At 56.2% G+C, this 69,371-nt stretch overlaps 4 protein-coding genes and 1 long non-coding RNA gene across 6 annotated transcripts; 1 reads left to right on the top strand and 4 right to left on the bottom strand.

The window, feature by feature from the left end:
- Positions 1–11,244: 11,244 nt before the first annotated feature.
- AP-1-2beta (adaptor protein complex 1/2, beta subunit) lies at positions 11,245–33,601 on the bottom strand. Of its 2 annotated transcripts, none has more exons than XM_037212124.1 (18): positions 33,522–33,601; positions 24,731–24,853; positions 24,195–24,365; positions 23,535–23,780; positions 22,805–22,998; positions 22,087–22,261; positions 21,513–21,700; positions 21,151–21,277; positions 20,113–20,240; positions 19,514–19,694; positions 18,639–18,873; positions 17,945–18,174; positions 16,715–16,905; positions 15,915–16,032; positions 15,150–15,248; positions 13,613–13,784; positions 12,972–13,126; positions 11,245–12,021 (listed from the first exon to the last, which is right to left on the bottom strand). In XM_037212124.1, the coding sequence occupies exons 2-18, from the start codon at positions 24,836–24,838 to the stop codon at positions 11,947–11,949; spliced, it is 2,793 nt and encodes a 930-aa protein (XP_037068019.1). In that variant the 5' UTR covers positions 24,839–24,853; positions 33,522–33,601; the 3' UTR covers positions 11,245–11,946. The 2 variants fall into 2 exon arrangements, with proteins under 2 accessions (XP_037068019.1, XP_037068020.1); XM_037212125.1 differs by having other exon boundaries at positions 33,492–33,581.
- A 1,006-nt stretch (positions 33,602–34,607) lies between these two features.
- LOC119090192 (uncharacterized) lies at positions 34,608–38,963 on the bottom strand. Its single transcript, XM_037212981.1, has 7 exons — positions 38,894–38,963; positions 38,388–38,590; positions 37,833–38,019; positions 37,190–37,381; positions 36,625–36,848; positions 35,781–36,152; positions 34,608–34,631 (listed from the first exon to the last, which is right to left on the bottom strand). The coding sequence occupies exons 2-7, from the start codon at positions 38,409–38,411 to the stop codon at positions 34,608–34,610; spliced, it is 1,023 nt and encodes a 340-aa protein (XP_037068876.1). The 5' UTR covers positions 38,412–38,590; positions 38,894–38,963.
- Positions 38,964–42,973: 4,010 nt separating this feature from the next.
- On the bottom strand, positions 42,974–44,944 carry LOC119090721 (uncharacterized). The gene is made up of 3 exons (XR_005093295.1): positions 44,853–44,944; positions 43,485–43,646; positions 42,974–43,016 (listed from the first exon to the last, which is right to left on the bottom strand). It is a non-coding gene; the product is annotated as an uncharacterized LOC119090721 (long non-coding RNA).
- A 2,173-nt stretch (positions 44,945–47,117) lies between these two features.
- On the bottom strand, positions 47,118–55,805 carry LOC119090191 (SH2B adapter protein 1). Its single transcript, XM_037212980.1, has 8 exons — positions 55,729–55,805; positions 51,276–51,987; positions 50,415–50,516; positions 49,795–49,919; positions 49,076–49,272; positions 48,397–48,581; positions 47,821–47,973; positions 47,118–47,168 (listed from the first exon to the last, which is right to left on the bottom strand). Exons 2-8 carry the CDS (start codon positions 51,888–51,890, stop codon positions 47,118–47,120), a joined length of 1,428 nt encoding a protein of 475 aa, XP_037068875.1. The 5' UTR covers positions 51,891–51,987; positions 55,729–55,805.
- Positions 55,806–55,990: 185 nt separating this feature from the next.
- Positions 55,991–59,200, top strand: Pfdn6 (prefoldin 6). The gene is made up of 4 exons (XM_037213275.1): positions 55,991–56,354; positions 57,103–57,173; positions 57,764–57,888; positions 58,761–59,200. The coding sequence occupies exons 1-4, from the start codon at positions 56,291–56,293 to the stop codon at positions 58,867–58,869; spliced, it is 369 nt and encodes a 122-aa protein (XP_037069170.1). The 5' UTR covers positions 55,991–56,290; the 3' UTR covers positions 58,870–59,200.
- The last annotated feature ends 10,171 nt before the right edge of the window (positions 59,201–69,371 follow it).

Genomic DNA, 69,371 nt, shown 5'->3' with positions numbered 1-69,371 from the left:
AGAAATGCCTGCTGCGGAGAGAGGCGCCACCACGCAGCTGCTTGCGCGGCAGCCATCGCTGTGAGATAGCCAGCTTTTTGCCGCCCATGAGACGTTTTCTCAACCTCATGGGTATGGCTGTCATAGTGGTGTGCTAGCCATTCCAGCATTTCTAAGCAATTTATTAAGATGTATCTTAATCGTTTCGTTCGGTTGACCGCGGTAGACTCGGTGCAACATCATTCTGGAAGTGGATGGCATGAGCCCCTTGCGATATCCCGTACCCTTTCCAACATCTACAACAGCATATGTTTGGGAGAGAGTCGTCCACAACCACATCACACATTTTAAATTTTTTCAACAGTTGCTTCCCTTGAGTACGCACTGGTTACGCTGGGCGAAATCCCTTCTCTGAATATAATCGATCTGTTTATTTTTTAGGTTCGATTTGATTTTTCACCACACACAAATCGAGCCTGCATGTTTTATACCTTCCACAGGTGTCATTCAGTATAGTCTGACAACAGATGTTACACGATGCTGGTCCATGTGCTACAGACCTAGCTGTTCGTACCACATAGCTGCATACCAGTCTTCGAGGTATGTGGCTCAAAATGCTGGCCGCGTGATGAAAGTAAAACTCAACTTCAACCTGTACTAGACACACGATAAAGGTAAATGCCTATAAAGTAAATAAGAGAGTCTGTGCATTGTTTATGCATCGTTTAACACATACAGAAGTGCACCTTATCATCAAGCAAAAACCACCGAAAACTCGGTGTGTGCCTCGTAGGTACCTCGAAGTACTTGGTGTCCCTGAAGATGTTCATCTTCAAGAGAGGATGAGCATATCTCGAGCTATTAATACCGTCATTATAATCGCTATTTATAGTAGCTCCGTTGCAGAAACAGACCCTCTTGGTGAGTATTGAACGGCGGTAACTTAATATAAATATTACCGCTCATAAAGCTGAAGAAGCAGGGACGAAAGTTCAGTCTTAATTTCAGAAACATCGGCGCGTGCAAACAAAAGAACTGTTTTCGCAACTCACAGTATATTGTCCAATGCTGTGATAATTGGCCCTAGTTATTTCATACGATACCACTTACAAGGAATACACATTGTTACATGTAATACATTACAGCACACTGACAACAGCACAACTTTAGTAGCGGATAAGGCAAACAAGACATGGCGCCATCAACCAGCTGTTGCCTCTCGACCAAACGCCAGCAGCCAGCGATAGCTGTCATCATCCAGACCAGGAATTAAAGCCCAGCCGGCACTCTCCAGTTCTTGTCCGTCTGCGTTATCACCAGCCGTCACGGTCTAGGCTCCCGTCCAATCGCCAGCCACGGAATGCTGTCTTGCCAAATATGGTTTAGCTCTTTTTAAATGCTGACCAATCGACGTCGCTCATATCACCAAAGGCGAGGCCGTCAAAGGCTACCGATGGACACGGACGCTACACACAGACACATGGCAACCAGATCTAGCGTGTCGAGTTTTCAAATAACGTACGTGCTACTTGTCTGTGCCGGAACAAGATATCACACACACCAAGAGCCCATGAACCACTTCACGTGCTCTTCATCGCCATGTGCTACGAAAAAATTATGCTTACACAACGCAAATATGAAAAACTAGGCAAGTCAACATTGATAAAAAAATCATCAAGGTCTTTTCAGGAGTTTTGTGCATGAGCACTTCACCGGTGCGTTTTAGCATGTCACTTGAACTTAGAGCGCCCTCTTTTGTCTGGGCTGAAGTTACCGAACCTTATTTACGAAGGTGGGACACGACGGCCACCTGGAAGCTCAACAGGGGCACTGTATGTCCGTCTGAAGTCTTCTGCTGGACCTGGTAAGACACTGGTGAAAGCGATTGAGAACTACCGGTGTTGGATGATAGAGACGGGGCACTGTATCCACCAGAAGACAGTTGGGACGGGGCACTGTATCCACCAGAAGATGACTGGGACGGGGCGCTGTATCCACCAGAAGATCCCGGTGACAATTCCCCGCTCCCGCCAGAGGGCCGAATCCCGTAGCTCCCTCCACCGGATCCACTGCGCCCGCCTCTTCCGCTGCTGGACGGTGCTCCGTATACGCTGGAGCCTCCACCTCCGCCGCTGGACTGAGCTCCATATCCGCTTGAACCTCCAGCCTCGCCACTGGATGGAGGTCCGTATCCACTGGAACTTCCAGCTCCACCACTGGACGGAGCTCCGTATCCGCTCGAACCTCCAGCTCCTCCGCTAGACGAAGTTCCGTATCCACTGGAATCTCCTCCTCCACCGTTAGACGGACCTCCAGTTCCACTGGAAACTGCTCCTCCACCGCTAGACGAAACTCCGTATCCGCTGGAACCTCCAGCTCTTCCGCTAGACGGAGCTCCGTATCCACTGGAACCTCCAGCTCCGCTGCTGGACGGAGCTCCGTATCCGCTGGAACCTCCAGCTCCGCCGCTGGACGGAGCTCCGTAACCGCTAGAACCTCCAGCTCCACCGCTAGATGGAGCTCCGTATCCACTGGAACCTCCAGCTCCGCTGCTGGACGGAGCTCCGTATCCGCTGGAACCTCCAGCTCCGCCGCTGGATGGAGCTCCGTATCCGCTAGAATCTCCGGCTCCACCGCTAGACGAAGCTCGGTATCCGCTGGAGCTTCCAGCTCCGCCGCTGGACGGAGCTCCGTATCCGCTGGAGCCTCCAGCTCCGCCGCTGGACAGAGCTCCGTATCCGTTGGAACCTCCAGCTCCGCCGCTGGACGGAGCTCCGTATCCGCTGGAGCCTCCAGCTCCGCCGCTGGACGGAGCTCCGTATCCGCTGGAACCTCCAGCTCCGCCGCTGGACGGAGCTCCGTATCCGCTGGAACCTCCGCCGCCGCCGCTGGACGGAGCTCCGTACCCGCTGGAACCTCCAGCACCGCCGCTGGACGGAGCTCCGTATCCGCTGGAGCCTCCAGCTCCGCCGCTGGATGGAGCTCCGTATCCACCAGAACCTCCGACTCCGCCGCTGGATGGAGCTCCGTATCCGCTGGAAACCCCAGCTCCACCGCTGGGCGAAGCTCCGTATCCACTAGAACCTCCAACTCCTCTGCTGGACGGAGCTCCGTATCCGCTGGAACCTACAGCTCCGCCGCTGGACGGAGCTCCGTATCCACTGGAACCTTCAGCTCCGCCGCTGGACGGAGCTCCGTATCCGCTGAAGCCTCCAGCTCCGCCGCTGGACGGAGCTCCGTATCCGCTGGAACCTCCAGCTCCCCCGCTGGACGGAGCTCCGTATCCGCTGGAACCTCCAGCTCCACCGCTGGACGGAGCTCCGTATCCTCTGGATCCTCCAGCTCCACCGCTGGCCGGAGCTCCGTATCCGCTGGAACCTCCAGCTCCACCGCTGGACGAAGCTCCGTATCCACTGAAACCTCTTCCCCCACCGCTAGACGGAGCTCCGTATCCACTGGAACCTCCCCTTCCACCGCTGGACGAAGCTCCGTATCCGCCGGAACCACCCCCTCCACCGGTGAACGAAGCTTCGTATCCGCCGGAACCTCCAGCTCCTCCGCTGGACGGAGCTCGGTATGTGGTAGATCCTGTGCTTTCTCTGCTGGGTTGAGCTGAGTATCCGAAGGAGCTGCTTCCTCTACCGCTGGGCAGAGAAGGGTATGATCCGGCGCCGCCTCTGCTGAAGCTGCCACCAGTCAGGCAGGGCGCCGCCACCAGCAGCGCAACATAGACCTGAAATGCGGTTTTGTCAAATGCGAACTGATAACGTTTTCTTAACGCTTTGCAAGTATGATTGGGAAGCTTGATGTGACTTCGTTGAAGGATTGCTGATGACTTATATCAGCCTGATTGATAAAAATACAGTTATATGGGTAGGCAGCTGTGTGTTCCCCAAAAATTGTCATACTGTGAAAGGCGTCATGAAAAAACTGTGAATGCAGCAGTGCATCTATTTATTTTTTTTTTAATCAGGTCCAGATTTATCACATGATGCTGATGATCTACCGCAATGGCATGCTGGAATGTTCTCCTACGGCAAAGTTTGTGAAAGTATACGGTCATCTGTGCTGAATGCATATCCCAATTCTAGCAATCACAGTTGGTGACTTGCTCTGCCGAGGACGCCGAGTGTCTCCACTGGCTAGCCGCCTGCTCACCGTGATCCGCCTCATGTTGCCGGCTGTAGCTCCGGTGCTGTGTGTGCCGTGTGCCGCCGGCCGGCCGGCTATATACCTCCGTCGCAGACCGCATGATAGTGCTGGGTGAGGGGAGGGCGGCGCCCACCTCGGCCCGGTCAGTGTGAAGCCGTTGGTGAGCCATTCGGCAACATTGAGTGGTAATTGCAGAAATACACACTGCGGAGAAAGGCGCCACCACGCGGCCGCTTTTGCGGTAGCCGTAGCGGCTGTGAGATTGACAGTTTTAGGCGCCCGAGAGGCATACCAATGGGTATGGTTGTCTTCTTGGTGGGCGAACTTGCCCCGCAATTAGAGTAGCATCTTGCTGCGTATCTGAATCTTTTCGCTCATTTTCCCTTATTAGACTTCGGGTATCATTTCTGTGAGAGTGGGGTAGCGTGAGTTCCCCTCGTTCTCTTCTTTTTTTCCAGCATCTGCACCTGTGTCGTTTTGGGTCCCTAAATAACGTCACAAACTTTGGACAAGCTTCTAGCCCCCTTTACTGGTTACGCACTGGTTACGCTGGGTGAAACCTCCTTTCCTTAGTTGCGCAGTGTTAAGCGTATCGTCAGTGAATGTCCGTCCGTCCCTAAATATTCCCTAAATGACATTGGTTTTGGCCAGGCATTTAATCTGCACTTAGCCGAATAGCAATTTGTTGAATGCTTTTGACCGAGTGCTATTTGCCGACGTCTCTTTTGCCTCCGTGTCAAAAAGGTAAATTACTAAAAGATTGCAAGCAGCTTTTGGACAAGCCTGTTTGCCCACTTGTCAAACTGACGTATTGCCAGGTGTGAAATTAATAGGTCGAAATTCATTTTTGCTGTATGCTGATTGGCCAAAATGTTCTGTAGTCGAATGGCAATGTACCAAAATACGTTTTAGTTGAATACTGATTAGCTAGCTTTTCTTTACCCGAACGTTTAAGCGTCGAAATACTATCAATGGATTTTAGCCAAAATATCTTTACCCACGCCCACCCGGCGGGGTTGTGTTGACTCACCCTGTTGCGGCTCTTTGAGCATAACTTCAAAACGATCGCTTGCAGCAACACGAAATGGTATGTACCTTTCCAGCTATGAATTGGGCATCCTTTTAGTATCTACCAAGATCGGTTACCTAGGCCATGTCAAAGGGGTCAACCCTTCAAAACTTCGACGACACAGAGCTAATTTGTTGTGGGCTATTGGCTATTGTTCAAACTTGTTATAGTAATAAAACATGATACTATCTTAAGTCTGTATATTTCAGGCATTCCGGAAAGGGCAAGGTCATTAACCGAAAGCCAGGCCAGTTTTTAATATTTTTCGTAAATAACGCAAATTTGTGCATAATTTTGTGTAGTTTTGATGTTTGTAAGTAAAGAAAAGAGTACTAGCTCATATGTGCAATCATCATATGCCCACAGAGGACATAGCCTTGGCCCAGCCCATGGAATGCTGTTATGAATACTTCCGCGAACACATGCTGAGTTAAGCATAGGCAGTTTTGTTCGATAATTTGCAATTAGCATTGCGTTTTGCAAGTGGCATTGGGACTTGCTTGCATTTCAGGAAGATGCACATAGTCAAGAAGACACGATTCAAAATGAGAAAGACATCGGTGTATCATATTCGGTGAAAGAGCATTCTGTTAAATGCTATTCGGCAATTTTGGCCCGGAGCCCATTGGCTCAGAAATGCGAAACAGAGAACAGACGTGTCTCATGTCATGCTTTCTGTCTTTGATATATACATATATATATATATATATATATATATATATATATATGTTGCACATTTTTACTTTCCAATTACCGGGGTAGGTCCGTGGGTAACTCAAGGCCGTGGCGAATAGGTTGAAAGTGGCAACACATCTGAAAGAAGTACCTCTGAGCGCTTTTGGGCAACAAATCGTACATTTGGAGGTATTCCGGGGGTATGCTTCACCTGTGCGGTTTCTACATTGATGACAATTACGTTTCGGTCTTTACAGCACAGCGCGTTAACCAGTACACTATCAGCACCCGACGTGCAGGCTCAATCATTTTAATGGTACTTGTTTGACTTGTCGTTTCTGCAAAATAATGAACACTTTCGCAGAAACATGAGATAGCTTTGTGTGTTTTGCACTCGTTTCGACCCACTCCATTCAACACCAATGAGACCCCTTATTTCTTTCCGCTAAAGGGGCCAAAAAATACTGGGTACGTTAGTGTTCTCGGTCTAGGGCTGAAGGGTCATTCTTCCCAACGCGGTGCGTTTTCCGGCCTTCATTCTGGCGACACGGGGTGGCATCCCCTGGTCGATCCGGAGGCCCTTAATGGGACACATCATATTACATTGGTCCGTTCTCTGATGCGGGAGGCCTTCTGACCCGCGCGGTTGACCCCGGATCGACGCACGACCGGTCATTAAACATCCCTGCTCGCCGTAGGTGGTCAAACACATCGACTCCAGATGGACTTAACGGGCCATGCTGGAGCGTAAAATGACCCTAGAAGTCGACGCGCCCTAAAACCCCAATCATCATCATCAACGGGTCATGCTCGAATAGGGCTGGAGGGCCTACCATTCGGTACTGAGGGCCCTGACTGGCACAGGACCCTTCTATTTCCTCAATGTGACAATCCATCATCAGCTTGTACGTTTCCTGCGATTGCCAGAGGGCCGCGGCCAACGTAAGAGATTCTCTGCCATTCAGGCTCCCGTCCCTGTCCCTGCTGGACAAATCTTCCCTTAACCGATTCGAGGCCCCTTGTTGACGCAGAATGCCCTGTTGAACACTGTGGTCCCTGAAAGATACAGCAGCCCGACCAATGTAAATCGCGGGCCCGGCTTTGACTCTGTTTGGGAAATGGGCCCCAGAGCCCAGACCAACACGAAGCTGACTGTTCGTTGTTCGTGATTTCTGGCCGACATAGACGAACTCTCTGTCTCAGAGGTCTCTATCGGTGCAACAGGTCATCTGATTGACATTTGAGATCATGGCCCCTGTGGTCATAAACCAGCCCTTCGGACCATCCAGCCATCCCATCGGGCCCCTGACCTTTGGTCTCGAGAGACTTTTCGACCCCTCTTCGGGTCCGTCAAGCACCGCTCCAACTCAGGGACACTTGCCGCCACAAAACGCCTGCTCGGCATTGTAGCCCCTATCAGACACAGGAGTCCCTCATTATGTCGGGGACACCGAACGCTGCACATCACGGACCTCGGCCTCGTCTCTGCTTGGGAAATGGGTCTCAATGGTTCAGGCGGACATGGAGCCGACTGTTCGGTGTTCGTGGTCTCTGACCGACTTACACATCCGCATTGTCTCACGGATTCTTCGAGTGGTGCAATGGGACCTCTGACTGATATCTCAGGTCACGACCCTGCGGGCAGCGATTCTTTATGTGACCTGTAGTCAGTCCTTATACCCTCCAGCTGGGCCTTTGATCGTCGGTTCCGGCGGGCCGTCCGGGCCCCGTTTCGGGCCTCATTCAATACTTCCCTTGGTCGGCTTGGGGCCCTTGACGAGCTCAGGGCCCTCTATTAGGCGCTGTGTGGCCCTGACAAATATAAGGCCTCCGACCAGTGTAAATCACTTGTCCCGGCTTTATAGATGATTGAAAAATAAGCCTTCATTCTCATATCCACACGGAGTCGACTGTTTGGTATCGTGGTACCTGACCGACATAAAGGCGCGTACCGACTCAGGGGTTCTCGATCAGCGAAAAGGGCCCCTGACTGACATTGGAGGTTCCGTTTTCGCAAGACGGGACCCTCGAATTGGACTCTAACCAGCCCTTTATGCCCTTAGACCCTCCAATCGGGCCCATGATCGTCGGACACGGTGGGCCCTGGAGGCTCTTCGAGCCTCCTCGAACACCGCCTCTAGCCGACTCGGGGCACCTTGACAACACAGGGTCCCTGTTAAGCGCTGTGGGGCCCCGAGCAATGTAAATCGCTTGATCAGGCCTTGCGAAAACTTGGGAAATGGGCCCTTGACCCATGCCGCCACGAAGCCGACAGTGCGCTACTGGTGGTGTCCAATCGAAGTACAGGCCCTTATTGACTCAGCGAGCCCCTGATCAGCGTGCAGGATCCCCTGGCTGGCACTGGAGTGCCCGGCCCTACGTGCCGGGGCCCCTGGATGAGCCATCCAGCTAGTCTTTCGGGTCCTTCGGGCTTTTAATCGTAGGTTCCGAGCGGCCCGAAGGGGCCTTTTAAAGCCAACAGGGGCACGTGCCCCTCCCGCTGTCTCCCCCCGCTCACGCTAGTGGAGAAAGCCTACAGTGTATCATGGCGTTAAAGTTCTATTTGCTTTTGATTAGTTTTGGCATGAATCACAGACACACTTAGCGTAGCGTTGCGCTGTCCTCTGCCCCTCCTTCCGCTGTGCTTCCGTTACGCTCTATCAAGAGGCTTCTCTCCCTCCATACAGAAGGTAATTTATGGACAAGTTGAGCGGCTGAGGTGTGCGGCAGTTGAGGTATACGGATGGATCCAGCGGACCTATCACTGACACGGGTACCTGAACCTCTGAACCATTGGTAGCACCGCTGTTTTTACTTGATAACGACTTTTCGGTTTGCGGCTTATTGTTTTACGATCAACGGATAAAGAGCACGGCGTGTTATGCCACACGAGAGCTGACACAGCTCACTTATCATGAGTTTAGATTTATTATGCTGAGCTATTGACCTGAAATATATTACAATATACTGGTTAAACAACGTTATAGTGCAAATATTAGTAGTGTATTGAAAGTACTCGAAATTTGAGGATCTGTTCGTGATCACGAGTGAAAAACATCAGGCCAGGTTCCTAAAAAGAAACAATTGGAAAGCAAAGACACGTGAACCATGAAACGCTTACGAGAGGTGGCCATACCATTAAAGAACACGTGGTAATCAACAATCAACAATGGAGCATAGCTCAATAAGTTCCAACTCAGTGATGTAAATTGTGACAACAGCTGAAGACGACGTGGATATTACGCTCTTAGAATCGTTAACCATTTGTAACCTTCGTCAGAGGCTGAGGACACAAACGTCACCATGATATCTGGTTTGCTTAGGCGTGCCATGTTATGCACGTCTTATAGCTTTGCATGCGCTGTGACTTGCAGTCTCTTGTATCCTGACGCTGGGCCCCAGTCCTCGAAACATTTAATTCAGCCGTCAGTGTTTCGGGAAGCCCGTAACAGTGCGTTGGGTGCTGGGACGTGAGAACCCGCATTCCTGGAATGTTCGCGAGGCTCGGAGAATGTTGGTAGTACCTCACGGTCGTCATAGTTTAAATATGATACGCATTCGTGCCTTTTCGTATCAGACGCCAAAATATCGGCGTCGTTCCTCTCATGGTACCGTTTTGACCAGGGCTGACTTCTACGAATGTTTCTAGTTTGTACAGACATAGCCATGCAAAGGCGTGGGTACTTTCGCGGCTTGGGGAGGCTTGAGCCTCGGTAACATTCGGGGAAAAGGGTCTGGCTTACGGTGATACATGGAGAGAAACACCTTTCAGCTCGGCAATCCCGGACAATCTACCGCGCTCTTGCGGTGCAAACACATTTTCGGATGATTTAAGCACGGAATCATGACGCCATGTCGTGATTGCGTGCAGTTTGGAATAGCTGAATATTCACACAGCTGGTTACCTGCTCGCGCTGTGTACCTTAGTGCACGCCTCAGCAAACACCGTTTGCCAAATCCCCACGGAGAGGCCGACAGACCAAAACTGCCTCATGTGCACCGCAACCCCGAGCAAGACAACAAGTTTGAGACAATTCGCTGTCAAACAGGTCACGGGAAACCGTCGCCACCCGCCGGAACCGTCCGTGGACCCAGCGCCATTTCTCCGGGCGCGGGTCCACGGGCGTGGGACTGCAGGCGCCCAGCGCAACATGCAGCTCACGCCCCGGTGAGGTAACGCAGAGCGCATCGCGTGCGGCCGGCCACTCCTGCGGCGGCGGCCGAGAGCGCGCACAACCGCCGCACCGCACGTGGCCGCGCTGCCGGCCGCCGCTCGGTGCCGCTCTGCAAGACGTTACGTCATCTGATGACTCGCGTCGCCCCGGCTCGGACCAGAAGGACGCGGCGGCGGCGATCGCGGGGGAGTTCTCACCGGCGCGCGACACCCCGCTTCGCAGCGGTGTTGGCACACGCCGCGGCGCGCCGCCGCGTGATTCGGTGCGGGCCGAGCGGGAAGCCCTGTCCCGGTCTGCACCGACCCTGACGCAGGTCGGGCACTGCGGCGTGCCCACCGCCGGCGTGGCTCGATGGAAGCTGCCGTGTCGCGTACCGCACGTGCGGGCCGAGCGGGAAGCCCTGCCCCAGTCTGCGCCGACCCTGGCGCAGCTCGGGCACTGCGGCGTGCCCACCGCCGGTGTGGCTCGAAAAAGCCGCCGTGTCGCGCGCCGCACGTGCGGTAAGCGGCGGCAAGGACGTCCCCGCTGAGGTTGTCCGACCGAGCCACACATCATATGCGTTGACCCTGCAATACGCTCGCGCTGCTGCTGTGTCTCTGCCGAGGATCCGGGCATAAGTGCTCGACGGAGAGCCCTGGTGTGGGGGCGTGTCAGACATGCCCGTATGGGGCATGTCGAGAGGCTACGGTTCTGTTGTTCATGTTCATGTTCACGTTCTGTAGCCTCTACTGTCGAGAGGCTACGGAACAGAGGTACGTTCGCCCCATGATCAGTGGGTGTTGCTGTTGGTGTTAGTGGTTGTTGGTTTCGTCCGACACGCTGCCTGATAACAATCGCAACCAATAGGGCAACAAACTATAGCTCGGGCTCGCTAGTTTAGTACATCTGGCCATCAGCAGCACGCTAAAACTAGAACGCATTGTACGGTGATGAAAGTAGAGTATTTTTGGCGTCTGATGTGGATGGCGTAAGCTGTCGCATCGGACAACACCCAGCATGCCAAATCGTACTACGTAAACCGAGCGACACCAGCCGCGGGAAGTCTGCGGCGCGGAGCCGGCCGCCGACACCGCGCCACGCCACCTTCCGGTCCGCGGGCCAGGAGCCACGGCGGTGGTCTGTTCCACGGGCCCACCTTCGGGCTGGGCGGGGTCGACGAGCTCCCACGCCACGTCGCCTCCAGTGTACAGGCTGCTTTATTACGTGTTTTATTACGGGGCGTCGACGGCAGACTATCAAGAACGACATGCACGGAGCAACTGTCGGGCCGCCACGCCGTCGGCGCGTGGCCGGGTTCCACCGAGGGCAGGATAGCTCGGGTACTGGCATTCGCCCCCGCCGCAACACGCCCACCGGATACGCCGGCGACAGCATTGTAAGAAGCGTGACTACCCCACCGCTGCCGTGCGACAAAGCGAATACATCCACTAGAATACACCGGCATCACTTGATAACAAACTTATACACCGAATAACGTTCCACGTAGCTTCAGCCCGTTGCACGCGTGAGACTAAACATTAAGTGATCTTCACAGATGTTTTAATACGAAGCAAAATAAAAACCGCACGTGGACTGACTTCACGGTCAGTCGTCGCAGCAGGAAGTCTTTCACATCAGTCAATTCAACGGGCCAACATTCAGTACGACACGTGGCACACTTGACGAAAGATCCTCCACTTCTAGGGTCATACATTCGCTTGCCTTTCAGAATTGGAGCTCACGGAGGAATGATCGACACGCAGGACTTGAAGCCCACACAGTTCAAGATCTTCGTACCACGGGACCGCGAGCCGCCGTAGCGCGCAACACCGGACGATCCGACGCCGCGCCGGCCGGCGGCAGGACCGGAGGGCCGGCCGTGGCTCCAGCCGGCGGGATCGGGAGACGGAGAGCTGCTCAGGCCCGCAGAATGGCCTCGATGCTGGCGCTGATGTCCGAGACCACCTCCGTGGTGCGGCACTTGATAGCCAGCTGGAGAGACAGCCACACGACCGGGGTCAGCACACCTCGGGAGAGCGGGGGGGGGGGGGGGGGGGGGCAGGAACGTAGTGACGTGGTACCTCAAGCGCAGCCATCATTACAGCACAGCACCTGAGCTGCAGCAGGACACAGCTACACTCGCTCCCATTAACACAAACGGCAGGGAACACCTGCGCACCCATAGGCGTAAATACCGCGGGAGCCGGAGCTGAACCGATGACACGCGGCGGCCACACTCGCGGTTCAATCAGCAGCGGCGTCACCGGCACCGGCCGAGCTCGTCCGGCCACCGGCGGTCAGCACTCACCGTGATGTTGGACGAGCCCGGCGGCCAGCACTCACCGTGATGTTGGACGAGTCCGGCGGCCAGCACTCACCGTGATGTTGGACGAGTCCGGCGGCCAGCACTCACCGTGATGTTGGACGAGCCCGGCGACCAGCACTCACCGTGATGTTGGACGAGCCCGGCGGCCAGCACTCACCGTGATGTTGGACGAGTCCGGCGGTCAGCACTCACCGTGATGTTGGACGAGTCCGGCGACCAGCACTCACCGTGATGTTGGACGAGTCCGGCGGCCAGCACTCACCGTGATGTTGGACGAGTCCGGCGGCCAGCACTCACCGTGATGTTGGACGAGTCCGGCGGCCAGCACTCACCGTGATGTTGGACGAGTCCGGCGACCCCCCAGCACTCACCGTGATGTTGGACGAGTCCGGCGGCCAGCACTCACCGTGATGTTGGACGAGTCCGGCGGCCAGCACTCACCGTGATGTTGGACGAGCCCGGCGACCAGCACTCACCGTGATGTTGGACGAGTCCGGCGACCAGCACTCACCGTGATGTTGGACGAGTCCGGCGACCAGCACTCACCGTGATGTTGGACGAGCCCGGCGGCCAGCACTCACCGTGATGTTGGACGAGTCCGGCGGCCAGCACTCACCGTGATGTTGGACGAGCCCGGCGCCACCTTAATCTCCAGCAGCGCCCACAGCCCGTTGATGAACTTGATGGACAGGTACAGCATGTCCTGACCCTCAACGTTCCGCTTGGCGATGGTAAACACGTTCTCCTTCTGGAGCTTCGCCGAGATGGCGTCTGCCGATCAAAATCATCAGCTGACTGATTGTCGTGATCTACCATTGTTTCACACATTGCCGATAGTAAAGTGCATCCCAGGCGGCCGACTACAGCTTCCTCCACTCGTCCCTCTTCTGGTCCGAGTCGCCGCCGGTCGGGGGTGAGCCATATACATGAGCCATACCGGCATGACACGCTGTCGGTCGGGGGGAGGGGTCGAGGTGAGCGCGCTGTAGGTCGGGGGCGAGCCATCTGCATGAGCCGTGCCCGGCGTGACACGCTGTTAGTTGGGGGAGGGGTCGAGGTGAGCCGCGCGCTGTAGATCGGGGGGCGAGCCATCTGCACGAGCCGTGCCCGGCATGACACGCTGTCAGTCGGGGGGAGGGCTCGAGGTGAGCCGTACGCTGTCGGTCGGGGGCGAGTCATCTGCACGAGCCGTGCCCGGCGTGACACGCTGTCAGTCAGGGAGAGAGGTCGAAGTCAGCGCGGACGGTGGACCCGTACCGGCCGACATCACCAGGTTGGCGATGGTGAACTGCATCTCGTTCTGAGCCGGGATCTCCTTCCAGGTAGCCAGGAAGACACGCTTGTCCATCAGGCCGTCCTCGCCGAAGAAGACGTGCGCTGGCACCAGACAGGCGAAGTACAGCACGTCGATGTTGTTCTTGATGGCCACCTGGCGGCACGGGTCGGCAGCGTGAGCATCCTCGGGCGCGGCGACGGCACCCCTGATGTGCGCACGCGCCCCGGACGTGAACATTTCTGGTGGTCGCGAAGTAGCCGCTCTGAGGAGGCGGCACCCACCGCCCGGCGACGGATCCGTGGCCGCCGAGGGAACGGCGCGCTAGCAACGGCGTGTTAGCCCACGCCTCTGGACGCGCCGCTGGCTTCACGTACAAACTGCCGGCCACGGACGTGAAACTGAACTGCCGTCCACCGATCTTTCACGTCACGGGTCCAGCGGCAGACCGTCCGCGCAAGATGGCTCCTTCGCCTTACAACGCCTGAGGACAAAACTTCCAGGCGGCAGAGGCACTTTCAAGTCGCTTGGGATCATTTTCTGCGAAAGGGTTGCAGGGATGGGGCCCCACTGATTTCGACGCCAATCAAGGCTTGTCTACATCCTAGACTTACGCCAGCGCTATGTAATTCTAACTAGAGGGAAAGTACTTAGGTCTGACCTTTCCAGTCTCTGTATACGGTTGTGATGCCAAGGTATGGTGAGCCGTGATCGGCATAATTCTCGTGTACTCCTCAGCCGCCTGCCACTGAGCCGGCTCCACGTGATGGTGTGCATGGGGGCCCGTTGATTAATCGTGCTGAGGGTGGCTTCTGATAGCGAAGACACTGACGCGTGGGCGCGTCAGTGAGCGTCTTGGTGGAACATCGCGTGGACGTTTAAGTTCTGCAGTGGCAGAGTTTTGTCGGTGTCAGCTTTATCGCGTGGAGTTTGTCGTCATAGAAGTAGTGTCGTGTTAACGTTCCGTCCATAGCAGGTTTGTGGTAAAGTGGTCACGGCGCAAAAGGTTCGTCTACACCTACTTCGCGGGTAGCTGTTTTGTTCGCAGAAAATGGGTCGTATGCCATTTCCAACGATAGAAGTTACTATATAGATATGATGCGCCCCCCATACGATACGACAGAAGTACGATAGAAGATAGTAGCGTAAAAGTTAGTCCGTACAAGTTTGATCGCGCGAGTTTTGCCCGTGGACCCTTGATCGTCGAAACCACGAGTGGAGATCCTGCCGCAGCGATGTTTTGGTCATGTACCAACAATCGCACGTGACGTCCCCCCCCCCCTCCCCCCACACACACAGCGAGAGGTCACCCTGCCCGACACACGGCCCCGGCGGGACACCTCGTCTTACACGGCGATCGCAGCACGCGACAGCCGACACGAAGCCGCGCTGCGGCGTGACCCGCTCTGGCCGAAGCGGCCGGCGGACAGCGCGGTCGGCACGCAGCAGCGCCGCGCGCCCGGTGCTGAGCGAGGGCCCGTGACGGGCCGGCCAGCGGGGTCGCGCCGCCGCGACACCCACCTGCAGGTTGGTGATGGGCTCCATCCGTTGGACGGGTCCGTTGTTGTCCAGCGGCAGCGACACGTCCGTGCTCTGGTTCGGCTGCACCGGCATGGGTACCTGCGGCACCGAGAGCGCTGGCGGTGAGCGTCGGCTTCGACGGCCGTCGGCCGGCACGCCGCGCCCGTCCCCCACTGCCGACCGGACCGGACCGGACCGGACCGGATCGTCACCCTCCCCCCCCCCCCCCTCCCGCCAGCCGGCGAACCGACAGGACGGGCGCAACCGAGCCGCCGTTGGCTTGGGAACGAGGCACCACGCTCCGTGTGGTCAGAACGTGTGCGTTACGTGAGGGAACTCTGCCAACCACAGCAAAGGACTGTGCCTGCCGTGGAGTGCGGACCTCAGGGGATGTCCTACTATAACAAACAGAGATAACAACGGTGCGCATGCCTTTCACCGAGGGGTACTTGCCTGGAACCTGCGGGGTCCCACAATGACGGGACAGGATCTAAAGCCCATCATGTTACCAATAAAACTCCAATTCATGTTCAGTGCCCATGAACTGTGGGTACTGGACTCCCACAGACTCACCAAGTGCAATCTATTTTCCCTGTCGTAAGCCGCGAGTTACGAGGTGCCTCGTAAGCTTGTCATCTGCGAACGCAAGCGCGCTGATACCCGCCTCGTGCCGGCCCGCCGGAGGGGCTGCTCTGCCCACACGTGCCGAGGGTACCGCGCCGGCGTAGGGGCCGGCAGCCGGCTGCCACCGATGAGAGCTCTCACCTGGAGCGCCTGCGCCGGCACCAGACCGAAGCTGTTCTTGTTCATCTGCAGTGCGAACCCGCTCATCGGCTGCATGGCGCGGTTATAGAGCGTCATCTCCATGCTGACGCGGCCGCCCCTGCGGACGGCGGAGCAGGCGGCCGCCGGTCAGCGACGGCGCCAGGGCGCGCCGCCAGAGCGCGCCGCGGATAGCCGCGGATGCTGAGCGTGCGCGATGAGCGCGAGGCTCGGACGCGCTCAGCGGCAGCAACCTATCGCCGTGCCGTGCCGTGCCGTGCCGTGCCGTGCCGTGCCGTGCCGTGCCGCGACGCGGTCCGCCGACGTGTCACGACGACGCGACAGGGATTATGGTTCGGGGGACTTAGCACGAACAGTGTTTCGGCCCTGCACGGATTCGGAAGCCCGCTCCGGTTCCCAGCCGGGCTGCGATCGGTCGCGTCCACGGCACTCCAGCGACACTGACTGTCTCGGGCCCGGATCCTGCGGTAATCCACCTGTCTCGATCGGCGCCGTTGGAACGTGGACACAGGCGCGTAGAGACTGGGCGTGTCAACTGAATCCCACATCGAGTTCCAAATCAGGCTTCGGCCTCACTCATTCCAGAGCAGCGGAGTGAAGCACTTAACCAAACCGGCGCGTTCTACCGGACGAATCTGTTGGCCTGCTGTCGGCCGCCGCGTCCACGACGGGCGTGGGCAGCCACGTCGGCCGAGTTAGTACGCCCCGCCCGCCCCGCCCCGCTCCACGCCGGCCCGCCCCTGCCCCCGCACCAGCGATCGCACGACACCACCGTCACCCACCTGCGGCAGAAGGCGCCGGCCACCTCCAGGCCCTTGCCCTTGGCGGCCGGCAGCCACACCTGCTTGGGCGGCATGTAGTTGGAGGGGGTGGGCGTGATGCCGAAAATGTCGCCGAGCAGACCGCCGGTGGCGGGGGCGGCACCCAGGCCGGGCGCGGGCGCGGCGGCCGGCGGCGCCGGGTCTCCGCCCAGCTGTAACGGACGCCCCCCGCCCGCCGGTCAGCGAACACGCCCACGTCATCGCCGCTGTCGTCCTTGGCCGGCCGCTAGATCGCGACTAGTCATTAGACGGGAACGGTTACAGCGCAAGGCTGATTAAATTCCGAGCCAATTTACTATTTCAAAGATTATTGATACTAATTTGCTTTATCTGCAAAATTTCGGGCGGATCGGAAACGGTTGATACTCGTTTGAAAGCACTTTTCCACGGGATAGCCCTGCTGCAATCAGCTGCTTTCACACAAGCCACGCACCACGCCACACCGACACGGGCCGACAGTGCTCGACATCAGACCACACGAAGGCACGCACACAGCGCCACCGCAGCCGGCGGTGCCGGCGACTCTGACCCAGTCCAGGTCCAGGAACGGGTTGGAGCGGTGCGGCAGGAAGGGGTTGGTGGCGGCGCCGGCGGCGGCCGTCAGCGGGGAGCGGGGTGGCGGCTCGCCGACCGGCGGCGCCACCGGCGCCGGCGCCGCGCACCGGTGCGAGTGAGGGTCGCGCAGGTGGCACAGGCGCCGGCCCTCGAACGGACAGCAGAGGCCGCCGACGCCGGCCTGGACAGCGGGCCGACCGGTCAGACGTCAGCTGGGCTCAGGGCTGCGCCGACGGAGGCGCGCCGCGCGACCACGGCCGCGAGACGCCTTCCGTCGCACGTGGGATGGGGGCAGGACTGCGGCGGGGGCGATCGCTCTGGATTTGTTTCACGTAAACGCCGAACAGGATAGTCAGCGAAGGGAAACATCCACCCCAGGAAGGCATCCGACAAGCCTCACTGTAGTGCACAATGTAAAAGACAAACAGAGGAGAAAAATTCATGAACGTCTACGCACACTACGCACATTTACATCTACGCACATCTACATACGACATTGTGTGCGGACAAGATCCATCAAAAGCACGCACGCAAACGCAACGGCACAGTTTCGCAACGGGGCAAACAAAGCCGACCCGCGACCGGCCGGGTCGGCTGACCGGACCGCCGACGGCGCCCGCCGGCCGGCGCGCTCACCAGGGCGTCGAGGCCGCCGCCGAGCAGGTCGACGTTGGAGGGCACGCTGGCGGCGCCGGGGGCCGGCTGCGCCATCGGCGGGTTCAGGTCCAGGCTGAGCAGGTCGCCGATCAGCGAGTCCTGCGACGGGATGACGGTCGACTGGGGCGGCTGCTCGGCCGCGGCCGCCGCGGCCGCCGTCGCCGAGCCGTCCGGCTTCAGCGGCACGCGACGGAAGCCGGCGCTGCGACCTGGGGACGGCGGCGAGCGTCACGCCGGCCGGCTGGGACGCGGGCCACGCACGCCCGCTGGGCCAGGCGCAGGCTACACACGCGGGCGGCGGGGCTGCTACAGGTTCCATGGCAGGTTCATGGAACGTGCGAGAATGGCGTGCGCTGCCGCAGTATCCGACATTCTGCGGTCTCAGTCGAAAACGCGCCCGCGCAGAATGGTTTGCCAGTTAGCCTCTCTATCCAACGCTCGTTTTCCACTCAAAAAGACAATTTTTTTCGAGTCCAGGCATGAATCCGCTATTTTTTAATCGGAGCCCCTTTTGGCTGCAGGTTTCCTTAATCTGGCTGGCGCAGCTCAGACTGCGCGAAACGGTGGCCCACACGCGACATCAGTCGGCAATCCCACCGACTCCTGCCGCAGCGGCAGAACACACTTCCATGACCGCATCCCCACACCCAGCCGTCGGCACGGCCGAACGCACCCTCGACAAACGCGCTGGGCGGCTTGTGGTAGACGGAGGCGAGGCTGGAGATGTGGCAGACCAGCTCGTCGAGCAGCGTCGGCTCCAGCAGGTCCGTCTCCTCCGAGATGAGCGGCTTCTCAGCCAGCACCACCTCCTTGGCGGCGGCCGGGTCGGTCGAGAGCAGGCGCCAGTAGATGAAGCCGCGGTCGCGCAGGTCCGGGTTGTCCGAGTCCTGGGTGGCCAGACTCAGCACCTGCCGGCCGCCGGACAGCTCAGACGACGGTGCACGGTCGGTGCCACGGCGCCAACACCACTCACACATGGCACATGGCCAGACGTGTCCGATGGTTAGACATACAACATTTCACATGGTCAGACATATCACTATCACATGGTCAGACATGCCGCAAGACCAGCCATGCCACATGTGGAAGGGTTACACAGGGGTGCACCGGATTGACCAAGTAAAACGAAAGATGCGAGGTCGCAAAGAGCTGGGTGGCATATCTGTGAGGGGGGGGGGAGGGGATTCCCACGAGAGCACACCCAATCAGCGAGGACGCGCAACAGGTACGGAGTCGCGATGAACCGGGAGGTAATGGCGCGTGCGGATTCGCAAAGGGCTCACATGGCATGACTCCTAGCTGTTCCGAGTCCTGAATGGCTAGACGAGACTCGGCTGAGGCTATTTCCTACGTAGTTGACGACGCGCCTTGATCCTTACGACACCTCATTCGCAAGTTAACTCGTGACCCCTCATTTGCAAGCTAACAAGCCATCAAGCAGTCCCCCAATTGTCGAAGAATGTGCCACTTCTGTATCTACTCGGGTGGCATGGGTCCGACGTCGCCTGACCCTCAGACTGACTCGAGTCAGAGTCAGCAGTGAGTTACCTGCTGCACTAGCTCCTGTGTATCTGACGGCCGCTTCAGGAACAGCTTGACAATGGCGGTGAGCAGCTGCAGCTGCACCTGGCTGTTCTCGTCGTGGAACCCTTCCAGGAAGCTGTCCAGCAGCTCGTCGGCATTGTCGATCCTCTCCGCGTACTCGCCGATGATCCAGATCATAGAGGCTCTAGAGGCGGCACGGAGCGGCCGGGTCCCGTCAGACCACCGGTCAGGGCCACAACAGCGACACCGGCCGCCTCTCCGCCGGACGCTCTCCACTAGCAGGCGGCACACAGCCAGCACGGCATATATACCAGGGACCAGTGAGCGCCGAGGGGCGCGCAGCTGAGCAGAGCCAAGCCCTTGGAGCAGAGGCTATTGTGGGTGGGGGATGAGAACAATTTTATAGACTAAGTGCGAGATAGCAGGGCAATGATACCAGCTTTTTCACTGCTTTCGAAACGTTCCATCGGTCCCAACGCAAAAACAAATGCAAAATCAGCCTTGTGCTAGCTGTACCGTGGACGCAAACGTGCAGTGGTTAGCACCCCTAGGCAGCTGGTCAGCAGGAAAGCCCGCCCCAGGCGGCGGTGGGCTGCGCTCACCGTGCTTCAGGTTCGTCGAGCGTGTCCAGGTTCTCGCACAGCGTCGAGATGATGCTCTCATACTTGTTGGGGTACTTGCGGAAGATGTCCTTGATCACCACGATCGCCTCCTGTACTACGTAGTTGACCTGAGAGCGGACGAAGCCCGATATGTGAGATGTTCCCGGTGACAACTTGGCCACCACGGCAGCAACCACCACTGGTGAACATGCAGTTCACAAAATACATTGCGCGCGCGTACCTTGCAGGTACTTTAAAGCGAATTCACAATAGGATATGATCAGCATGTAGCGACGCACTGCATACTCCATCAAACCTTAAATCAGTGTTTGGCCGTCATGTGCGCCTGAAAACGACCTCTTACAAGGTGATGACAAAATGACGACATTCTGCGTGATTCACTGTGGTTTTACCCACATTTTCACCTGGGCCGAGGGACAACAGCTCCGTCATGGTCCGGACCAGGACTATCACAACAGCACCACGTTAGCCCCATCACTGATCGCGGTCTGCGCTCCTGGTCGGCCGACCTTGGTCTGGACCAGTGCTCCGAGGACTGACCTTAGTCTGGATCAGGTCCAGCAGCGTGGAGACGCAGCGCTCCGAGGACTGACCTTGGTCTGGATCAGGTCCAACAGCGTGGAGACGCAGCGCTCCGAGGACTGACCTTGGTCTGGATCAGCTCGAGCAGTAAGGAGACGCAGCGCTCCGAGGACTGACCTTGGTCTGGATCAGCTCGAGCAGTAAGGAGATGCAGCGCTCCGAGAACTGACCTTGGTCTGGATCAGGTCCAACAGCGTGGAGACGCAGCGCTCCGAAGACTGACCTTGGTCTGGATCAGGTCCAGCAGCGTAGAGACGCAGCGCTCCGAGGACTGACCTTGGTCTGGATCAGGTCCAACAGCGTGCAGACGCAGCGCTCCGAGGACTGACCTTGGTCTGGATCAGGTCCAACAGCGTGCAGACGCAGCGCTCCGAGGACTGACCTTGGTCTGGATCAGGTCCAACAGCGTGGAGACGCAGCGCTCCGAAGACTGACCTTGGTCTGGATCAGGTCCAGCAGCGTAGAGACGCAGCGCTCCGAAGACTGCTCCACCTTTATCGCGCAGCGGCCGATTGCACGCACCGCCTTCCGCACGAAGTCGACGTCCACCTCCGTCGCGTACCTGCCGACCGGCCAGCGGCGTCAGGGGCGCGGCGAGGGCCGAGTCCGAGGGCCCACTAATAATGCAGGGGATAAGCCAGCAACGCAGTGCTACATCTGTATGCTGTGAGGCATACAGATATAGCGGGAGAGGCGAGACGAACAGAAGAAGTGAAAACAACTGATAAAGAGAAAAGGCGAATAGAAATGGAAACAGAAAGACCTGACGAAGCAAGAACAGAAGCATGAGCACTCACTCCTTCAGCTCGGAGAGCACCTGGGCGATGTTGCCCTGGTTGGCCAGCCGGATCATGATGTCCAGCTTCTCCAGCTTCACGTAGATGGGGTCGTTATACTTGACGAAGAAGACCTTCATCTCGTTCTTGAGGATGTCGGGTCGCTTCTGGACGACCAGGTTGATGTTCCGCAGCGCTACGTACTGGACCTGAGCGCCGACAGACGCGTGGCGATAACGTTACAGGGCGTTCTGTGCACCGAGGTGTGCGGCTCTGCCACGTGCCAAACGAACGAAACCACAGCCCTGTGAAGAAAACTGGGCTCATGTACTCATATCGAAATCAGTCACCGCAACCAGATCTCATTCGTGGTCCCCCACCCCCTCTCCTTAATGGGAAGGACCTCATGCACAACCGCTTGCATTGGAACACTTATCCACACACCTGCCCTCCCATGGAACTAAATCAAGCCACACTTCTTCACCTCAGCGGATATCATAGAGTCCGCGCACGTGGCGCTTTACGGGCCGCCCTGAGGCGGCGAGCGGCGCGGCGGCCGTGCGCGGTCCGCCCGCCCCGGCGCCGCCCGGCTCACCTCCGGCTCCGAGCTGAGCAGCGTCACCAGCGGCGGCGACAGTTTCTTGGTGATGTTGGTGACGAACTCGGAGTCGGACGGCAGCAGCTCCATGAAGCGCATCAGCACCTTGACGGCCGAGAGCACGACTGCGGCGTTGGCGTGCGCCAGGCGCGGTGTGATGCGCTCGCAGATGCTGCCGACGACGCGCCGACGTGTCACCCGCCAGCCGGGCACGCGGTCACTGATATCGGACGCCGCGGCCATATGGGGCTGAAGGGGGTGCTGCGCGCGCGCGCGCGCGCGCGCACGCGCGCTCACACGCACACGCACACGGGTGGCGGAGGGCCTTTGGGTTGGAAGGGGCCGCTCACACGGACAGATCACGGAGGACGTGTTGACAAGAGGGTGAGAGCGAGGGCGAGGTGAGGGGATGGTGGCAAGGGTGAGGGCGAGGGGCGAGGACGAGGGGTGAAAGTGAGGGTGTTAGTGGGATGCGGTGGGGAAGTCTGAGACAAACGGACACGCGCAGTCAGGGGCTGAAGAGAGGCCGGTTAGGAAACCGCCTACTGTAACGTTCACGGTCATGACGCCGCGTTATTTACAGGCGAGGCTGCCCACCGAACAAACACGCGCGCCCTCCACCTTGCACTCACACACATATCTAAACAACAGCGCAATGACAAGCAACGCCGGCTGTAGCGCTCGCCATCGCACAGCGCCGTGCCCGTCCGCCCACCTCTGTCCCTCGCGCTCGTCCTTCGGGTTGTAGTTGGAGAGCGAGTCGAGGATGAACACCTGGCCCCACTCGGTGCACTCGTTGAGCGCCGTCAGCAGCTTGTTGATGGTCTGTGCGTTCATCTCCATCAGCGGGTTGCCGCTGCGGCTCGTCTCGTTGATCTCGGTCAGGGCCGCCACGGCGTTCGCCACCACCTGGCCGGACGGCAGAGCGGCGGCGTCACGCACCGCTGTTTTGGCGAATGTCCGCTGGATGTCGGGGCAGGGCACGCAAGGCGGGCAGAGAGCGAGCCGGGCAGCCGGCAGTGTCCGCGCCGGCGCGCTGTAGCAGCCGGCAGGCCCGTGCCTTATAGCAAGCTCGTTACGATCCATGTTTAGATATACAATAGCTCAGCTCAGTCCCACCAGCAAGAATGACTTGATGCAGGTTTTGACCAGGGAGCCAACACCACTGCTCCAACTGTGTCATGGCCCTTCAAATTCTCAGTTGGCAAGTTCATAGGCATTGCTCTACATTTCACAGATGGAGCAATGGCATTGAACCACACAAGCACAATCTATCACGTCACCAGGCAGACAGGCTGGACCTGGACATGCTGGACCTGGTCGCCGCACAGCCATAAGAGGTTACTCATATGTCGCCCTCATCTTGTTAAGACACCAGATCACATTCACACGCCAATCAGCCCTTCCTGACCTCATCCGCACGCCCTCGGCTACCGCTGGCTCACCATGGGGTTGGAGTCGCTGAGCAGCTCCTTCAGCTGGTCCAGGAAGCCCTGGTCCTCCACCAGCGAGGCGTTGATGTCGTGCAGCTTGGCCACGCACACGGCGGCCGTCTTGCGCACGTACGGGTCCTCGTCCATCAGGCACTTCCGCAGCGGCTCGCACAGGTACTCGGTGATCTTGTCGACGCGGATGCAGCCCATGGTGCGCACCGCCAGCGCCCGGATCAACGGGTTACTGTCCTCGCAGTCCTGTGTGGCCATCAGCTGGCTGTCAGTGTCGGCGCCAGAGGCTCGTCGCCAAACGTCAGTCAATGTCACAGTCTGATAGAAAAGGCCGGGACGGGTCGGCAACAGCGAAACCAGATGGCTGAAGCAGGCACGCATACAGCCGCTAGGGTACGGACAGCCAGGGGAAGAAGATGAGTGACTACCATTGGTAGACATCCTCTCGCCTTTCCTCTCCAGCTTAATCATAAGGGAACGCGGCGCACCCTCTTGCGGAGCACGACTGCTGCGGCGGTCACATTGGCACTCAGAGTCGCTGTCCCGCCGGAATCCCGTCCAGTTCACCCTTGTGTGATCCAAAGGTCCCAGCCACTCAGCCATCCTGCCTCACACCTGCACTAGATCCCTTCCCTCGAAGTCGGTCCAGTACGCCCGCACCTTTACGAACGTGTTGACGGCCATGATGGCCATGTCTGGCTGGCTCTTGGCATAGTTCATCAAGTAGAGGTACACCAGCTTCTTCAGCTCCAGGTTGTCTGTCTGCATGCAGTTGACCACATCCGGAAACAGAGCTGACACATCCTTGCCAACTGTCATGGAGGCAATCACCTGAAAAAGAGCATTGTGTGGAACACTGAATGTGCAGCGATATCTTGTGAAGCACTTGCACGTCTTGCAGACCTGCAAAGCCCACAAATGATAATGTACCCACATATAATCAGCACATAATCCATGACTAGAGGATGGTGCATACCTATTCATGAAAGCAGCCTGTGGGGCACAATGAAGTAAAAGAGAATGCCAACCTATTCTCCTTAATCAACCCATACACTTGGAAAGTTCTGGGAGATAGCAAGGTGTACAGCATGTCCACAAGATGATGCATGTATAAAATCATACTCACCAATGTTGAAAGAAAATGGTTGAACAGGCATAGATGTTTAAACGTCAACTACGCTCGGGTGTTTGCATACCTTTTTCACTGCCTCCCTCTTCTTTTCCTTTTTATCGCTGTTGAGCTCTGATTTGAGCTCAAATATTTCACCCTTTTTGGTGGTTGTGAAATAGCGAGCATCTGTCATCTTTGCAGTTTATTGCTGAAAGCAAAACACATCCTTATGCTGACAGGCAGGCAAGTGGGAGGCACATTTGCTCTGTAAAACCAATCATCAGAAAATGGTACAATCAACATACAAAAATGTTCAACACTGTACAGCAATGACAGTTCTGCCGTCAAAAGGCAAAAAGCCGTAACTCGATTTTCATCGATTTTTCGTTTTTGGTGTCATTTTGAAGCTTTCGAGAAGACGCCTCTGATGGTGGCGAGCATACACTTACGCGCGTTTTGTATTTCGAATTATAAGTGTATATGATCTGTCAAAAAGCCGCATCGCGCTAACTGACAATGATGCACGGCAGGCAAAAGGCCGCAAGTACGATTTCAGCCAGACAAAAAGCCGTATCTACTGCACAGGGCACATACGGCTTTTTGTTCACTGTGCTTTGGTCCGCAAAAGGAGTCTTCCGTCAGGTAAAAAGCCGCATCCGAACAAAATGGGACATACGGCTTTTTGCCTGCCAAAAGCGCTCCCGATACCAATGCATTTTCCGTCGCAAAAAAACACGTATTCTCAGAAGTAGTACTACGGCTGCGTGACGATTGCGCGTGCTGCCGGTTGCACGTGAATAATTACAGAGGCGCAGCCAGGGATCGGGGGGGGGGGGGGGGCAAGGGGCCCAAGCTGGGATCCCCGAGGCCTGGATGTTTCTGTGAGTAGCAAAGATGATTCCTCACACAGGGTTAAAATCACCGTGATTTATCGCTGAACATCGCCTCGCCCCCGCGCCGTAAAAATCCTGGCTACGCCTCTGCTTCATCACATAAACTGCCTACTCCTCGTTCCGAAACCTGACGTATAGCCAGATTCGGTTAGCCCGCGTAAGACGGAACAACTTGGCCACGAGTTGTCTGATTGAGTTTTAACCAGAATTTAAATATTTCAATTTGACCCAATTTGACCTAAGTGAACCAACCATGGACGAAAAGAAGAGGAAAAAACGACGAGTGGTTAGAGTAGATTGGGATGACACATCTTTCGGGGAATGGCACTATGTTGCTATTTCTGATCTGCGACTAATGCCTGGGTCAACGCTGGAGGCTGGAGGCAGAGTGCGACTGAGACACAACGGCAAATACTGGACCGGGACGATTGCAGCAAAGAAGAAGCGTCGTCTGGCATTCGGTAAGTGATGAACGATACTATTCACCTAACAAACATTCTGTTTGATATTCACCCATCAGTCTTGACATGCTTAAGATACATTTGCATTCGAACGAAGCCTGTCTGCCAGGGGGAGCGGAATTCCTCCCAAGTTGGGGGGGGGGGGGGCGACAACCATTCATGGTCACTTTTTCGGAAGTGCCGGTACGTCCAATGATACATTTTCAAAGTTCGTGGTTCAGTCCGCGTTCTCGTTGCCCCCCCCCCCCCCCGCCCAGGTGTCGCGCTTTCGCTATATGCATAAGTTTTCAGTCTTTAACTTGCCCTGGCTTTCGGTAAGCAGCTCTTGCACATGGCTGTGATATGGTTACTTGGAAAAATAGGTGATGCGGAACGCAGCGTTTGGTGTTTCTAACATTTTCTTGAAGAAATGTCAACTGCATCCAGTTCAATGTATCCGCGTTTATAGCAATGCCCCAATTCGTTTTGTTAATGTAAACCCGCTCGTTAAACATATTTCTAGGTAGTTCATTTCATTCTCATATATATATATATATATATATATATATATCTCTCTCTCTCTCTCTCTCTCTCTCTCTCTCTCTCTCTCTCTCTCTCTCTCTCTCTCTCTCTCTCTGTCTCTGTCTCTGTCTCTGTCTCTGTCTCTGTCTCTGTCTCTGTCTCTGTCTCTGTCTCTGTCTCTGTCTCTGTCTCTGTCTCTGTCTCTGTCTCTCTCTCTGGCGCTCTCTCCATAATGAACTAACCATGAGAAGCATTCCGTATAGAGTATTGTTGCTTTTGCACAGCATTGCCGCTTACCGTTAGCGTGTCCACTTGCGGAGAGGCCAAAGTGCACATAAATCGCATCATGTATGAGACACAATAGATTTTGTCTATTATTGAGAGCCAATAAGGGGGAACTAGAACCCACGACATCTTAGTTAGGCTGGTACGTATTAAACTATGCGATTCTTGAGCATGCTTCAAGTCGCACTACACGAATTGCTCCACTTGTTTTAGTCATGTTATGACATGAATGGATTGTTGCGCAGCTGTTAAAACTGGCATAAATTTTCTCACATCCGAGGTTTGGTGTTTGCGGACAGTTCTTGAAAAGTTCACACACCACTGTCCCCTGGCGTTTGTTTACATTCGTTCACCCCCGACCGGCCAGCTGTTCCCAACCTCTCGTGTTCACTGGTTGGTTGAGGTCAACCAGCATCCAGCCTTGAACATCTGGTGTTTTCGCATTTCAGATATCCCTGATGAGAAAACGCAGCTCGTCCCCACCTGCATGCCTACCGGGGCCCCTCCATCGAGCACTGCTGCCAGCCTGTCTACTCTGGCCACCCTTCCGGCTTCTATAACCCCACTATCGCGTACCGGAGTCAGCAATCCGCCAGGTACCAGCGTGACCCCGCTACCGGTTGCCAACGCCGCCACTCTACCAGTTATCGCCGCCTCCACCCTGCCGGATACCGCCGCCACCCTGCTGGATACCGCCGTCACCCTGCCGGATACTGCCGCCGCCACCCTGCCGGATACCGCCGCCGCCACCCTGTCGGATACCGCCACCACTCTACCAGTTACCGCCGCCGCCACCCTGCCGGATACCGCCGCCGCCACTCTAGCGGTCGCCGAGGCTACTCTGCCAGCAACTGTTACAGTGACTGCGCGGGGCTCTGAGATGTGCGCCACGCCAGACATCCCCCATGGTTCAAGTGACCTGTCCTGGTTTACTGGTAGCATGTCAGTATTGTTTGATAGTAATCATTCGGTCGATTTTTCTGCCATAAACAACACCAGTGACAGCCAGAGCGCTCCCATCTCTACGTCAAACGCACGTCATTACGAAGCTGCCCAATTCTGTCCTGCCGTCACTTCCAGTCCACATGTGTCATTGCGCTCAGAACCAATCCATACCGAACAGGACACTAACCTCCCAGACATGCAAGCCACAGACAGTAACTTCATAGACCTGCAACCCCAAGACGCTGGCCTCTCAGACCTAGCCCCGTATGCTAGCCTCCCGGATCTGCAAGCCCCCGACGCTGGCCCAGACCTGCAAGACCCGGACGCTGGCCTCGCAGACATGCAAGCCCCGGACGCAGGCCTCCCGGACCCGGAAGCCCACGACTTTGGCCTAGACTTGCACGACCGGGACGCTGGCCATACGAAAGTTAAAAAAAGACAACGGGCACGAACTCCTCAAAACAAAATTGAGGGCTTCAAAACCAAGCATCTGCTCCTGTCAGCGCCAGTGGGCTGCAAAGAGGGTACCTGCCAGCTGAAATGTGGTCGGAGAGTTCCGGAAAATGTGCGAGAAGAGATCAATACTGCAGTAAACTCACTGTCGTGGTCGGCGAGACGTGAGTGGTACCGTCGCTACGTAACGGATCGGGTCAGCGGGTCGAAATCAGGAGATGAGCAAAAAGAAAACAAAAGAAGACGAGTCCTTCGGTGGCATCTCCCGGTTGGCACCGAAGCTGTTGCCGTATGCAAAATATTCTTCCTGGCAACTTTGGGCTTTAAGAACGGCAATGACAAGCCAGTCCTCGCCAGTATCACTTCTCAGCCAGCAGCCCCCATCGATCGCAGAGGAACGAAGACCCCAAGAAACAAATTGGACAGCACAATCCTCGAGCATCACATCATGTCATTTAAGCCAGTTGCTCCTCATTATAGGTATTTGCACGCTCCGCAGCGGCGGTACCTGCCTCCGGATTTGAATACAGCCATACTCTTCAAACATTTTCAAGAAATGCATGGCACCAACATATGCTCAGAAACAAGATATCGTCGAACCATGGCTGAAATGAACATAGGGTTCACAAAACTTGGTAACGAGGAATGTGCCGAATGCGCGGCACATTCACTGCATACGTGCAGGGACAACGACGGGACGTGTCCTGACTGCCAAGCTCACATCCAGCACATCAAGCACAGAAACGAGGCGCGGATCGCTTATAAGGAAGACGCAGAACGAGTGTGGGAAGGCAATGAGCTTGTCGTGTCCGCAGATATGATGCGGATCTTCCTTCTGCCACAGCTCCCGCACAAAGTCGCCATATTCACGTCTCGACTTGTGGTTTACAACGAGACGTTTGCACCGCTCGGCAAACGAGAACCGAAGGCTGTTTCGATCGTGTGGCATGAGGGTACAGCGGGGCGGGACGCGGCTGACGTATGTTCCGCCTTCGTTCGGTACATCGAGCTGCAGCGAGATGTGGAGGCCATCACGATTTGGCTAGATAATTGTTCCGGGCAGAACAAAAATTGGATACTTATTACAGGCCTCATGCAGGCCGTCAACAAGCCTGGTAAGATGCTGAATCAGGTGACCCTCAAGTTCCTCCAAAAGGGCCACACTTCGATGTCGGCGGACGCAGTCCACCAGGTCTGCAACAAGAGCCTGAAGCGTCGTAGAGTGGTGGCAGACATGGAGGACTTTACAACCGTTATCGAAGACTCGTCGAAGGTGATCGAGATGAAGCCTAATGACTTCCTCAACATCACAAGTGGCGTGAGTGCCCAGAAGCTGAAGCTCCTAACCGAGGAAAACTGCCGACCATATCTGGCCTCATGCAAGGTGATCCAGGTTCGCCGTGGCCAGGACCTGGTGTTCACCAAAGTAAGCCACTCATCCAACAGCTGGCGTGCGTTCGACCTAGCAAAAACGACATTCTTCCCACGGGAACAGCCAGCGGCAAAGATGCGTCCGCGCGGTGTCAACAGAGCAAAGCTGGAGACATTGAAGCAGCAGCTCCTCCCACTGCTGCCGCCACAGAGGCGTGCCTTTTGGGAGAGCCTGACCGGTTCGTCCGCTCGGGAGCTGAACGACTAAGCGAATCATACAGGGCTCCTGATGGCCCTGGACGTGTTTGATAACTGCTCCTTCCATTCGAAGCTCCTAATACTGCAACGCACGTCGGCTGTGGATCTGTTATTTTGGGTATGGTTTTGTGATGTAGTTTGTGTATCTGTTTTTTTTTCTGTAACACCGCTTGTTACCAGACTTTTCCATCAGCATCAGTTAGGTGTTCCGTTCGGGAGCGGAACATGTGAAGGCGGCTCCGTTTGATGCATTCTGGGGCTTGATGGCAGAAAGGTGATGAGGCTCAGTGGCAGTGAGTGATACATTTTATGGTTATCAGGTTGCCTGCGGTGTCATTGCATTTGCTTAATGTTTACATCTGTTGGCAATACATTCGATAAGTATGAGGCATTCTTTCAGTTAACCCTCAGCTTCCGCTGGAGCTGGCAATCTGGCGATATTTTCAGACCCATGCACTAAGAGACCCCACGCCCGAAATGCAGCATTCTGCTTGGATTCGGGGTCCCAAGTGCAAACAAATGCAGGTACCGGACGTGACCTTACCTAACGTAAAGCATTGTATGAAGAGAACGGTCACAAGATTCGGTGTTTATCACTTCCCAAAACTTATGGTAGGCCAGGCCGGGCCATGTTGGGTACGGGTCATCGGGCCCGGCGATTTTTGTCTCTCAATTCAACACCGAAGCATTATTTTCACCTATATCTCGAATCATTATTAACCCCACGCAATGAAAAATATGTGCAGGGTTAAGCGATACAGCATTTTGCCTGCGAAATCCACCCCATGACTCAGTCGAGAAACTCCAAGAAACGGCTTTTTGACACATACGGCTTTTTGCCTGCCGGATTGTCCCATGGGTGACGACTCTTTCCGCAAGGCAAAACATTTTTGCATCTTAATTTAAAAACCTTACGTTTAAGCGTCTCAAAAACGTTATCTTAGGATTGGCCATGTAAACGCGGTCAGAATGGTGTATTTTTGCCCTTGCCTGTGCTAACTTCACCCTTCAATATGGGAGAAACCCCTTTTTTGTCTTTCTGAGCAACTTTATGATCATAAAAACTCCGAGATACGGCTTTTTGCCTTGTGACGGCAGAGTTGTTGCCTCAGTGGCATCTACTGCCACTGAAGCAGCCACATTGGACACCGACAATTCCAACAATGCACATGGTGGCACATATCAGATTAGAGGTAGTTGATTCCAGGTACTTTCCATAATGACCTAGACTATGGGTTGGCATGTGCTCTGTGCAGACCAAGCTCAGCTGATTGGGCAGCTTGGTTACTCCAATGGTATATCTGAATACAGCTCAACTCTATCTGATATTGATAACCTGACAATCAGCTGTTTACATGAGGGTAACACCTCACTAGATGCAATGTTTACTGAAAGCAAGTATTTTTGCTTCCTGGGGACAACATGCAATTATTTTAGCTACATTCCATATCTATTCATGTATGTAATCACACTATGCAACAAGCAGAAGAAATGTTGGTGGATTGGGGAAAGCAGCATAGCCCCTGAATGCTGACAGTCATCAATGGTCTCCCCTATAAATATCATGCAACTCCTGAGCACAATATACCCAAATAAGTAAGTAGCATCAGCACAGTAACCTTTGTACATGCACATACATGGAAAGGGCACGATGTTGTGTTTGCAGAAGATGGGGCACACCAAAATTATGGGCTAAAATAACACATATTGGATTCTATTAACTAAAAATGATAAATTCTGTTCTCTATAGGGGCACTCAATTATAATTCAAGGCTTGATACATGACACCACTAGCATGGTGGGTTATAGGGGGTTGGTTGAGGACAACAAATGGATGTGTCCATGGGCAGTGATGCATTATGGGAGTAATGAATGCGGGGAACCAAAATTATTTGCACCAAATGGGGACATGTTGGGTAGAGTAGATAGGGTGTCCATGTGATGTGTGATGCCAAGTTCAGTTTAGAGGCATGGATATCTATAGGGTTAGGAGCGAGCATAAGTATAGGCCAAGAGTGGGAGTGATGGTAAGGGTAGGGACAGGGGTTGGGTGGGTTGGGTTGGGTTTGGAGCTGGGGCTGGGGTTGGGGTATGGGTATGGGTAGAGTAAGGGTCAGAAGTAGGGGTAAGAATAGTATATATATATATATATATATATATATATATATATATATATATATATATATAGTATATATAATAGTAAAAGAATAGTAAGAATAGTAGGGGCAGATGCTGGGTTTGTGTTAGGGTTGAGGTGCTAATTTAGACTGGATCAGGTTACGTTAAAGTAACTTATGCTATGCTATGTTCTGTTAGATTAGCTTAGCTTAGGTAGGTTTAGGTGTGATTTACCTGATGATTAATGGCCATCACAATCATCCTGAATACAACATGGTTAGATCAGGAATTGTTTATATGCTTCTCAGTTATTTTTTAGTCATCATTATTTTTGATGCCCCTCCCCCTTTGTGTTGCTATTTAAACCTTTGGGTACAACATACCCAGGGGTGGTAGTGGTGGTGGCACACAACAATTGGCCCAGCATCAGCCACAAATAAGGCACTGGTGTCACCAAGAGATGTTATGACAAGGTGTTTTCGGGGAAAGCAGTCTAGTATGGTGAATAAGATAGGATGCCCAAAACGAGACATTAACTGTTATCATATAGCAAACAGGTGTGTACAGAAATGAATAAAAACTGTAATCACATTATTCTGATATTTCTGTTTAATTCAATCATTTGCAAACAAAATAAATAGAAGGGCTGGTAGAACCATTGATGCTAAATAATATTCTAACCAGGGGTGCCCCCAGGACATGTCACTGGGCTGCAAAAATGGAACCACAGAACCACACACATGACATGTGGACCAGACTGCATAAAGTACAGTTACTCCAAGCAGACCTGGCATAGCAATGACATCGCAGCAACAATTTCTGCATGTGTACCCAATAAATTTCAGTGCTCAGTTTGAGAACCTGTTATCAATACTTTCAGTGTGCATAGAGCTAATGTGCAAAGGAGTTATGGTGCTATTAAGGTAAGTCAGGAAAAAGTACTTATATACCTTTTATACATAAAAACATTGGAAAATTTAGTACCATTCAGCCTGGTCTGAGCTCAGCATGTGAGCCTGAGGTTTGGCACACCAGAGTGCTGTAGGCATCTAGTGTGGTGGATAGATCTTTGGCAGACTGGCAAGTAAGTACTTCAGCCATCTCCCATTTTCTGGTCTGAGACTCCCATGAATGGAAATGTGGTTGCCAATGCGTTCATGCTTCAGTGGAACCCGATGTCTTCAAGGACATGGAACAAATACATACAAAAGGAAGGTCCCAAAACAAGTCTAATGACCTGCATTCACTTAATTTGCCCCCTGTGAAACTATGTAATGACGTGAAATAAGTCCACACATATTGGAAATAGATCCATTCTTATTTGTAAAAGCATGATCCTAAAGAAGTCAAATTCAAGCAAAGGAAACAAACACAAGCGCTGTTGCTTCATAGTGAGGAAAATGTGAATGTCATGAAACTGTGCGCTGAAATCATTTGCATGGTAGCACCCCGAAAAGGAAGCAGTATGGGGGAAAACCGCAACCCAAAAGGTAAGGGGTGAAAACTACCAATCAACATATGTGTCAGGCTTGGAAATTATCACACATCACACTATGCTTACTAAATTAATGTTAATAGTTGACTTTCTCACCTTCCTGGCCAAAACAAACCAGAAAAAACGCCGCCGCCGCCCCCGACACTTATGTTCGCGGCGATCTAATTCCCAACAGCAGTGACAGTAGCGGCTCGCTGATGGAACGGCGCGTCACTAATGTATCTGATTACGCCCACAATCGAGACACGGGACCACTATAATCAAGGCTGTGAAGGAAAATGTGATGCAGCTGTTCTGATTATCCTACATTTCACCTTTTCCATGCTTTAACGATTCTGATAGTTTAAAGACCACCAAATTTCATTAACGCATGCCTCAAAATGTATATCACGCCTATATCCTCCTACGCGATTGCTCTGTGGCATTTTTTCATGTGGGTGCGGGTATAAAGCGCGGTGGACCTATGCTTTTAGACTGGCTGGAATCCCTCCTACAACTGAAAGCTTTCGGATCGCTAACAAGAATAGACATACCATTCAGAATTTAAACCCTACCATTATGAAAAATGACCCTCTTAATCTATGTCCGTAGAGCCAAACCAACTTGGCATCTCGCAAGTGTACGCACTACAAAACATGAGCCCAGAACAGGAAACACTAACATGCGGGAAACTGCTATCCGTGCCTAAACGTGATGGCGACCCGCTAGACAAGCCGAGAAAACAAAAAGCCAATAAGGCACAGCAGACCGCCTCCCCGTCTGTACACAGCACGCCGTGTCAGAAAAGCAAGGCCTAGTTTTGAGACAATCTTGTATTCCTCGCGACACCCTCCGTCGGCATAGGAATGCCTGGAGGCGAACGTACGCCTGTGGGTGTGTGGTCGCAACAACCATGACTCGAAAAGTCGCGTTTATGACAGGATGACACAATACCGCCCGATTGCTAGTATATTAAACACGTCATGCCGCATTTGGTGGGGAGCTTAAATTAGCAACAACGCCGCGAAACTGCTGAGTTCCAACAACGTAAAACAATGAGCAATAACGCCACGCACCGGACCCTTCGCACACTATCCACATGACTCAGCGTCAAGCCTTCAGTGTGTTTCCATCCTTACGCAGACGGCGGCAGCGCAGCAGCCACATATGCCGCAGGCTACGGATCTCAGAGAGCTACCCAGCTCAGGCCCAGTACACCTCGACAATCTGCAGCCCATGCACGGGGCGGTTGCACGAGTGTGACAAAGCGAATCAAGCAGTCGAGCCTCTGTTGCTTCATGAGGTCCGTAAATCAGTTTAAACCAGAGATACTTTGAACAACGGGAGCCAAAATGGTACATCACACCATAAAACCATACATCGTTGTACTTCCCACTGACCTGCCGTATTTCTACGATCTGTTATTTCTATGACCTGCCTGCCATTATTCTACGAGGACGTGACATGTGCAGCAGAGCTCCAATCAATCGAAGCGTTACCGATCCCAAATTAATGTCATCACCGTGCATCACTATGTACTCTAGTAACGACGAAACATGTCAGTATCCATACATGACCTCTCTGGCAGTGGCGTTCACGATAGCTCCAATGCCAGTATAGAACTGCCCTCTTGGCTTGAAACCACCACACATGACGTATCTATCGCTCCCAGTACGAAGCTAGCCAAACACTGAAGTTCATCTTCCGTGTAGCCACGCGTATCTCCTTGTCTAATGGAGTTTTTGGACGCCGACTGCTGCAACAATGATACCGCATGGGATCCGCCACCACATACCGCGCCGGTCGGCCACGCTGGTCTCGATGGCGCCCGCCGGCACTCTCCACGCTTTCAGGGCCGCATGCCGTCCCCCAGCGCCACGCAGGGGGCACGCGTCTTTCAGCAGCCGGTGTCTTCCCCGGGCGCTGCCTCCAGAACCCCCTAGTGCCCCTCCCCCGCGGTCTCGTAAGAGATCGGCGCCCCGGAGCGAGTTCAGGTGGCACCCAGCCCGTCTTCCAGCCGCACTGTACGACGAGCCGCCCGGTCTCTCAGCACTCGGTCGACGAGCGGCTGGCCGCCGCGGCTGGCGTGTCCGGCGCCGTCCCGTCGCGGGGAGGCGACTCGACCGCGTTGGCGGCGCTCGCGCCCTCCTTCTCCTCCGCGCCGGGTCCCTCGGGAGCCGCGGCGCCGTCCGCGGTGTGCAGCCGTCCGCCGGCCGGCGCCTCGGGCGGGGAGCGCCGCGCCCAGCTGGCCGTGGGCCGGGTGACGGACGCCGAGCCCGCCGTCACGTAGGCGGGCCGGCCGGGCGCGGCGGCGCGCGGCGTCGAGGCGAGCCGCGGCCGGCGCCAGGCCGGCGGCGGCGCGCTCCGCAGCAGGGCCTCGCTGTCCCGCACGTCCTGCGACAGCTCGGCCGCCAGCGAGCTCAGGCTGTCCAGGATGTCGGAGAGGTCGGCGGCGGCCGGCGAGGCGGCCGGCTGCGCCTCGATCAGCAGCGACAGCGAGCTCAGCTCGGCGGCCACCTCGTCCGGGTCCAGCGGCAGCATGTCCTCGGCCGGGGAACTCGCGGTCGGGGGACTCCGCGGCTTCAGGTCGCCGTGCTGGTGGCCCGCCCCCGGCTCGCCGTCCGGCTCCTGCCGCCACTCGCCCGGCTCCGGCGAGCCGCTGCCGAGTCGGCGCGACTCTGGCCGCTTCAACAGCGGCGTTAGGTCCACTCGCACGGCGCGCAGGCGCAGAGAGGCGTTCTTGTGACCCTACGGCAGGCGGACACGGCGACGGGTGAAAACAAGACGTAGGGATCTAATCTCCAGACAGATGTGCTCTCAAGACGAATGTTTGTCATTCTGGGCTCGATGCACGCACACAAACGTGACGAGTTCTGCATGGAAGCGGCGCCACACTGTCGAGCTTTGCATAACACGCTATTCGTCATGCATATATGCAACACGCTATTCGTCATGTACCCATAACTTATCACCCATGACGAAGCTTACTTTAAAAGAAGCCTTCTTTAAGACATTCATATTTCGTCTCCGAAAATATCAAGTAACGTCAGACAATGTCATCATATGAAAGCAATGAGAAGAGCAATGAGTAGAAACCACTCTAATGAGAATACAATTCCCAACATCGGATGGGCTCGCTTCGCAACTTAAAGAACTTGAATTTCGCTAGCAGACGATGCGTGCAACCACTCAAACATGAGAAAGATAGAGCGGCACGGACCTGCGAAGTGTAGCTGAGGTACTTGGTGATGTCCAGCGACAGTTCGGTGGAGGCGGCGCCGGCGGCGGCGCTGGCGGCGGCGCTGGCGCGCGTGCGGTCCGAGTCGAAGGTGCGGCTGCTGGCCGCCAGGCGGCTTTGGACGCGGCTGGCGCCCCGGTGGCGCGTCTCGTCCACCGGCAGCTGGGCCACGTCGCTCAGCAGCGTGACGGAGGCCGCGCCGCCGCCTGCGGGGTCGGGCGGCACTCAGACGGCCGGCCGGCGCACGCGGCGGCCACGTCACGCGCCTTGGCGACGGGCCCCGCTTCACACACCGGAACAGCTCCTACAGACGGCGTGCTTCGCCGGCCCGCACGCCGCCGGGCGAAGTCTCGACACGGCACCGATGCTACCCGACGAGCAGTCACCGTCCCATCCTTTCAGGTTGTTCACGAAATGCCTCGCAGTCCTCTCAGCCAGCTGTCCACTCACCACCCTGCCTAGTGAGGGTTCACCCGTCCACCCCCTGCGCGCATGTTGTCCCTTTACCGCCCCTCAGCTGTACAGCTGCCCCCACATCGGCGCTCACCGTCCTTCCTGCTGAGGTTGTCCAGACAGTCGAGCACGCCGGACGTGTCCTCCTCGCGCTTCTCCAGGTCGACACACAGCCGGCGCGCGTACGTCACCACCACCTGGGCCACCTTCTGCAGCAGCCGGTGGGCGCCCAGGTCGGTGGGACGCGCCTGCACGGCCCGCATGCAGCCCGGCAGCTGGCCGCAGGCTGTCGGCAGGTCAGGTCAGGTCGGCAGGTCAGCGGTCCAGCAGGTCGGCATGTCAGCCGGGCGCTACACGGAGCCGTGGCTATCGCTCAGCCTGGACGGAGAGGGTAATGGGCACACAGCCGGGCGGTCGGCCGGAAACAGGAGGGGGTGGGTGGGTGGGGGGGGGGGATACAGTCGGGGGTCGCTCAGGGACGGGGACGGCGCCGGACACGGGGTCGGTCCGGCGCGTCACAGGGCGACAGGCGGAAACGCAGACGGAGAAGCCGACGCGCTCACATGAGCAGCAAGCCACAATGGTCTCGGCCAAGGCTCCACGCTTGATTGAAGATAGACGGCGGAAGCATGCTCGCCACACAACAGAAAAGCCCGTGCTCTGTCCGAGAAGGCCAGGTTCCCCTAGCGAACAGCAGCACGAACAGCACCAGCAGCAGGCCCCGCGTCGCTGCTCACCTCTGTTGACGAGCAGCACGGTCTCCGTGACCTGCGTCGAGCCGGTGACCTGCTCCAGCACGAACTGGCCGAGCCGGTGCGCCGTGCTCAGCAGGCGATTCGCCAGCGCCAGCATGGCGCCGGTCTCCTGGTCGTACAGCAGCTCCTTCATCTGGGCGGCCAGCAGCGTCAGCGACGCCTCCGCCGCCTGCCGGCAGACGCGCGGAGATAGCGCCGCCGTCGCGCACAAGCCCGTCCGCTCGGACGGCGTCTTCCCCGGCGGTTTGTCCTGGCACGCGCCGACGCCGCCGCGCTCCGCCCGCGTGCCGGAAGACGGCTCCGTCCAATTAAGACGCACACAACACCGGAGTATCGACGATGCAGAAGGCCGCTTGGTCCGTGGTCGGGCGCGGCCGGCTCACCAACTACGACGAATTCAAAGACTGACGCGCGCCGGACCGCGGCAGATCCTGTGCTGCTCCAGGCATTTCGCTACTTACGGTGGCGTGGCACTCTTCACACCAAAGTCCCCGGTCCGACCACGACAGCCCTGACATCTGGTGACCCAGCGCTCACCTTGCAGAAGGCCAGCGGGTCCATTATCTGGTCCAGACAGTCTCTGACATCGACGAGGGCGCGGCGCCAGCGGTCGCGCAGGCCGGCCAGATGCTGGCGGGCAGCCGGATCCGACGGCTGGGAGTGTACCAGCGAGGCGGCCGGGTAGACCTCTGGCTCCAGCGTCTCCAGCAGCAGCAGGTTCGTCCGGATCAAGTGCAATTCTGCCGGAGCGCCACGCCACCATACAGAGAGGTGTCAAAGTACGCCAGGCCAGCACACGAACATGTCCAAGTACATTAGGCCGCACCACGGAGGCGTCAGAGTACACTAAGCCGAGACACGGAGGTGCCACATTACATCAGAACCTCCCACAGAGCCGTCTCAAGGACCGCCACCCCGCACGCGGCCCAGTCACATACGGCGGTGGCGCGGAGCCGTCCCACGGACAGCCGCCGCAGCATCGGCGCGCCGCTGGGCCCCGTCAGCCGCGCGGCGGCAGCCCCGCCGGCGCCCCGGGCACTCACTAGCCACGTCTGTAGAGCAGGCGGTGGCCAGGCCGCACACCTGGAACACCTTGTCGGCGGCCACGTCGTGGTCGGCCACGGCCGCGTCCAGGTCCGGGCGCGGGGCGTCGTTGGCCGCGCCCGCCGCCACCCGCACCAGCGCGTCCAGCTCCCGCGTCGGCTCCGTGAACACCTGGCCGTGGCGGCGGCGGCGCAGGTGAGCAGGGGCCGACATAGCGCCAGTGCGCCGGCGGCGCGGAGTGGGGTGCGCAGGGAGCTGTTCTGTGCCCAGCCTGGTTGGAACGCGCACTGGCAATACGCGTTTCATATTTTGCGTTGCTTGGTTTTCGGCAGCGTAAAAGGAAATCGGTGATTCTCCTCACGCGTTTGGCTACGTAGAATCAAAGACCATGGGAACTGAAACGGTCAATATCAACGTTGGCAGCACATTCTTGATAACAATGAATGGCCATCAGCGTTATCGCTGGCAGATTGTGATGCAATGCGAAGTGTTCCCAGCTTGATGAAAGCAAGAACAATTAAATTTCCACCTTCACGCAAAGCCGAAGGGCTGGAAATGGATGACCGAAATACCAAGCAAAGATGAGCGTGGTAAATATCGGCATTGGAAGCCTAGATCGCATCAACTGTCTTCGGTACAAAAACGCGTTCAATTACCCCACCCTCACGGGACCGGCGTCTGACTGACCTGCACTATCAGCTGCAGCAGCTCGGTGTTGACGAGGTGCTCCGCCAGCTCCAGCTGGTCCGCCATCAGCTGGCAAGCGAGCACAAACTCGCCGCGCCGCTCCGGTCCCACCCGCTGCAGGGCTGCCGCCGCGCTGAACTGCTCCAGCACCTGCCGCCGGGCGCCGGCCGGTCAGCCGCGGGCGCCGAGACACGAACGCCGAGCGGGCGAACCGGCGTCGTCACGTGACGCTTCCAGATCCGTCCGACGGCGGCGTCAGGTCAGGGGGCCGCAGCCGACCGCGCAGAGCCACGGTTACCGACCCCCGCCGCGGCTCGTCCCCAGACTCGAGCCCGTGGCAAGGTCCATCACCTCGCCGCGGACCCACGGAAGACATTGCCGAAACATCTCACGGTCCCATCAAACCCTTGGCCACACGCCACCGCACACAAGCGTTCGGCACCCGCACAGACTGGTTATGATAGCGCGGCGGACCCATCACACACGCACTTCACTGGAGCCCGAGCCGTCTCCCGGGAGGCGGACGCCTCGACGCTGCATACAAGTGTCAGAAAACAGACTGCACACAACTGCCTGAGACCGCCCCCGCATGCAAGCAGTACATACACCCTCACTCCCTGCACAGGCTAACAACACACTCGTAGACCATCTATACCGGCCGGAGACGGCGTGCGGGCCGCCTGCAGCGGGGAGCCCCTGTCACGCCGCGGCGCCGGCCGAGCCCACCTGCTGGCAGGCGCGGGTGACGCGGCGGCCGTCCTCCTCCGGCGCGCTCTGTGACACGGCCAGCGCGTGCGCCAGGAAATCCTCCAGCAGCCGTTGCACCTGCGCGGCGAACCCCTCCTGCCGAGCACGCGGCCGGATGGTCAGTCGCAGGGCTCGCGTGGAGCCGGCCCGCGCGCGGCGCGCAGGCGCCGGTCACGATTGGCAGTTGCCGTCCGCTACCGCCCACTAGCAAGTTGTCAAATCCCCCGCTGGTAGGCATTCACAAGCAGTTGCTCGAAGCTTTAGCTGCACAGGGACGGCACACAAACGCTACACAAATAAACGCTTGCAAACGCGTGCTGACAAAAGTTGGACTCTCCATGCAAAACTAGTGATAAACAAGCGCACGCATACAGTGCCTGGGCACGTAAGCGGGGCCTCTGCCGCGGCGGCTGGCGGCAGCGGAGGGCCTCACCTGCGGGCAGCGCTGCAGCAGCTGCAGCAGGGCGTCGGTGCTGCGCACGAAGCCGCCGTCCTCCGGCCTGCTCGGCCGGCCGCGGCGCCAGCTCCGGCTGTGTCAGAAGTGCGGCCGCCTCCGCCGCCGACTCGGTCACGCCGCGTACCGCCACCGAGAGCGGCAGCTGCCGGCAGGCGCGGCGCCGGCCGTCACACAGGGCTCACGGCGGCGGCTCCCTGCCCGGTCAGCGCCGCAGGCGGCACCTGTACGAGGCTCACGGCGGCGGCTCCCTGCCCGGTCAGCGCCGCAGGCGGCACCTGTACGAGGCTCACGGCGGCGGCCAACTGCCCGGTCAGCACCGCAGGCGGCACCTGTACGAGGCTCACGGCGGCGGCCAACTGCCCGGTCAGCACCGCAGGCGGCACCTGTACGAGGCTCACGGCGGCGGCCAACTGCCCGGTCAGCGCCGCAGGCGGCACCTGTACGAGGCTCACGGCGGCGGCTCCCTGCCCGGTCAGCGCCGCAGGCGGCACCTGTACGAGGCTCACGGCGGCGGCCAACTGCCCGGTCAGCACCGCAGGCGGCACCTGTACGAGGCTCACGACACGCGGCGCTTCTCTGAGAGCCTCGTGCGCGCCGCGTCTCACTCGCTAATGCTACAGTTGCGGCACGATCCAGCGCCGTTGAAGGCCATGTTCAAGCAGTTGTCAATTTCCATCGCCCCTCCCAGACATACAACAGAACCGCGTGCCTAGCAGAGGCGATACTCCTTCGGACCCAAAGCCGTAACACAACACTCAGGCCTGGCAGCAATATCTGGCGACGGCCATGACCTATTTAAGCGCGCCATGTGTACAAAATGGCGCGAACACTCGGCACAAGGTGACATCACGCTCCCTGACGAGAGCCCCCCTTCCCCTTCCCGACCCATACAGGGTCCGGAGCCGACCGGTCCGCCCGCCGGCCGCGCCGGTCGCCCACCTTGGCGCTGGCGCTGAGCGGGTGCACCACCCGGCAGACGGCGGCGGCCGGCAGCAGCTGGGCGCACAGCTGCAGGTGGCCCAGCTGGGCGGCCAGCTGGCGGCGCGCCCGCTCGGCGCCCAGCTCGCCGCCCAGCCGCTGGCACACCTCGACGAACCGGCGCAGCTCGGAGACGGCCACCTGGCGGCCGCGGCGACGTCAGGTACCGTCAGCTGAGGCTCGGCCCAGACGGAGACCCCGAGCGGAAGCCGACCGTGGCCGCGACAAGTAACAGGCGACGAAGAGGTGTCAATGATGAAAACCAACAAATCTGTCGGTACATTCCGATTTGCCTGTATCATAGAAAACAGCAGGATTACTAAACGCCATTGAGTGCATCATTTTGGCGGAGTCCAGCATTTAAGAGTGGAAGAAAAAGACATGAAGCAGGGCGCGACGGCAGAAAACGGCCCGTTTCGGCGTCAGCTTCTTCTTTTCAAACACGACTGAAGAAGTCAACCAGGCCGACGCGCTGCGCACCTTGACGGCGGGCTGCAGGCCCTGGAGGCTGGTGGCGCGGCCCAGGTCGGCCAGCGCGGCGGCCACCTGATCCTGCGCGGCCTGCAGCGGCGCCGCCGCCAGCCCGTCCCACCAGGCGAGTACGGCCGCCATCGCGTCCGTCAGCGTCGCCACCGACGCCAGCAGGCGCGCGGCGGCGTCACCGTCCGCGGCGTCGAACTGCCGGCCGTCGGCGATGTCACGGCAATTACGGTGATGTCGCGGCGGGTATGGTGACGTCACCGCCGTTACGGTGACGCGCGGCGTGGTTAAGTGTAGACGCCCTGGCGTGAAAACAAGGCGTCGGCACCGCGCGCGCACGCGGTGGCCGCTATGCGACCAAGTGACTACAGACTGCATCATGGTTCAAGGGCACACGGGCACGGACACTCCAGTCACAGCGGCTGGGCCGAGGCGCAGCAGCTCGGTAGCGTCACAAAGCACCCGTCCAGACCGAGGTCGGCTGCGCTGGGCTGAGCGCTGGGTGGCGCCTGCCGCGTACCAGCCCCCCCCCCCCCCCCCCCCCCCGGCCGCCGGCGCGTCCGGCTCACCCTGGCCTGGTTGGCGGAGGTGACCATCTCCTGAGCAGCGGCCAGCATGGCGGCCACGGCGTCAGTCACGGCGGCCGGCGGCGGCTGGCGGCGCGCGGCCAGCCAGCGCTGCAGCTCCTGCAGGCCGGCCCGCGCCGCCCGGCACGTGTCCAGCACGCGCGCCTCGGCTCCAGCCGCCGGCCGCAGGGCGGGCAGACGGCTCGCCTGCACGGTACACGCGGAGGTCAGGACACTGGGCGCTGTCGCAGGGCCGGCCAGGTGCAAGGCAGACAGACTGGTGCAGCCCAGGCAACACGGATATCAGGACAACAATGACACATTACATCATGAAACTATGTGGACTGTTGGAAATAAAGTCATTAAATCCAAACTGTTCACATTTTCCCAGTCTTAACTGTGCTCATGGCAGCAATCATCCATATTGAACCACATTTTATGCTACATTCGTTTCAGTGGATACAAGTTGACATATGACAACAGACTTAGAACAAAATTATTGGTTTACAGTGTTGTGGTGAACATATTGCGTTTAACCACGTCATAGCTATACACAATGCTCCCAAAATGAATAAAACATTAATAATCCAAGCTGTGAAGCTCATGATGACACATTGTATCAAAGTGCTGCATGTTGCTCAACAAGTCAGCATTACTATCATCATTGGTGCTTACCAAATCTGACAGCTGTTTAATAAGCTGTGAAGTTGAGGTTAACATTTTCCTGCTTCTTTGCCTACGTGTCTTCAGTGGCTTGCTTATGTTCAGTATCTGCTTTTAACAGTAGAGGCTTGTTGCAGAACACTATAGTTTGACAACACATGCATCCTGTAACTTCTGAAATGAACAAAACAAAAAGTTGACCATGCAACAAACATTTGGCAGTTTTCTACCTTATGCACACATTTTCTTGTCTTGTAGATATAATGGTGGAATAAAGGTGCAAATATCTGAGCTTCTAAAAATTGTTTGTGCCTTTCAGTCGAGGTCTTCATGTTTCATTTTGTGAGCCTGAAAATTTTTCAGAACTTTTCTTGTACAATCCCGAGCATTACAAGATAAACTTTCAATGTTATCATGCTAATATATTTGTTCAACCTTGACAGGCCTACCACCACATGAAGGCTTCAATGAACAGTGATGCTCAAAATTAACCCCATTTTGTAAGCATATTTTTCAATTTTGCCTGAATTTTTTATCTTAATGTTTCCTCTTCCTAAATATGATGGGCATTCTGATTCAACAACTCTTCACAAAAGCTTAACTAATATATCAAATGCAGCATACCTAATGGTCACAACTGCATCTAAGGATGGAGCCAAAGCCTGTTGATTAATAGACATTGCCAGCATAGGCCCCATACTTCCCCAAAGCAATCTGTATCATTTGATACAGATTGTTGTATTGGACTGTTTTAGGAAGTGTGGCACATACACCATTGATACCAAGCACAAGGAGGGTCAGAAACAGCCATTGGGGATGAAGCCTAATACATACCTGGGTAGTTAAAAAATGTAGTGTACACCCTGGGAGGTTGACCACCAGCTTGAGCTACAATGAACAGGTAATATATGTTGGCTGAAAGGCATCACCATTTGATGTGCAGTAATGTTGTGATCACATGTAGCAATGGCGCCGGGGTCGTGGTTGCTGAGTGTTTGCGGCACTCAGATATTTGCCTTAGTAGTTATTTAAGTTCCAAGGTAAGAGTTTAGATGACCTGTTTTACAATTAATTACAATATGTTTTGCCTTACACACGACAATTGATGTACAATGCTTTTTTATCATGAGGTGGCATATGTATACCACAACCCAAGCATTAAAGAATGTCATTTTTCTGCCAAGAGATGTACGCATTTCTGAAATTCATAAGAACAAACATATTGGACGCAGCATCAATTCTAAATGGGCTCAATTTTAGGCAGTGGATCTGATTGTCACAAAGTACCTCATCCCTGCACACAGTCGGGCCTTACACGAAGACTCTCACAACAGCACAAGCAAATCCAACATCGGCTCAAACCACGATAAGCGTACAAACCCGGGGCGCGCGAACACTATGTCGTAGCGAAAGTAATGATACTAGAGCAAAGCCAAAGCCAGTCGGGGAATAGCCGGGCACAGGCGTGACGAGATTGTCGCCGATTGGCGCAGCCCATTCAGGCGGGCAAATTACAAAATAGAGGTGGAGCAGGTGGAGCTATTACGCTACCATGTCGATCCGCTGCCAACACTTGGAGCGGAGAATTGTGAATTACTCTGATTTTGCGAATTTCTGCACGACACAGAACTTCATTTGACCTTTATGTTACCAGAAGCGTGCGGTGGGCACCCGTGAGGGTGGGGGCCCCCTGCTCGATGGTCCACCGACGGAAATCTCGGTGGGGTTGACATCCTAATGCCGTGTTTTCCCCAGACGTCCGATGGCACTCTGTCTCAAGGGCCTGTGCGGTCCGCGTCCCACTCTGTTCGTCCTGTTTCTTCTATGTTTATGATAACATGATAGCGACACGATTTGCGACAGGTGTTTTCTGTCAACTCCAAAGGGTTTGGCAGGGATCACCAAATCGAATCCAGCTCTCAAACCTGGTGAACACAGGACCCGATAAAAAAGCACCCACACCTTGGCACAGATCTTTCCAGAGGATCTGATGTATTTCTGCGATAACGAGCAATCGCATATATTCCACTTCACATAGAATGAAAATGTCATCCAAACAAGCACATCCAGCCAGCGCGCTGGAATAAACATCGCCGCTGAAAGTTTGTGTGTCGCTGAACAGATACGTCTAGGCAATGCGAGCACGAGCGGCAACGTCAATACTTGTGACACGGGCGGCACGAAACGTCCGCGTGTCCTGCCGATCGGTGCGCTTCTACGCTACGGACCGTATCAGACCCAACAAAATATCACAAATGTATGCCACCAGTCGAAGGGGAGCATGTGGGCCGGGCGCGCCGGTCCGAGTCCACGACAGGCACGAGACAACACCAAACTGGCCGAGCGATCACGTGACAGCAATGCCTCATAACGTCATGTGTTGGGCGCGCTGCGGCACACAACGTAACGCGCAACACGACGGCTTTGGTGACCAACCCCGCGAAAGTGACGCAACCTCCAGGCGGCGAATAACGCACCACGAGTAATAAGCATCAAGATTCCGTGCGTCATCTGGGAGTAGAGTCCAGTTACAACATGAGAAAATCGCCTGTCATGGAGTCAAATGAAACAAGAGTACAACGAACGCCACGGCGGCCACTCAAAATACGTTCAAGCCGATACGCCTCGCTGGACCAGCAGTGGGTGGATGGGGGGTGGGAGTGGGGAACATGCCAACGCCATAAAATTCTCTCCCTGCAAGTGAACAGCCCCTCCCACAGACCGGCTTCAAGAATGCCACGTATTCCCCGAGTCGTCTTCAGACCATCTGACATCTTCGGTGCCCCATCATCGGTCTTCCCCCAACTGCCCCTCCCCCAGGCGCGCTCCGGGGACGCACCCCTCACGCCGTCCGGTTCGGCCACCACCCACCCCGCCCGGGCGGGCGGCACCCCAGGATCCACACACGCAGAAACGAACGTCTTTGTGAAAAGAGGCCGGCGACAGGCCGCCACTGACGAGCCCTGAGAAGCGCAGCCGGTCCACAGGCGCAGCACACGCGGCATACACAGCACGGGAGCGGGCGGCGTTGGCACTGAGCATTATAGTTGTACGGAGGGCGGCGAGAGCATCAGGTCGGCGGCCAATACTGCAAAAATACTGCAATTTCGCCACGGCGCCCGGCCCAGCGCACATCCCGCAGCAGCGGCCGACTCTCACACAAGCAAGGCGGGCTTCGCGACACACGGGTGCCGGCAGCGGCGCGCGGCAGACAACGGCAAAACGGATCCGGCTCGGACCCTTTGATCGGTCATGTGTACCAAGATCGGCGGAACTTTGTCAGAGGCATTATTATGGCAATTCGACACAGCTAAGAACAAATGTCTTACACGCGGCGGGCGCGTCTGCGAGCCGGCGGCGGAACACAAGCGCGCGCGCGGGGCCACCGCACCGACGCCCGGCGACGCGCTGGAACACGACACGAACAGCGGCGGCAATGCCCGTCGTACCACAGCTCCCAAAATGCGGCGCCGAGCCGGGTCATGCGACTCGACGCGGCGCGTCACGTGACTGCGCAGGCGGTGGCCGAGAACGGCCCAGCGGCGCCATCGCGCGGCGCGCGGGCGGCCGCGCCAATCCGGACGTGCCCCGGCCCGAGACTGACTAGCGAGCGACGGCGGCGGCGGCGCGGGCTCCTCAGGCAGCTCACACGAACGAGTAGGGGTTGTCGACGGCGCGCTTGCCCTGGCCGGCCTGCTGCTCCAGCCGCTCCAGCGAGCCGCAGCGGAGCCGCACCGAGCCGCCGTACGTCCGCACCTGGACCGCACGCCAGCCGTCAGAGGGACCACAGCCACGGCACGGCGAGGGGATGCCTGGACCAGGAGACAACCTCACGACTACACTCGGCTTCGTGCTATACCGCGCAATGGACCAGACAACTGCTAACCATCGAACACCTACGCACAACTGTCCGACAAAATAACGGCTAATTGCGTTGAAGCTTAACGCGATGAAAAAATCATTAACAAAAGGATCAGTAATTTTGTTTCAATTTACGCCAGAAAAAAACGAAATAACCCCTTCGCCATGGACTGTAACATGGACATAGCAAGCAATTTACGCGCGAGATAATTCGCGTGGGTCTTTCCCAGTCAGACAAACAGAACTATCACAAAAGGCGAGCTCCGGCGCCATCCACTCACCAGCAGATCACGACCAAGCCCCACGCGGCGCACCACAGCCAGCACTCCCTCCCCCCCCCCCCCCCCGAGTGCGGGCCGTCCGCAGCGGGGCGCCGGATGACCCCCCCCCCCCCCCCACTGACCTCGGTGAGGTCGGGCACGCTGGGCGCGCGGCGCGGGCGGGGCTCGCCGCCGGCGCCGGCCGCGTCGGCAGCGCGGCGCGGCACCAGCACGAACTCGCCCAGTGTCACGTCGCTGCTGCCGCCCGACTCCAGCGGGATGGGGTGCAGGCGGAAGTGCTCCAGCATGGTGAACACCGAGTTGAACCAGAGGTGCTGCACGCGACACTGGCGCTCTTGCGAGATGGTGAGTCGCAGGTGCTGTCGGGAGGGGGAGGGGGCGGGGGATGTCAGTAAGGAGCGGTGACTGACGGGCAGGAGGGCTAGACGTCGGGCACCAGACCGGGCGGTGAAGTTGATGCCCCCGCCGGCACGAGATGGATAGCACGTGCCCGATCAGCCCATCGTTGGACAAGTCTGCGGCTCTTACTCGACACGTTCGCAACATCGCTGCAACAACAAACGCACGGCCGCCGCTCCATTTCAGCATGCGCGATTCAATCTCTGAAGAATCTGTCACCGCACGAGGAAACGACACGTCAAATGCGTCGCGGATAAGACGGCACCGTCATCTCACGCAGGGCACCACAACCATACACTGCAGGGTGCTCTACGGCGCGCCGACATCTAGTTCAAGAAGCGCTACGCGCGTGCCCGTGCCCAGCTGGCGGGCTGGATGCGCACCTTGGGCCGTCCCTGGCAGTTGAAGGTGAGCACGTAGTCGCCGACCCTGGTCTCGGACTGTCGCACGAGGAAGGTGCCGTGGCCCAGCTGGGCCTCCTGCAGCACCAGCTGGGCGGCGTCCGAGCGGGCCAGCGTGCCGTGGAACCACGGGTAGTCGTGCAGCTCGCCGTACGCGTCCACCACGCCTGCACCGGTGCGCGCGTGTCAGCGTGGCGACGGCAGGGACGCGTAACGAAGCGATCAGAGCAGGCGGAGACACGCGCTACACCGTGGAAACGGCGGCACGCTGCATGATCGGCTTGTGCCCCATGGCTGTCAGTGCAGGCGTGTGCTGAGGGCATGACGACGTCACTTCTATTTAAGCGCTCCGGTCCACTTTTGCGGCTCATCTCCAACGTACGGCATCACAACTAACTGCCAAAAGGCCGGGCACCCTCGGCGCGGACCGGGGCGAGTTCAGCGGGCGGTACAGATGTCAACAGAAACTGTGATCCATGCATCAGCTGCGCCTTTTGTCTTCTGAGCAGGCTGAACACACACTGCACACACCGTCGAGCGCATGAACTCTTTCACGTAATATCCGTCCAGAGCCTGACCACCGATCCGTCACTCTCGGACCCGCCTGAACATCTTTCCAGCACCGTGCATGACACCCAGCGCCATCTACCGGCGAACTCACCATCCTCTGGCGGGCGGGGCGCGACGTCGGCGGCGCCAGCGGCGCGCACGCTGCGGCGCCCCTCCAGCTGGCGTTCCGCCAGCCGCGGCGGCAGCTCCGGTGGGCCGCCCTCCTCGTGCGAGAGGTCGGGCCGCCGGTGCGAGCCCAGAGGCCGCTCCAGCAGCGCCGCGTCCGACGAGGTCAGGCTGTGAGGCAAGCTGACGGACACACGGGTCACACTGTGAGGCAGGCTGACGGGCACACGCGTCACACTGTGAGGCAGGCTGACGGACACATGGGTCACACTGTGAGGCAGGCTGACGGACATACGGGTCACACTGTGAGGCAGGCTGACGGACACATGGGTCACACTGTCACAGATGATAAAGTAGATCACGCACGATGAGACGACGCACGATGACATCAGACCACAAATCAGATACAGAAGCAGAGGGCAAGCAGCCACAAAAACGAAGTGAGAACACCATCAGATCTAGCACGGAGGTGACGACCACACGGAGGACCACCCGGCGCACAGGGCATTTCCACCTTCGAGTCTCATAGCCATAGCCGATCCTTGCCCTGACGTACATCCCCGCCACTGAGCCAGCGGCCTCCTGACGCCTGTTGCTCGCTCGGTTTCCCCTGGCCTGCCCCCACGGGACGTGACCCCGCCGCCGGCGCCGGGCGAGGGCGACGCCCCGGACGGTGACGGTCGAGATCCGGCCGTCGCCGCTGACCTGATGGATTCGGACGGCTCCCCGCCGGTGCTCTCGGGCCGCATACTGGCCCGGATCACCGACAGCCACGTCTTCATGTCCCGGGCACCGTGCGCCTCGATGACGTACTCCAGCCCGTTCTCGGCCTGCCGACAGGGGGCGGTGACGCTGGCGAGCTGGCGTGGTAGCCGCCGGACGCCCCGGCCGCGGGCAGTGGGGTGGGTCAGGGTACGGGTAGGCGCCAACACAAGAGCCGATCGCCAATCGCGCCAGCGTGGCATGAGGCGGTTGTCTACGACACAACTCGGCTACGATCCCGCCTACGGCTGAAAATGTCGATTTGCCGCCCGGTAGGTACATTGCGCACGTGCAGCACATGCCAAGTGAGTGCCTGTTTACAGCCACTTTTAGGGGAAATGACATCGAATCGCCCGCTACACGCAGCGACGCCACACAACGGCTGGGAAAGACAAGAGCGCGTCCTAATGAAAGGATTGCGCTCGGCATCCACTCGTTCTCTCCTCCCCACACAATGGGCATCTGCCATTGCACAGGAGTGACGAGTCGAGCCCTGTCAATACCACCCCCGCCACTCAGCCGGATGGGGCGTCGGCTGGGGCCGCCGCGCGGCCAGCACTCACGCGCAGCACGAACGTGTTCTCGCGGTCAGGCATCTCCAGCGCCGTCGTCTCCCGCGCCTCCGTGATCAGGAAGCAGAACACGCCACTCTTCGGCTTCAGCGCCTGCCGGACGGTACGCGTCCGAGCACGGAGTTCAAACATGGAGCGCGTTGCGTGTGACACGAAAAGGCACCTTGGATGTGCCTGTACAGCCGTGGCCGTCTCCGCACATGGACCGTAAAACAACGTGTGCAGTTTACGCTCACGGGCTTTGAGGACATAATCCAGGCGGAAACAACGCACGGAAAATGGTAGCGATATCCTCAGGAACTGGCGAGTAATAAAGGTGTTGGCATGAAACGCCCATGTTCCCAACGATGACCAAAACACATGTTCAATTTGCATATAAAAATGAATGCCCTAAGGCTTGGTTTGAGAGTGCACAGGAGAACTGCATGTGATCTCTGCGAGCCCAACGTCATGGTGAGGACTGGGAGCTGCAATATCCCGGAAATCGGAATCAAGGGCCATCTCGCAGCAGCGCATTTACGTTCTCGCTGGTCATAGTACCGACCAACTCCCCAGTTCTGGGCACCCGACAATAGAAAATTATCTCCCCCCCCCCCCCCCCCCCCACACACACAACCCATCTGTACTGCCCTTTCAGGCCAAACGGAACATTTACATATAAGCCTGCTGCCTGTTCACTAAACCCAGAGCCCAGCCTGCTGGGTCCATCACATCTGACTCATCAGGCCTACCCGCTTGCTACCAAGGAGCATCCCTAGGCGCCATTGAAGGACTGACATAAGCTGCTGCTGTGGTGTGTAGTCCTTCTCCACTTGCAGCTCCCCCCGCCGCCGGAGGCCGCCTTGGACCCACCTTGGGCGGTGTGAAGAACTCGAGCAGGTAGCCGGCGCCTGTGCGGACCAGCGCCAGCCGGCACCGGCTCCACACGTCCAGATTGTCGCCCGTCAGGAAGTTGACGATGCCCTGGTATTTGATCTCCACCACGATCTTGGAGAGCTTGCCACGCAGCTTGTCGCTGCGCGCCCGGCCGCGGTGCGGCGACAGCTCCACCTCGTCCGAGTGCTGCTTGTGGAACACGCTGCGCCCTTTCTTCAGCGTCAGCTGCTTGAAGGAGCCGAGCCGCTGCAGCAGGCTGCGGCCGGGCGGCTTGGCCGCCGTCACCTCGCCCTCGTGACTGTCGCACAGCTGCTCCTGGCTGAACGAGCTGGAGCAGTTGTTGGCCGCGTAGCCGTTCAGGTGGTTGCACTTGCGGATCTCGCGCTCGAAGTTCTCCTGGAAGCTCTCGAGGAACTTCTTCATGAAGTCCTTGTGCGAGAACGGCACGCAGTTCTGGCCGGTGGAGTTGTCGGTGACGAAGCGGCGGAACGCCTCGGCGAAGTCCAGCGCCGCCGACCTCGCCTGGGTCTCGCAGAACTTCTCCCAGCCACTGCCATCCGACAGGTCGTTCTTGACCCGGGCCATGGCCATGGCTGGGTTGGCTGGCCGCTCTATGATGCACACAGCTCAACGTGTGAGAGCTCCATGGTGCGCAAACAATTTCTCATTTGGTCTCTGGTACATTTACCTGGAAAAAGTCGGACGACATTAACAGAATGAAGATAAAATCCACATGGCTTCATGCAAAGCATATGCCAAGAGCTTCATTGATCACAGAGCTTAGTTTTTATCTTCATTAACAAAGGCGTCACTTAACATACTTTTGGGGAGGACCGAGCCAACCAATGCTGATTTGAGACCCCCCCCCCCCCAAATGTATGTGGGAAAATACAGAAATATCGGGCGAAGAATGCACAGAAAATTCGCCATGAACTGTTAGTCCGCAACCTGAGCGCATAAATGGTAGCGTCACGACCATTCCGTACCACGTACCACACTTGGTATCCTGTAGCCCTTTTCATTCTTATGCATTTTTATTCTGAGAAAAATTGTCAAATCTCGCGCAGCTGAATGTTATTTCACCAATTGTGAAAACTCTAATGGTTCTTGGCGCCATGTTAAGCCAAACCGACTAAAAGACGGAAGCCATCTTAACGGCACGTCTTTTTGAGGACGAGAAAATTGTCGAAATGCAAATAAGTTGCAACGCAAATTAATCGCGGTGCTAACTGGCTGAATGCCAACATGCGGAAATGGAATGTAGGCGGATGACAATTAGCCGAATGGAAAATCAGCGGATCGTCGAACAACCAAATGCCTCTCTTTTGAAACCTGAATTTCACGAGCAGTGGTAATAAGACCACCGTAAATTCGCCGAATGGTTAAATCGCAGAACCATTTTGCTGACATGTGAATTGGATAATCAGAACCCCGTAAGGTGATGACACCTGCACACCAAAATGGATGGTCCGTGCACCATACTACACATTGATAGTATTGTCGTTAGGTGTAATCAATATCTCTGAGGACATAGAGTAATTCAGCATGGTTTGGCCCACTTAGTTATTGATGTAGCTGATCGGGTCAATTGAAAAAACCTTCTACCCTCTGGCCTGACACAACACATCACAAGCCACATCTGCCAGTACCCACTAGATAACATCTGACAGACTTTTAAAAGCTATGCAATGCCTTTTTCTGTGCTGCAGCATAACTTATTCTTGCAGAACCAGGAGGGTAGACCTGATTTGGCATGTGAAGTCACCTGAGCCTTCTCTGATGCAGTTTACACACAGTTGCCCACACTGATCTGATGCAGTTGGACAAGCTTTTCAAACTGACCTATCCACCCCCTGGCTCTAGCTTGCTTGGTTTTTGACACAAGATCTTCGGGGGAAGGGGGAGGGGGCTGAGGTCTCCCCTCATAGGAAGATGGTGCAAAAACGTCCACAGGCCACACTGATGAACCTCTGTATGCAATGTAATGTAATGTAATAATTATGTAATGTAATGTAATGTAATGCAATGTAAATAATAATGTGATGTAATGTAATGTATTATTTTGATCCCTAAGCATGCAGCAAATCAACATTCAGCTAATTAGCACTTGACTCAAGAACATTTTCTCAACTGAACATTTGCCGCAGTGACCACAAGGTTCACACACACAAACTATTCATGCTAGACAAATTGCACTATGCAAACAGGAATTAGTGGGAAATTTGCCATGAGCAAAAGCAATTCACGACCATCATAATTGTGATTTAATTGCCTGCAATACTGCAAACATGGATAGATTTTGCATTAACAGGAACAATAAGGCAGTTGAAATCCAGATGCCCTTTACTCAGTGGTAACTCTTATAAAGCTGTTGCATACCAACTTGGCGGCAGGGCTCAATCATGCATGTGCCAAGAAAGTGGGAAGTTCATTGTTCACAAATGATTTTGACACACTTATTCTGATTCCAGCTATGGCACAACAGCTGGTACCAATGCTCCAAAAACAGATTTTTTGTATGCAGGTGCAAAACTTGGATGTGATGAGAAAGTTTGTGATTCCCACATTTAAAGGGAATGTTAAGCTCCTCTTCTCTTCTGTGCTCTGCCCCCCCCCCCCCTTTGATAAAGATGGCAGAGATTATTCTGGTGTTATCTTTCAACCACTTCCAACTACATTCTTGTGCTGAATGGCACCAACTCCTAGCCCAGGGACCAATACTGAACCATCTGGTACCTACAAAGTACAGTTGATGCCATGGGGGAAATGTTCACAAGGTTTACATTCTAACATGGCCACCAATGAATAAAAACCCAACAATATGCAGTGCACATGCTATGCACAGAATATAGCCAGTAATGAGGTGAACTTGTGAAGCTACCTGAGTACAACACTTGCCATGCAGATGTTAATAGCTGCAAAATATATCTTTAGGTATTTGTTGTGCGTACTTAACACCCATCTAGGTCAGTCTGCAGAACAACTGATTTTGATGGCACTGCATTGGGGCAGTGCTGGGGCAAGATTCATATCTGGGCAGGTGTTGAAAGTTTTTGGGCAGAGATGCCTGAATAAGAGCAAGTCATCTTATTTTGGGATAGTAGTACTTCAAAGCATCAAACTTGGCAAAATGTCAGATGGAAGCGGAAACATACCACAGTGCATCAAAACAAATGAGTGACTATACATTATGGCATGGGCAGCTCAAAGACCCAATGTGCCACACTTGTAACAAATTTAACATAGTTGGCTGAGCTGCTGCAATATTATCCTGTTTGGTCCTGTAAGTAGTTGCTCCCACAACCCCTATACCTAGAGATCCACCAATGCAACTCAAGTTCTTTCACAGAAAAGTAATGTGCCAGGGGAAAGCTTTTGTATTTTTTCCAGGTTCCACTGGTTGCTCTGAATAAAAAACAACTGCAAACAGATGATTCCCAGAAAGACAACAAAAAAAACAGTGTGGCAGCTCTACAGTTATGAGCTTTTAACATTTAAATTGTGATATGCTTGATGCACTTTTCTACACTGTTTGTATGCTATATTAAATAAAAACCTCATGCATAACAATGGCCAGAAAATTGAATGTCATTTTGACCCTTCCTGAATAAAGCAGCAGAGGTTATTGGTAGCTAAGAGATCAAATCATATCATCAGGGAATCTTTGTCATCTTTTTTTCTTACATCTTATTTCATTTGTTTCTATGCATTTCATTTCTTATATTTCATTTCTTATAAAAATCCCTACAGCAGGCTGCCTTATTTGGGGCAGCCTGTTTCTCAGCCCCAATTCTTGTTAAAGTCTGCCACCTTTTGCAGACTGGTATCTAGGTAACAAACAACAAATGGGCATGGCAGACATCAGGAGCAGGCATCAAACACAACAAATTGGAGGAATTAAGCCACAAGGTGTAATATTTAACAGTTATTTCTTCTGGCAAATGGGCACTGTGAACAGTTGGGGGTTAAAACCAGTTATGAACTACTGTATCCTATCCCAGTGCACAGGCCAGACTGCACAGACATATGTTATACATGTCATGCATGGCATCATGGCATTTCATAACTTTCACAAGTGCATGGTCACTGCCAATCCAAGCTCATGGACTGCCAATGTTTCAGGGCATTATGATGTGGACATAGTTTATGCTAAATTGCTCCAAAAAACTTGTTTACACAGAAAAAGTTGAAAATGTATCATGATCTGGCCTGTCCTCAGTAATGCACAGCCAAGCACTAGGCTCAGTGTATTGATGGACGTCCTGTGCAGTGCTTATTTTTACAGACTGAAGCGTAGGTGCTCAACCACTGTTTGGTAATGCAAACTTCTGAAAATGTGGGAGGGCCATGGTGTCCGACCCCTCTCATTTGATTGCCACAGATATTTTGAAACAATGATAGGACATGATTCGCACACGCACGGACCTACCAACGTTATCGATGCAAACACCCCGTCCCTGCGTTCCGTCCTAAACAATCTACTGATGAACGCATGTAATCAACAGGGCGCAGACCGGACGTACAAACCCATACGTCTACGCCGCACCAACTCACCGTAAATGTCGCGAAAAAGCGCTATTCGCGTAGGCCAAACAGCTGAATATTAGCCAAATTTAACCAATCAGATACTAGTTTCATTATCAACCAATGGTCTTCGAACACACTTTCTGTCACCATTGCGCCATTACTTGGTGTACAGTTTAGACCCCGTGCACCTGCGGGCACCCTGGGTCCTCGTGTCGCCGCCTCTGTTCTAGGGCTTTGGTCACCGCCCTTCGGGACATCGATTGTGAACGTTGGGGCGACCTGAAAACAAGAAAGTAGCGAAGTGTTCTACTGCCCTGGTAACGCCGTTAGAGTACATTGGCTTGGAACTTGGGCACTGCGAAACATTAGGAAGGCATACTTGCCATTGACGTAGTTTTTGAGCATTGGAATTGCGTAGTTTTCGGTATTTTTGGCAGCTGCCAGGCCGTTCATTTGCTTTAAAAATGACAGAAGCGATACAGAAAAAATTTCATGCAGAGGTTGAGAAGTACAAGCTGTTGCAGAAAGGTAGGTACAGTTTTATGTTTTTGTGGTGGTGTTGCCATTTGCTATTGTTGCTGGCATTTCAGTCTGGGTGATGCAGTTGGTTTTGGTAGAACCCAGTAAGCAAAAAATCTGTTCTGTCCAGTGCACTGGACATCTGGGAGAAATCAGTGCAATTGACCTTATGCTTGCTTGCATTAAGTGTAGGTCAGCTGAAATTTCTTAATTTTATGTCATTATTGTTATGTTCAAATGTGTTCACATCATTTTCATATGGACTTCTCCTTGCGGTATGGTTCCTTGAAACATGGACTTCACTTAATTTGTAACTGGTGGTGACCATGCACATAACCTCAAATGCTCAGATTTATGATGTACATGTGCTGAAGTTGTGTTCCGGTTGTGGCTACTACACTGGATGTGCTGTGCATTTTGCATTTTTAGCTATGGCTCAGGACCTATCTGGACTCCTGTCTTAATTCACTCACCAGTGATGGCCTGTGCAGTCAGTGGTCAAGTTTGCCAAGATCAACCTTCTGATGTCACAAAATCATAAAGTTGTGAAATTCCATGTCTGTGACAGAATTAAGAGGTGAAAGCTCTGTGTGCTGCAACTCTGGACACAGCTGATCCTGTCCTCTTACATCACAGTTGCCTGGTGTTGCCACTGACTGCAGCTCATCACAGCCCCACCAAACGAGCCATCAAGGCAGACTACCACGGTTGTTGTACTAAAGCATGTCACACACGTTCCATTATTTTGTTGTTTCAGATCTTCAAAAAGCCTTGGCTGCTCGTCAAACCCTTGATGGCCAAATGAATGAAAATGCTCTGGTCAAAGAGGTAAGCACTGTGTTTGCAACTGGGTTTTGTTGACATTTTGTTGTTGTTATAGTTTTGCTTTAGGTGTACCCATGAATGCATGACTATTCATCCTGTCATCAATGAAGCAGTGCAGGAATACAATGTACAATCTGGCAGTGATGCTGCACAGAAAGGTCAAAGCATGTCAAGCACAAACACCCATCACATTTAAGATAGTTGGCCAGTGTAGGGATTGGCATGTTGTACACCCATCCAATGTATCTGGGTGTTGTTTTCTGGGATCATAATGTGTCTACAGCAATATGTAGCAGTCTCCTGCATTTGCTGCTCTGCAATGTATCACCTTAAGTTTTGTTTATTCACCACTTTTGTTACCTTTCAAGACATTGCACTTGCCTTTGCATGATTACATAATTTTACAGGAGTGTTTGTATTTTCAGCTGATCAGATTGATGATCATTCAGAGCCTCATATACTTATGCTAATACTTCTCATTCACAAAGCACATGTATTTGCACACCTTTAACTACCTGCCACAAACATGAAGACTGCACCCACTGCACAGAAGACAGTGCCAGCTGCTGACGCTAGTGCCTTGGCGTCCGCAGGAGATGGCTCTGCTGGAGGAGGGGGCCCGAGTCTACAAGCTGATCGGCCCTGTTCTGGTGAAGCAGGACCCGGACGAGGCCGTGCAGAACGTCTCCAAGCGCCTCGACTACATCAAGGGCGAACTGTGCGTTGCTTCGCTCGCGACAGCACTGCGGTGGTCTTGACCTGTGCTCTGTGGGTCGTATTAAGGCCATGCTCGACCAAGGGAAAATTATTTAACGAGTCTTTCTTTTCTTTTTTTAACGAATTTATTTTAAAGATTTAACGAATCTTTGAAAGTCCTCCACAGGGACTCCCCCTTTATGCTGGGCAGGTCCGTGACTAATACCCGCATGCGGCATCATAGCCGAAGGTCAGGCGTTCTAGAAGATACCACGCTTCCATGCTCTAAAAATCATCCGAGATTCTCCTCGTGCGCAATACCAATGCCAACCGCTATTCCGGATAATTTTCCAACAATCCGGATAGTTATCGGGAATTAGCTGCGGGCCGAACGCGCCCTAAGCTGTACGGTTTCCGTCGAACTCGTAGTTGACGTGGCAAATAAGGCTTAGAACAGGACAGTGCTGTTTTGGGATCGGCGTTGTTGCCGGTTCGCAAATGTCACGTCCGTGTGAATTGTTGCAAGCATGAACCCGTAGTTAAAGGGTATTGTGCGCAATAACCAGCTGTCTTGCATGGTACCACTGGTGGGCTTCTCACGTCCCTGGCCCAAGCTGTGCTGTGACGCTATTCATGCTGCTACAACGTTGCATCTTAAAGTGTTTGTGGCATTTTAGCGTCAGCATAACATGCATGGTCATCAGTTCCGAGTCATGTACCACCATTTACGCACTCATACGCCGAGACCGCGGTGTCCGTTCTGCGCGCCGTAGAACTTATTTGTTTTGCGGACTGTTGGCGTGGCGCCGGCCCGTGCTGTCGTCGGGCAACACGGGCCATGACTCCATGTTCGCTGTGTTGAGCCATGATTCAGCTGGTGGTGTCCCCGCGCAGGAAGCGGCACGACGACCTGCTCAAGGACCTGGAGGCCAAGCAGGAGGCCAGCCGGGAGGAGGTGAGCAAGCTGCAGCAGCTGCTGCGACAGACGCAGACCAAGGGCTAGCCGCCGCTCCGGACCGCTGCGGAGTGCTATCGCCTCGCCCTGCCGGATCTCTGGTGCTGGACTGCTGGTGTGCTGCGCGGCGCCCGGGGAGAGCGGACCTCCGCCGAGGGACCGCAGCTCCGGTGTGGGACTGGGCGCGCGCGGCGCTGATGGCCGGAGTGGCGGCGTGCTGCCGCGAGGGGGGGGGGGGGGGGGCGTGTCGAGCGCTTGCTTCGTTTCGCTAATGATCTGCCAGTCAGGCGTCGTTTCCGGATGCCCGGCACTGGCTAACTGTTGGAAAGTATTAACAGTCGTTCGCTGTGTTGAGCTAATACAGCCCAGCTGCAGAGAAGTCTATGCAAATAGGAGCACCGGCCGACCCGGACCTGAAAACGACTTTGTCTTGTTTCTGCGCGCTCACCCGGAATGGTGCGGACGCCATCATTGACCAGACGGTACACGGTGCCGGACCGTGTTCTAGTTTTGATTTTACTCAGCAGCGGCATATGGTGTAACAACGTTCGCCAGTTCCCTCGGTCGTCGTGGCTTTAGTAGCCATACGACAACGCTATGCACCCCGCTAATCGATACTCTTCATCAAGCTGAGAGACTCCCGGTGCCAATGATGATCTGACAAAAATGAGCACGGGGCAGACCGAAGATGCAGCGAGGGAATGTTGTATTCGCCATAAGATTCGGTAATATTTGGTCATGCATCCCAATTGCATCGTGCTGTCACCATTTTAGGTAAAGGTACTTGCCGCCTGGGATACGAACACTGGAGTCATTGGATGCAGATGTGACGAAACTATACCCTCACACAGGCTTGAGTTGCTGCCATCCATGCTGATCAGTCGCTAAAGATGTCACCGGACGTAGTGAAACCCATAGGAAGGCTGAGAACCTACCGTCAGTATGGGATGGTGCATGTGGGCTATGAAACTGCTCACTGTCGATCAAACGCCATGCGTTTAGCGTTGAGTGTTTCAGCTGTTCGGGACGGCTAATTACACCCTCAGCGTGGTAATTACGAACACGGTGTTTTAAAGTAATCCTGGATGGCTTACGCAGAGCGTGTTGCGAGACCTCTGAACCCATCACTTAACACATCTATTTCCAGTTCAGTGTTCAATGAGGCTTCGGGCCATTTTGACAGTGATCATCCCGACCCAGCGTTAACGTCGGAAGCTTCGCATGAATAAAATAAACGTCATGGAAAGTGCCTATGAGCTGTTCAACAGCTGAGACTTCGTATCACAACACAAGTGCAAACATCGCACATGCAATCTGCAACGGCGCGAGAGCGGTATTCCTCACCATAAGGCTGCTCGTAATGAAGTCCAATCCGTTCTCAGACAAATCATTTCGACCGCATTCCTGATCGTGCGCACATATCCCGTGGCAGCAGCCGCATTAAGGATCCGCTTACAATCGTAGGCCCGCCATAAAGATACGTTCACGTGCAGTGCACCGAGAGACAATGACCGACTTCAAACAGCCTGTAAGGCCGGTCGACGCCGCATATTCATGAGCTGGCGGTGGTTGCAGGCCGGCACCCTCTTGTCCACAAACGGTGTGGAAGACGCGCCGCGCCCTACCACGTTTGCACCCTGTCGACGCTTCCGCGAGCGCACGCACGGCACAGACGTCCGTCACGGGTGGCACCGGCGGAGCAGCGGCGGCGCGGGTGGCGGTCAGGGCAGCACGACCTTGGCCAGCGCCGAGAGCGCCGCCACACGGTCCCGGTGCGTGCCTTCCTGACACACGGAGACGCCCAGGCAGGCGCTGTAGCAGCAGCGCTGCGGCGCCGGACAGTCAGCGGAGGCCCGGCAGCCCCGCCGCCGCCGGCTGACCTGTGCGCAGTTCGGCTCCGGCTGGCAACGGCCGTCGTCCACGGTCGCCGCCGCCGTCGGCCGGCTGGGCGGCGGCGGCGGCGGCGGGTCCGGCCGGCTCGGGGGTGGCGGCGGAGGTGCCGGCCGGCTCGGCGAGAACACGAACGGGCGCGGCGGCGGGTCGACGGACGGAGCCGAAGACGGGAAGACAGGGGCGGATGCCGGAGGTTGCGAGCGAGATGGGGTGAATTTGAACGGCTCGCTGGGTGGGACGGGCTGTGAGGAGCTCCCGAAGAACAGAATGGGGGCGCGACTTGCGGAGGGGCTTGGAGGTGCGCCGGCCAGCGTCACCGAGTTGGACAGAGTTCCAGCCGAGGTCTGCAGCGGGTCGACCGAGTCCAGCCTGTCCCCGGCTTCAGTCTGGATCAGCGGCCGCTGACCGAAGGCGACTGCTGCTACAGGCTGTCCAGACTGGCCGATAGATGCCTCTGTCGAAGGCTGTTCGGTCTGCGACAAAGCCAGGAGTGAAGCGATCGGTGTCGACTGGTTGACGCCGCTGCTCAGGCTGGACGGCACGCCGGGCCGTGGCTGGGAGACCATCACCGGTGGACCTGGGGACACAGAGGACTCTTAACACCAGTTGAACATAACTGCTCAGGCTGGACGGCACAAGCGCCTGGGCCGGAGACCATCACCGGTGGACTTGGGGACACGGAGGACTCTTAACACCAGCTGAACATAACTGCTCAGACTGGACGGCACGCCGGGCCGTGGCTGGGACCTGGGGACACAGAGGACTCTTAACACCAGTTGAACATAACTGCTCGGACTGGACGGCACAAGCGCCTGGGCCGGAGACCATCACCGGTGGACTTGGGGACACGGAGGACTCTTAACACCAGCTGAACATAACTGCTCAGACTGGACGGCACGCCGGGCCGTGGCTGGGAGACCATCACCGGCGGACCTGGGGACACTGAGGCTCTTAACACCAGTTGAACATAACTGCTCAGACTGGACAGCAACCCGTCCGCGGCTGGGAGACCATCACCGGCAGGACTGAGGCCACGGCGGTGACAGCACCAGCGCAATCCCAATATCGCTGGAGTGACGCCAGCTGGCCGTGACCCACTCCACCGGTATTCGGACACGTAGTTGGTGAAAACGGAACAGTAGCGCCCTCACCTGTGAGAGAGGTCCCTCATTTAAAAGCATGGGCTTATTGTACGGTGCCGTTAGTAACGTGAATAAACAACATCTACACATTTTCACTGATACCCACACGCACGTGCTGTTTTGCTCGGTATCTCACCTCCCCGATGTTGTCATCAGGATAAGGATTTCATTGATACAGTAGCCGTCACATGACAGCTGCGCATGAGTAAGATTTTTCACAGCAGCTAGGAGCCGGTTTCACCATGCACGAGAATGGAGTGAAAGGCTCCAGGATCCGCACTCCCGGCGTGATGCAAACCGATGTGCCCCTTACCGGCCGAGCTTGGCTCGATGCCAAACGAATGGATGACGTTTCCGGGAAAGAAGAAGATGCCGCGCTCTCCGGCGGCGCGCTCGAACGGGACTGCCCGGCCGCCTCGAGCCCGATCAGGCCCTCGGCCGGCCGTGGCCGCGCCTTCAGCTCCTCCGGCCGCCGCGGCGAGGCGCGCGAAGTCCCCGCTGGTGTCCAGGTCTGGGTACCCGCTGTCTGAGGTGGCCGGGTTGTAGAAGCCGTCGGCGGTCGTGGTGAGGGCTGCAGAGGCGTCGGCTCGGCCTGGGTCTGTGTGACCTCTGCCTGACCCGCCCAGGCTCACATCTCCACCGCTGGCGGTGGACACGTCCACACTAGCGTCAGGCAGACTGTCCACAATCGTGTATCCGCCCCCTGACGCGGCCAAATTCACAGTATCGTCTGCGCTGTCCAGCTCAGTTTCTCCTGCAGCTGCGCCGCCCGCGTTCTCAGATTCCTGAGCGGTGCTGTCCACAGCTGATCTCACTTCGGCTTCGTTCAAATTCTCACGAGCGCTGTCGCTAATATCTGGATACTCAACTCCCTCTACTCGGCTGAGACGCTCAGCTGTCCTGTCTGGAGCGTACAGATCGATGATTCCTCCATCAGCTCCCACGATATAGACGTATACCAGTTTTGCTATTTTGCCATCAGTGGACGCACCATTATCCGCGCCCTGAGTTTTTGGTTCGCCGGCCACCACGTTCAGCCCGGGCAGGTAAACCAGATCATTGTCCACCCTCTTCAGCTCCGCCAGGTATTCGGATGCACTCTCGTCTGTCTCCACCTCATTCAGAGCGAAAGCAGCAGCATCCTCCAGCTTCCGACCCGTGCGATAACCTGACGGCGCATACGCCGAGCGCACCGCATCCGCGTCATCCAACCACTCGTCCGCCGGCTCCTCCAGGTCAGCAAAACTGCCAACTGCATCGTCGAGCCCGTCCAGCTCCAGTGAGCCGCCCTGCGCCGATCCAAGTCCGACGAGATCCACAGATCCGTCACCGACCAGCGGCAGCTGCATCCTGAGGGCAGCATCGCCAGCCGCGGTCTCGGGGCCGGCTCCGCCCGCCGCCGCCCGCAGCAGGCCGAGTCTCAGTCGCGTCTGGCTGGGCGCGGAGTCCGCGTTCGGCGCCGCCGAGTCCGGCGGGTCGAGTCCGGCGTCGGACCGGCGCGTCGCCACGGAGTCCATGCTGGCCCGGCCGGTGAGCGGCGAGCTGGGAGCGTCACCGGCCGGCAGGACCCCTACCAGCGGGCGGGGTCCGAGCCGGGCCGGCGGCAGGGCGGCTGCGACGCGCCCCTGCCGCCCGAGGCCGGCGCGCACGGCGGCGGCGGCGCGCTCCGCCTGCCAGGCGTGGCCGGCCGCCTGCCGCAGGCGCACCTCCCGCAGGTACGCCTGCAGGCGCGACAGGCGGCCGGCCGCGGCCGACGCCGCCTGCCGACTCGGCGTGAAGACCAGGCTGGCGGGCGCGGGGGCCAGCGCGGCGGGCTCGGCGGCAGGGAAGAGGAGCCGGCCGCCGGCCACCACGCGCTGCCCGTGCGCCGGCGGCACTGCGGCCACCGACAGCAGCAACGCCCAGACCGTCACAGAGCAACGCGCTGAGTTAGGCGGCATGGCCACCGCGACAGGACCCAGCCGGATTTCTCGGCGATTCGGGGCGCCTCCACACGCAGACGGACGCCGCTGCTGGGCGCTCGCTGTCCGGTCGTCCGGCGCGGGTGGCGCTCGCACACGGGCTCGACGCTGACTGGCGACAGGCCGGGTCAGCGGCTCACCTCTGCCAAGTCCTCGCTCCGCCCGGAGAAACCGGCCGCCACGGCGGGGTCGGCGCGCCGCTGGCGCGTGGGCACGGCCCACGGACACTTTCTCCGGACGTAGCGGCCCGGCTTGGCACGGGGCGCCGCCCGATGATCCGAACCACGGCTCATAAAACACGGAGCGGGTTCATGGCGTGCAGAATCGGGAGATTTCTTTTTCGGGACCGGGACCCCTTGCCAGCCGCCGTAATCGTTATGGTAAGCTATGCCTATACCCGTCCTCAACGCGTACCAACCGCTTTCAAAACGGAACCAAAATTTGAATAAACAACTGCAATTGGTAAAATTTGGGCGTGATTGACTGCAATGTTGGGTAGCTGAATCAGAGTAATCCAAGCATAACAAAGGAGGTGTGTTTTGACTGTGTAACATTACGCTGGAGTGTGTTTGCAGTTCATACTGCAATATGTGAAAAATGTTTTAACAGCCCAACCAGCGGGGGGTTCCCGTCCAGCGTAGCCATGGCATATGAATGGTCAACCAACCTTTTTCCATCGGACGCTGTGCCACGAATCATGTGACACTATGCTGACCGTACTTTGTTTACGCTCTATCTGCAGCAATGCCCCTAACAATATGTCTGCAGCAATGTCTCTAACAGACGCATGCCTATGCGTCTGTCTTTACACATAGTCAAAGAGGCAAGTGCAGTGCAGTGCAGCAAGTGCAGCAAAGTTCGCTGTTTGTGCGTGAGGAGAGACGCGACCTGGTTCATTGCAGCATACTGGGAAGTGCGATGCGTCTATTAATTCTTGACTGCCGGGAACCCCGGTCTCCAATTCAGAAAAATCGGATGACTTTTCATCTGTGACCCCTCAGGGTTCGTGTAACCTTGCCCTTAACTAGATACGTGCAACGTGCAGGACGCCTATTCGCCAACCTTCCTGACGTCGATTTCATTTGCATGCGTCATATGCATTGTGATGCCTTTCGTGCACCCTCAAGCATCCTCCCGATCTTTTGTATGCTTCCCGCCGCGTGTTAACATATTGGCTCCAAACGACACACATCTCGGCCCACGACCTTTCGAGCACAATCCCCTGGTGTTACACGCTGCGCATGGCCATGGATCGGGACCTCCATCCAGCGGTGGACCGGCTCGCCGGAGCGGTGGGCACACAGCCGGGCGAGCCATTCCCGGCGGCGCGAGGGAGGCCAGCTCTCTCCCGACCCACGCGGCTCTACCCCGCTGATTACACAGATCACCTCAACGCCCCTCTCCGGCAGAGGCTGCACAGAACCCCAGCAATAATCCTTGAGGGAGCAAACTCGCAAACTGCGCAGACTCATACATGGACGGCGCACAAGTGCGCCCCAGATGCCACTGGGCGACAGAGCTTACGGCCCCGCGGCATGTGTCTATTCCCTTACCACAGGCCCGGTCTCAAAAGCCTGATTCAACCCTTGCGCCACGAGAGGCGCCTCTGAAGCCCCGTCAGCTTTTTTCGGAAAAAAGTTGGGAACAATTTTGAGTGCGGTGCTAAACCTGGCGTTTTTTTACTTGACGTTTCTGTAACATTTTGAGAAAATTTGAAGTTTTTGACAGACAGCTCACGGCCTTAAACCTTGGCTTGTGGTCATGTCCGTGACATGTTGCTTAGCAGTAACGAGTATTTTTTGCGGGAAATGCATACCAAAGAAGTTTCTCGGATTGCTCATCGCTCTGAATCGATGCGCAGCTATCGTTGTGGTGCATTTTACAAAGTCACTTCGTCCAGGGTAAAGCTAGGTCAAACTTTGACATTTATGTTCAAGCTTGACCGCTTGAAGGCCATACAGTTTAACCTTCAATAATTGTGTCTTATGACTTGAGAAGGCCCTTCTAATCATTTTCTTCCCGGTACTGTGGTTTATTTAGTTCTGGATGTGACCAAACTGGTCAATGCAATGATCACCTTTACCCTTTTGACCTGACATGACCTACCACAGGTCCAATGTGTCGATATTTACTATTGACCATCTGATAGACGTTTCCAAGGGCTATTCAACACCGTTTCCTGCAGTGTCGCAGAGTGCTTACTTTTTTAGATAAAAGGAAGCGTCAGTTTGACCATTTTAACCTAGTTTTATTTGTGATTTTTGACTGTGACCTGTCATAGGTCACATTCACCGCTGGACAGGCACACCTCTATGATGCAGTGTGCGAGAAACTTTTCAACGCTGTTTTCTGCGTTGCTCTGGCTTGCTTGGCTTGTAGTTTGCTTGTAGGGGCTCTCCCTCGGAAGACGAAGACGGAACAGCTTCTGTAGGGCGAAGCCTAAGGTAGTGGGTTCGGGCCGCCGAAGGTGAGCAACGAAGGTGGAAGCACTACGTGGCATGATGCTTTGCTACTATCGATGAGGAACTGGGTCACTGATTTCCGAAGCTACGTCAGCTGTGGTTTCAAGTACCTACGCCACCACTTAAAACGAGTCAGCGGACCTGTTTCCACACGCATGCGATTTCGCGGTAAGGCTGGCGGCATGACTCCACGCCACTCCACGGAACGCGAATACTTTCCTTTTTACCAGCAATGTGCCGTGCAATTCGGTCAACAGGGCATCGCCACCGCGAACCCAAGAGATGATCGATATCGAATTGGATATATATGGATGTAATTGCGCCATCCACATCCGATAAGCTTAAGATTGCCATCGGTATGGCGACATGGCACGGTCATAGCCGAGACGATGTTGCACGGTCGCCGTACGAAGTCGGGGGGGGGGGGAGGGGGGGGCTCACAGATGCACTTCAGCAGGAGGCTTTCCCAACTCCCCACGCGGCCCGAGTCCCGTCCGACTGTCCTACACAGACTCTCGGCCCAGACTAGCAATCAGGATCGGTCCGGCTCAGAAATATCCCAACGTCGTGCCTTTCGGTGCCTCTCCTGCGCTCTCGCTCCCGAACAGGCGCATGATATTGCGCGCAAAGCACGATAACAGGAAAATATCCTATCAATATCAAGTGATATCTTTGACAATGGCCGACTTTGGCTAAAGCGACGTGGACTTCGATACTTTAGTCAACAGAGAGGGCTGTGTTCACAACTGCATACAAAGCATGCTGCTGGCTGCCTCGCCAAACGCCGCCAAGCTCCAAGATTAGGCAATAAATGATGACGATGCCTGGTCTGTGGACTGCGCGGCTGGAACCGGACCTCCGAAACGGTGGTCATCGTGGAACCTGTCTCAGCGGCCTACACATCATTTCACCGGACGACAACAGTGTTCGGCGATAGGGTACTTACGACAGGGGACACATCTAGGCCGTCAGCGTCCCGCCGAACCTTCCACGGGTCCCACCCTGTTGTCCCTGGCGGGGCCCGGCTGGGACTGAGGTGAACCCAAGGGGTCCCAGGCGGCGGCCGATGCCGAGTGTTCAGCACGAGCAGCTGACGCCGAACGCGGGAGCCGACTGCTGGCCACGGCGTGGGTGACTGTCAGAACGCGGCGAAGGGGGCCGAAGCGAGGCTTCGTGACTGTCCTTCAGTGTCTCCTGCAGTTCGCTCCGCGTGATCTGAAGGTCCGTCGTTGTCCAGTTGTTTACCTCATTTGGAGCATAGGGACTTGCCCCCGCAATTCACTGCTGAGCCCCTCCGTTCATCCATGATAAACTCTGGTACTTTTATTGCACATAGCACATAGATAACAAGCCGGGATCGTCGACACTAGGCACAACCATCACACAGCGGTGGATCGCTACGTCACACCCGGCCTCATCAGTATAGCTTCGCTCCCGTTCGCGCGGAATTTCACAAGGTACGGAGCCGCGCGCCAGCCGTTAGACCACACACCCCTCAATGGTTAAATGGTTCCACATTCGCAAGCGTACCAGCGACCATTCGGGACCAGGTCCTGCCACCGTGGACGTCAGTCTGCGACGTCGCTTGGATCAGCTACCGATTGTGAGGTAGCCGTCCGCGCATCGTGTTTGGTGTCGCGAGGCGCCGTGAGCCAACAGCAGCACACTTGCCCCCACCCCCTCCCCTGTCCGTGGTCGACGGCATCCATCCCCAGGCGTGAGCCCATCAGCACGGCACCAGTCCGCCACGCGCCTGACTCGTAACGCTGCTCCGGTCAGTCAGTCATGCGGCGCCTGCCACAGGCCCAGCGTGGGCGCTCAGCCGAACGGAGGCCCCTTGCCGTAGCGGGGGTACTTGTGCAGCGGCAGCCGATGTCCGCGCTCCTGCAGCAGCTCTCCGACCTCGTCCACGTGTCGGTCGATCAGCTGGCGCAGGTCCGGGTTCTGGAAGGCTGGCTCGCCGAGCAGGTCGACCGGCCGTGGCGCCGTGGCGTTCAGGCAGCGCAGGCGCTCGGCGGGAGCCACCACCTCCAGGAAGTCGAGCACGCGTTGCAGGCCCGCGAGAGGTTCCTCCTGCCCGATGTCAGGGCAGGTCAAGGGCTCTTCCGAGGGAAGGAGACCGACGGATGTAATCGAAATACTGAAGCTAGAATCCCAGTTTCATTGATGCCAGCTTGGACATAAAGGAGATGAAACCCTCTGAACTTTCCGGATGCAGTTTTTAGTGCACCCATAACATTGCGTCTCTGCCTGCTCGCGCCTCGTGGCAACTCACCTGAAGGTCCTCCAGATGTACGACGAGCAGCTGCTTCGCGATGTGCGTTGTCAGCTGCGTCTGGAACAGCCACTGCCGCATCTTGACCGAGACGAACTTCTCCCACTGGCTCCCGCGGAAATCCCGCTCGCCGGCGGCCTCTCCCACCGGCGAACCCTCGGCGCCCCGGCCCTCCAGCAGGACCCCGTACGGGTCCTGCACCAGTAGGACCGTCTGCCCCAGGCACGCGTTAGTACCAGGGCGACGGGCTCAACCACGCGCTAGTGAGAGGAACCTGTACGGGTCCTGCAACAGTAGGACCGTCTGCCCCAGGCATGCGTTAGTACCAGGGCGACGGGCTCAACCACGCGCTAGTGACAGGGCGACGGACTTAATCACGCGTTATTTCCAGGGCGACGGGCTCAACCGTGCGTTGGTAGCAGGACGACGGGCTCGGCGACAGCGTGGCACGCTGCGAGTTGGGGTAGTGGCTGCTCAGAGGGGCGGTGTCTCGTAGGCTATCCACGGCGGTCGACAGGCACCAGCCACGAACAGCGCCAATACTTTCAAAGGCAGACAGCATCACTGCCCACACTCACCATGAGCTAACATTACGTTACGACGGGCGAGCTTCACACGTCTCACCGTAGACCAGAGGTAGCGGGTTGCAGCGCATTTGGGGACAGGTCCAGCAGCCGGTTACCTTGGACGGCTTACGGTGACTGGCAGAGCCGGTGCGCTTGGTGACTTGTTCGGGCGCGGCCAACGGCAGCTCGGCCTGCGGGCCGGCCGGCTCGATGTGCGGCCCCCGGACGTTCTCCTGCACCAGCGTGCTGCC

This window comes from Pollicipes pollicipes, unplaced genomic scaffold, assembly GCF_011947565.3.
Source record: "Pollicipes pollicipes isolate AB1234 unplaced genomic scaffold, Ppol_2.1 Scaffold_3087;HRSCAF=3621_pilon_pilon_pilon, whole genome shotgun sequence".
Classification (NCBI taxonomy): domain Eukaryota; kingdom Metazoa; phylum Arthropoda; class Thecostraca; order Pollicipedomorpha; family Pollicipedidae; genus Pollicipes; species Pollicipes pollicipes.
The sequence above is the reverse complement of the archived record's forward strand: the minus strand, read 5'-3'. Positions and strand labels throughout refer to the sequence as shown.

What these genes read in the sequence shown, in the direction of transcription:
- AP-1-2beta (XM_037212124.1), bottom strand. Translation starts at nt 24,838, where the DNA reads ATGACAGATGCTCGCTATTTCACAACCACCAAAAAGGGTGAAATATTT. An exon ending in CACAGGAGCTAGTGCAGCAG is followed by an intron (nt 18,874 to 19,513) that starts GTAACTCACTGC and finishes GGCGGCCGGCAG; the next exon opens with GTGCTGAGTCTGGCCACCCA. An exon ending in GCCCAGCGCGTTTGTCGAGG is followed by an intron (nt 18,175 to 18,638) that starts GTGCGTTCGGCC and finishes CGCCGTCCCCAG; the next exon opens with GTCGCAGCGCCGGCTTCCGT.
- LOC119090192 (XM_037212981.1), bottom strand. Translation starts at nt 38,411, where the DNA reads ATGGACCCGCTGGCCTTCTGCAAG. An exon ending in CAACCTCAGCAGGAAGGACG is followed by an intron (nt 36,849 to 37,189) that starts GTGAGCGCCGAT and finishes CCGACCCCGCAG; the next exon opens with GCGGCGGCGCGGCCTCCGTC. An exon ending in ACCTCAGCTACACTTCGCAG is followed by an intron (nt 36,153 to 36,624) that starts GTCCGTGCCGCT and finishes CGCCTGCCGTAG; the next exon opens with GGTCACAAGAACGCCTCTCT.
- LOC119090191 (XM_037212980.1), bottom strand. Translation starts at nt 51,890, where the DNA reads ATGGCCATGGCCCGGGTCAAGAACGACCTGTCGGATGGCAGTGGCTGG. An exon ending in AGAACACGTTCGTGCTGCGC is followed by an intron (nt 49,920 to 50,414) that starts GTGAGTGCTGGC and finishes CCCTGTCGGCAG; the next exon opens with GCCGAGAACGGGCTGGAGTA. An exon ending in GAGCCGTCCGAATCCATCAG is followed by an intron (nt 49,273 to 49,794) that starts GTCAGCGGCGAC and finishes TGTGTCCGTCAG; the next exon opens with CTTGCCTCACAGCCTGACCT.
- Pfdn6 (XM_037213275.1), top strand. Translation starts at nt 56,291, where the DNA reads ATGACAGAAGCGATACAGAAAAAATTTCATGCAGAGGTTGAGAAGTAC. An exon ending in AAAATGCTCTGGTCAAAGAG is followed by an intron (nt 57,174 to 57,763) that starts GTAAGCACTGTG and finishes TGGCGTCCGCAG; the next exon opens with GAGATGGCTCTGCTGGAGGA. An exon ending in GACTACATCAAGGGCGAACT is followed by an intron (nt 57,889 to 58,760) that starts GTGCGTTGCTTC and finishes GTCCCCGCGCAG; the next exon opens with GAAGCGGCACGACGACCTGC.